Raw genomic sequence first — 72,089 nt, 5'->3', positions numbered from 1 at the left:
GTTTTATGCCCTTAGCTCTCACAGTTGGTGACACCCCTCTGTTACTGCCAATATACTTCACAGTATTAATAATTTAGTGTGGTTAATATTCACACACAATCACATTGGCTACACTATGTTTCATTGAACTTTCAATCTTCCTCCTGTGCATGAGATTTTATATCTATTTCCTGCTTGTGAAGGTTCCTCTCTGTTCCTCTCCTTTGTGTTTCCCTTAAGTTGTGCTGTTTTAGGTGTTTTAGTTTAATGTAGGTTATGTATAATGCATACTGTAACATGCTAATGGTGTATATCCAATGTTTTTTCTTGTATCACAGAAGTTGTCTTGCAGTTAGAGTGAGATAGTAGGGGTCTTTTTGTTTTGATTAGTAGTTTGGTTAAAATGCAAATTGTCCTTCCTGTTTTTACCCTTTCAAAATTGTGCCCTTGTCTCAATTTTGACAGTTATCTTGCTTAAACTTTCACTACAATTGGTTTTAATTTGAACATTGAAAGTTGAAACTAAATACTTATTTGCCACTTAGTGAAATTTGAGGCTGTTAAATTGTCAAAATTGAAATCACATTGGGGCTATTTGGCAAAGGTTCATAGTCAGTGTAGGTGTTTTCATTTTAATAAATAATTTGTATACATTTAATGTTTCTTTTGCTGTGGTTTACAGGGTCCAATTTGAGGATGTGCACAGACTCGGTGATGGTCAGGTTAAGCATTCTCCAGAAATGTTCTATGCTGGTTCTTTATGGAAGGTTGGCAAAAAATAATCACTATATTATCTTGCTTGAGTTTACGTGTTCTGATATGAACAGAGTTTCTGTTTGAATCTTTAGGTCAGTGTACAGGCTTTTAATGATGAGGACCCTCAGGGAAGGCGTACACTGGGTAATGTCTCACTGCATTGAATGTTCACCTTTGGACTGTGAATTAAGTATGTAAATTCTTATTCTATCTGGGAGCTTATGTTTAGTGTTGGTGCAGGTTTGTTTCTTCATCGTCGGAAGGCAGAGATAACTGATATACATAGAAAGGTAAGTAGGACTGATTTTCAGCATTTAAAAGATAGTTTTGGACTTTGGAAATCATACTCTGTTTCTGAAAATGAATTGCTTTATTTCGATAATATAGAGTAACGTCTGTCCATCAGGTACATTTAAACTCAAATCGGGTGCTGATTGCCAGTAGTTGGAGTTCTAGTATCAGCATGCCACATTCTTAGTTGTTTTAAATGTGTATACCATATATAACGTGTCGTTGATTATAAATCTTCTGGAATTCTATCTAAGCCAATGTATTTCTATGAAATGTGTTTTCAGGTGCACATGTATGTTGACTCTCGTGAAAAGGTGACTGCTCGCTACCAGGTAATGCTGGGGTACTGAACCTATGCTTTTATCATGTGGTGGTTTGTGATTTTCTATTATTTTAGTCGTTCCTGATACTGTTATCATTCTGGTTAATGGTTTTGTTTTCCATCTGCCTGGTCCATTCAGTTGATTTGTCCATCCAAGAGGGAGGTAATGGTGTTTGGAAGCTTTAAACAAACAGGCACTCTTCTACCTAAAGCTCCTAAAGGATGGGGTTGGCGAACTGCTCTATTATTTGATGAGCTTGCTGATCTTCTCCAAAATGGAGCCCTAAGGGTCATTGCTGTGGTGCAGCTTGTTTGAGTTAAACAGGTAAAGTTTCGTTGCATATACCAAAAAGTTGAAAATTCTAATGGTTTGTGAAAGCCAAATTGCTTGTAACTACTCTTTTCTAAAATATATAATTTGATCGGTTTCTTTCTTTTGTCCAATCTTACAGGAGATGAAGTGATGAACCATGGTCAAAGTCTTCATTTTGTACATGAATAAAATAGGAAAGTTCAGGAGTTGCATGCGCTATATCGATGAATAGCACGAGTAAATGCCATTTTTGTTTGCATCTGCCTTAATATTTGGATGAGCAACAAAGCATCGTCTTCACATATATAAGAGGGCTTTTTTTATGCTTTCTTATTTTCTTCAGGCAACTAAAGCACAACAATATTAACATTGTTGTATGAGATAGAAATAATTAAAAATAATGTAAAATTATAATTCGGCAGTGTCTCCATCAGGTGCTCTTAATCAACATGACATACCTATCTTGGATTCAGTCTCCAAAACATGGGTGACCTACACCTGAAATGAATGAATTTTAACCTGTTTATATTGGAAAGCTGAATGAGAACTACAATTCATAATTATAGATTGATCTTGATCTTGGTCTTGATAATGTGGGATGTGGACTGTGAATTTTTGAGATAATATACTTATTACTGTACTTCCCTAGCTTTTAATTTTTGAAGTCTTCCAACATTTTTACCAAGTAATGCCATCAAATTTTGCATCGTCTTCATTCTTTTTCGTCTTAGGCTCAAGCTCTCAAAGTTGCAGTGCACGCTTTTTGGCCGAAGGAGAGCTATATTGTCACCGTTTGCGCTTTTTCTCATCATTTTCTGTAATTTTCTCTTTACTAATGGACAAGAAGAAACGGTACCCTGGTGAAGTTTTGGAACACAGTAATGCTACATCTTCAAGGTAAAAAGATGCTAACTAGAACTTCAACAGAAATTATGAGTAATTGAATCATGGACGATGAGAAATGGTGGAGCCGACTTGCCATAATTCATATTATTCAATAAATGAATGTAATTTTTTTATTAGTCAAAGAGTAATTACTATTAATATACAGATCAATCCCAAAGTTTTACTTCGACAGACAAATCAGTCCCCAGTTCATTTTCCGGCAAAGTTATTACCCAAATCAGTCCCCAAAAATTTTAAAAACAGACATTTTAGTCCCTAAAAAAATTAATATATAAATCAATTTCCAGCGTTTTTCTCTATCAGACATAATAGTCCTTCATCTAAAAAAATAAAATAAAATAATTATTAATTTATTATTATTATTATTATTATTATTATTATTATTATTATTATTATTATTATTATTATTATTATTATTATTATTATTATTATTATTAATTGCACAATAATACTATATCATGATTTTTTTGTATTTTTTGGACAAAAATAATAATAAATTTATTCATTAAATTCTTATGTATGTATTTCTAATATAAAGAAGTATATAATATATATATATAGTCACTCAATAATAATAATAATTTTTTGGATGGAGGACTGTTATGTCTGATGGAGGAAAACATTAGGGATTGATCTGTATATTAATTTTCTTTAGGGACTAAAATGTCCGTTTTTAAAATCCTCGGGGACTGATCTGAGTAATTATACTGCCGTAAAATGAACTGGAGACTGATTTGTCTGCTGGAGTAAAACCTTAGGAATTAATTTATGTGTATTAATTTTTGGAGAAATGCTATTTATACACCAAAATCAACTACTAAAATCAGCCACCAATATATTTGTGTATAAATACATGTGTAGTTTAATTTATTTTAAATGTGTATTTATATTTCAACATATATTTTATATTGGTGGCTAATTTTAGTGTACACATAGCATAACCCTAATTTTTTTTGAGGACTAAAATATCTGATTTTAAAATCCTTGAAGACTAGTAATTACTCTTAGTCAAATATCGACGGATTTATTCTTTCATATAATAAAAAGAAAGAGTACAAGAAACTAATTTTAGTTAGCTAATATTAGCCAACTTTAGAATTTAAGTCTATAATTTAAGATTTAGAATTTAAAATAAATAAAATAATCTAAAAAAAAGCTAACTATGCTGAAAAAAAAAGTTATCTAAAATTACTCATTAAAATTAGAACCATTGAATTATTTTTTCCTTTCTACCATAGTTACCTTTCTTTTGTAACTTCAATGATTCAATCATATAGATATTAAATTGGGAAGTTCTTTGGTGGCATTGGTTTTGATGGTTAAAGATGACATAAGTTTGACCAATAAATAAAATATTGACACATGATAAAAAAATAAATCTAAAAATAAAATAATTTTCTCTTTCTTATAATTTCTTATAATTACTTTTATCAAAATAATTTTTTATAATTTTTTTATAATTATAAAAATAATTTTAAAAAATATTGAAATAATTTTTTAATTATATTTATAATTATTATTTTATTATTATTTTTATTTTTAAAAAATAATTTTTTATAATTATTTTTACTAAAATGATTTTTTTATAATTATTTTTATTTTTTAATTATTTTTATTATTATTTTTTTATCAAAATACATTTTTTTATAATTATTTTTTTTTTGTAATTTTAGAAAACTAAAACCAAAATAATATTCTCTCTCTTATAATTTTTTATGATTATTTTTAAACTAACACCAAAAGGAAGAATATCATTTTGGTTTTAATTTTTTGAAATTACAAAAAAATAATTATAAAAATTATTTTTTAGAAATAAAAATAATAATTAAAAAATAATTTTGGTTTTTTTTAGAAATTATTAATAATAAAAATAATTATAAAAAAATATTTTAGTAAAAATAATTATAAAAATTATTTTTTAAAAATAAAAATAATAATTATAAATATAATTATAAAATTATTTTGGTGTTATTTTTTTGAAATTATTTTTTATAATTATGAAAATAATTATAAGAAATTATTTTGATAAAAATAATCATAAAAAATTATAAAAGATAATCATTTTGATTTTAGATTTAATTTTTTTGGCATATGTCAATATTTTACTTGTTGGTCAAACATATGCTATCTTTAGCCACAAAAATTAATGCCACCATAAATTTCCCTATTAAATTAATGTGAATGTAAGTGAAAGTGTGAAACCATATTTCTAATCCAATTGAGCGTGGTATATATGTGGGGTACAAATGGTGTGCATACAAAAGGCGACGGATAGTGACTCGAGAGTGTGCTATCAATATCATCAATATTAGTCAATGACATTATTAGTACTATTGGGACGCTGCAAATGTTGTTGGCAGAATAACAATAATGTATGAAGTTTAGTTGGGATTGGAGGCTCAAGCTCAGCCACATTTGAATATATTTATTGTTATAGAACTTATTAGGATATCTGAAAATTAATTAATTTAGTCTCCAAATTAAATTTCAAACATCTTTAAAGAGTTTAGGATCAAATTGATTATTTCTTCAAAATTCAGGATCAGATTGAACATTCTCTCGTGTCGAAGTTATTAGTTTTGTTTCTTTTTATTTGTTTGATGTAGATAATGAGATTCGGTACCGTAAAACAAAATGGAAGAGAATAGTAGTAGTAATATGGCACCGGCACCATATGCAGAACGTGACACTCTTCTTATAGCATAAAATATGCTGCACGTGGTGCTCGCTTTCGAGTTTCGAGTCTAGCTACTTGATTTATTCCTAGTAAGTTTAAAAATTAGCTATGATGTATGTACACTGACACGGATACGGGACACTATATGAGATAAGTCGAGACGCGAATTTTAAAATCTTACATAATACGGGAACACGCATACATATAAAATATAAATTATTTTTTAAATAAATTGTAATGATAATTTGATATTTTATTAATATTAAAATATAAATTAATTTTTTTAATATCTTATTTTAATTATATCAAGTATTTAAAATATTTTTTGTTTTAATAATTAATAATATATATTATATTTAAATTTATTTTAAGAATATATGTTAAGAATAAGACTGGACAGCTAATACGTGATGGTATTTAGGTGTGTCTAGACGTGTTCAGAGAAGAATTTTTTATTTTTTATTAAGACATGGTTGGATACGACAGATATGCGTGTCGGACGAGTGTCCATAAATATCATGTCCAAAATAAAACCAACACGCAAAGACAGTAACTCAGCAAGGTGTCCGTACTTCCTAGAAAATTAGTAATGGATTCTATCACAAGGTAGCTGAAAAATGTTTATGTTCTAATGAAATGAGTGCGATATCACATAGTTGATAGTTTGCTCCAACATGCAATAAATATTTGTAGTATGTATTATTATGTGGTTACGACATCAAGTCAATACTTAGTGCAACGGTTTTATATATATATTTTATGAAGTCAAACTTTGTTTAATTGTTTGAGCTTTTGATTTTTTTTTAAAGCACAATAAAGGCGGCAACTTTATTTGGGAAAAAGTTTAAATGCTCACAGAACAAGATCTACACATAACACATTAGTGAATTACTATGGTGGCTGTCTTTATTTCTTTATTCCATGCTTTCTCAAAGTTGCCGACTACAAAATAATAGATAATGAATCGGAATAAACTATTTAGCTTACTTTAAAAATTCTGTCTTTAATACAGCATGAAACTATATGTAGTATAAAATCAAAGGCCATATTATATTGAAAATTTAATGTTATTGAAAATGCTGACAAGGATGATTAATTACAGTTCTGTCAAAGAAAAAACCTTACATAAGTCTAAAAATATGGGAATTAAATTCAAGATTTTAAATTTTCAGCATGTGCCAAAATTCTTTAGAAACATGCTCCAATTCTTTTTTTTTTATTTTCCAATGGAAATATATCCTTTTTTTTTTTCCAATGTGAACGGGGTGTTTGAGTGTGAATAAATCTACTAGGAAGCTCTGTGTCTAAGAAAATAAGAAGATAGCATAGAGTCCATAGTGAAAATTTTAACTGATCGGAGATACTTACAAGAGGATAGGACGATAATAACATTATACATGCACTAACCAATTATCTTGGAATTTAGGGTGTCCAAATTCATCCTCTTATACCAAAAATTCACCTAATTCGTTTGCTTTAATCCATTGTTCCAAAATGATACTCCTATTTGTTATTTAGAAACTAATAATGGAGTACACGATTCAACCAATCAAGCGAATGTCACATACGTAATGTAAACATAATCTCGTATTTTTCCTTTTTCACACCATTAGTATTTGAAGTGTCTTAATATACGGCTTTATTTCTATTACAATTATTCATAGAATGTATATGTGATAGAATAATAGAACACTTGCATCCTCGCACTATATATCTTCGGTTCCTAGTGCACTATATATCTACTATCTAAGTCAACTAATGCGAAAAGACTACTTAGCTAATTATAACCATTTAGCTTAAAGAAGAACAAGTTGAAAGTGCCCTTAGAAAAAATGCTTTTTACTTTTGAAATGATTTTGAGCAATATATTTATTAGAAAAACGGTGTAAATACGTGAATTAAGGAAAAGACATCACAAAGAGTTACAGCAATTGGATTGGAACAAATTTAGAGTCGTTGCAAAAAAAAAAAAAAAATTCAAGTTCTACAATTTTGATGATGAAGATTTTCTCAAATTTTTTATGATTCAGGATATAATTTATAACCAAAAAATTAGTGCCAAGATTGCTCCGGATGCTATCAATTCTAATTTTTTTGTACCAATTTAATGATAACTTGAATTATAAAGATCTAAATAAAATAGTTTGTGATATTAGAAACGATATGTATATGTCTACAATATATAGTAAATTTGAGCCGTACACGCTATCAGTGTTTGCACCGTAAATTAAACTCACATGACATCATTAAAGATGCAGGCGGCACACACTTTAGGCCTCCAAAAAATCCCAAATTTCAGATTTCTTTGGGTATTTAAATAAAAATTATGAAGGAAGGAAAGGAAGAAATTTTAGGAGTTAGTTTAGTATGATATTATTAGGTTTTTAGGGAGAGAAGCTCTCATCTCTTTCTAGAATTAAAGTAGATTTAGTTAATTTTTTGTCAATTTTTCTTTAGTTTTAGTTTCTAATTTTGTTTTAATTTAGTTTTATTTACATTTTTTTATTCTTCTATTTTAGTTCATTAACTTTTTCTTATTAGTTTTTATTTATATTATTTTAGCTTATGAACTCTTGTTAAATTTATAATTTTTTTTAATGAATTTGATGTTTTATATTTTCTTGTTGTTTATTGGAATTATTATTATTACTTTCTTGAATTGAGTAGTTATAAATTTTACAAATTATTATAATTTATGACGTTCTATGTTTATACACTTGTTAGGTGTTTGATAAAATATTTGAATTAGTTATAGAATAAATTTTTTTTTCTTGGCTTGGAGTAGGTTGAGAAATTAGGTAATCTTGAGTAATTGATGTCTAATATTGATTGTTAATTTAAAGTTGTTAATTAATCTTGTTTTCATTGATGCTAATCTTTTACTAATTCAATTAGTAAGTTGGTTAGGACTTATGGATTAAGATTAATTATGCATATTTGATTTTTCTCAATGTATAGAGGTTAGCGAAATGAGATTAACTCTTCATAATTATCATATTTATGGTCAATGATAAGGTAGTGATCTTTAACCCTCAACCCCTTTCAAGATCTTTTTAACATTTGAATTTACTTTCTCTTCTTTAGTTAATTAGCTTAATTACTCCTAATTTAATTTCTTATTATTTACATTTTTGTTTATTGCGCTCAAAATTTTGATTTCTCCCATAGCTAATGATTGAGCACCCGATTGCAATTCCTAAGGAGAACGACCAAAGGATTAAACTCTCGATTATTTATTTTAAAATTTGTGACATATTTTTACTAAACTTTGGAGAGTTGAATTTCAGTTTAGAACTACGACGAATCTTGTGCTTTAACTTGTGAAAATTTCTAAGCCGGTGTTTAGCGCTTCATCAAGTTGCCTGATGTATTTTCCAATACAAAAAGGATAATTAAATCATATACACTAGCTGAAAATGCTCTAATTCGAATTGATGTTCCAGTTGGACAAATGGTCACGAAAAAAAATACACGCCAAAAGCGTGGTAGACCTATCGGTTCCAAAGACAATCTTCAAAAAGGAAAAGATGTCAATACTATTTCTGTTAAAAAAGATAAAGATACAGTAAAGATACCTATGGTTGTCCAAAACTCTAATGTAATTTTAACGTCAGAAGACGTTCAGGTACCTAAAAGTTCAAAAAATTGTGAAAATGATGAGACCTCGATAAATTATATCTTTATGGGAGAAAAATGGAACCTAAATAAGACAATTGTGAATGAAATATCTGCATATCATGTGACACTTCACATCATGGTTGAAAATGAGGATCTTGAACCAAGAATAGTTGAAAAATGTCGATAAAGAAATTATTGGCTAAAATGTGAAGAAGCTATGAAAATAGAATTAGATTCACTTGCATATAAAGTCTTTGGACCTATATTCGTACACCAAAAGATATAAAACCTATTGGATACAAATGGGTATTTGTAAGAAAATAAAATGAAAAAAATAAAATTATACGCTACAAAGCTAGACTTGTCGTGCATGAGTTTTAACAAAGACCTGGAATCGATTATGAAGAAACATACTCTCCTGTGGTGGATGCAATTACATTGCGTTATCTATTCAGTTTATCTACATACTATAAGTTTGATATGCATATAATGGCTGTGGTGACAGCTTATTTATATAGATCATTAGATCGTGATATCTATATGAAAGTCTCTAAATGACTTAAAACATCTAAACCATCTAATGAATACTCAATCAAATTGAAAAGGTTTTTATATAGTCTAAAACAATCTGGACAAATGTGGTATAATCGTCTTATTGAGTATCTGACACAAAAGTAATTCAAGAATAATGATATATGTCTATATGTTTTCATAAAAAAAATTGTATTTGGATTCATTATAATTACTATGTATGTTGATGATTTAAATATCAATGGAACTCCTGAAGATATTCCAACAATTATAAAAACTCTAAGAGAAGAGTTTGAGATGAAAGATCTTAGAAAGACTAAATTTTGTCTAGGCTTGCAGATCAAACATACAAATAAAGAGATCTTTACTCATCAAACAACTTATACAAAAAGATTCTTAAAGAGATTCTATATGGATAAGACACATTCATTAAGTACTCCAATGATCGTATGATCTTTGGATATGAAAAATGATTATTTCGGTCCTAAAGAAGAAAACAAAAAAGTTCTTGGTCCTGAACTACTATACCTCAGTGCCATTGAAGTACTAATATATCTTGCTAATAATACACGACCTGATATATCATTCATTGTAAATTTATTAGTAAGATATAGTTCCTCTCCAACCAAAAGACATTGGAATGGTATTAAACAAAATTTTTGATATCTTTACGAAATAATTGATATTGGACTATTTTATCCATGTGAATCCAAGTCACAATTAGTTGATTATGCATAGGTAGAATATTTATCTAATCCACGCAAAGGCAAATCTCAAATTGGATATCCATTCACATATGATCATATAGTTATATCATGGAGATCCACAAAATAGATTATAGCAGCAATATCCTCTAATCATGCTAAAATACTTGCGATACATGAAGCAAGTCGTGAATATTTCTAGTTTAGAGGTTTGACTCAATACATTGAATCGCCATGTGGATTATTTAATCAGAAAATAGCTCCAACTATTTTGTATGAAGATAATGCAGCATGCATTGCTCAACTTAAAGGTGAATACATCAAAGGTGATAGAACAAAACATATTTGTCCTAGATTCTTCTTCACTCGTGACCTTCAAAATCAAGGAACAATCGGTATTTAGCAGATTCGTTTAAGTGATAATTTGACAAATTTATTCACAATTCTATTTCCAACATTCTTCTTTAAAAGATTGGTGCACCAGATCGAAATGCGTCAATTTCGAAATCTTAAAGTAATGTTACTAACAGGGGGAATACTATATTCTTTTTTTTAATTAGATTTTTATCTTTATTGATTTTTTTATAAAATTTTTAATGAGATAGTTCTCATCACAAAAAGATATTATATTTTTTTATTAAAAATTTTTTATTAAATTTTTTTGGTAAAATTTTAATGAAACATATCTAAATAGACATCTAAACAGGAGTATTATAATATTATTATATTATATATGATGTGAATGTCAAGTTTGGTGATACCTCAGGCATCAAACTAAACAAATTTAATATCAAATATGACAACTCAAATTGACAGCATTTTGCATTCTTGAAGCCTAATATCAATGGACAGTAATGCCATTTAAATTTAAAGTAGCCCCATCTCTTTTTTAAAAGGCCATGACCAAAATCTTTGACCTCATACTGCACTTCACACTTATTTGCATTGATGATATTTTATTGTTCTCAAAGGACAGTGAAGCCTATAAGACACTCCTGGCCCAATTCATTCAAATTGTCAAAAAATAGGGAATCATGCTATCATAAAAAAAGAACTCTCTTGCTAAAACAAAAATTGAATTTCTCGGAATAGTCTTCGAAGATGAATTTTTTCAACCAGAAGATCATATTGCTAAAGAATTAATCTACTTTCCTGATGAAAACATAACGATCAAACAAATCCAACAATTCTTGGAAATTGTAAACTACATCAGAGACTTTATTCCAGATGTGACTAGACACACCAACCAGCTGTCAAAACTCCTGAAAAGAAGCCCCCACCATGGGGACTTGAGCAAACCACAGCTGTCAAAACCCTGAAGAAGATATCACAAGACCCCCTCCTTTAAAGATTCCCAGCACGGAAAAAAGAATATTGCAGACAGATGTTAGTGATGAATTCTGGAGAGCTGTGCTACTTGAAGAAATTGATGGAACAAGACACTATTGTGCTCATGCTAGTAGACAATTCAAAGAATCTGAAAAACATTACCATGCCACTTACAAAGAGATTATCGCTGTTAAACGAGGGATAGAAAAATTCAATTTTCACCTCAATTCTTATCATTTCACTGTGAAAATGGATAATACCTCTTTCCCATCAATACTTGAAATCAAGAAAAAAGATCCTGCCAGACTCTCAACTCTTGCGGTGAAAAGACTAATTTTTTCGCTATAAATTTGAAGTAAGACACATAAAAGGACCCCAAAACACACTTGCTAATTTTCTATCTAGACCTACCAAAAACCAATCCCAAAACCAATCCATTATATTTACACTATGAGTACACACAATTATTCATACACCATTCTATTTCCTAATTGTCCGCTCCACAGAAGTTCATACAGAAGAAAGATTGGTCCTTTTTCCCTAAAAGCAAGATCTCAGACAGAATTTTAAATAAATTGTCTAGCCAGACAAACCTTGTTTTACTGACTATACTAGCTCCTTATCATTACCCAAATTCATCCGAACCCAAGGCATTTCAATATGGATACCCCTTTCTGCACTATACCAATAATCCAAGAACCTATACCAGAGAAAATGATGTGATATATTTGGGCTCTGTCTTCTATGTATACATGTGCCATCATAGTACCAATATTTTCTATATACCATATCATGTGTAATCGCAGTCAAACACAATCCCATCTAGTCAGGTTATTCTCTATGTATGCCCCACTTGATGCATGGAGAGGAATGTTATATACATGCTCGACAGACATCAACTATGGGATAAACTTTTTCAGGTAAAACAAAAATTTTGTTGTTTTGTCACCTTATAGAGGAATTATTTTATTGCAAGAGACCCACACACCATGAACAGGATCGATATTGTTGGATACTCTACCATATGGCCCACGGATGAAAAGATAGTTCTAAATGCCTTGGCCAAATACCTTTGTCAACTTTGGTAACCTGAACTATATGGAAAAAGAGATGCAGTTGAAGGACTCCTATTTCAAATAGATGTTCCACCAATAACTCTCCAAGAGTTCCAGTCCAGATTCATAACTTCACGAATAATTAATCAATTTGGACAATACTCTTTTTATGCTCCAAGAGACCAGTCTAGCACGTCTAGACATATCCCAAACAGAAATTCTGAGAAAGATATGAATTCTGAAGATCTAAATGGAAGAGTATATGTCTTACCACCAAACCCAACCAGAAATGATGTAGGATAACCAATGACGCTGAAAGTCCATACTCAGACCCATATAACCCGTATCTGCAAAATGCTCAAGATCCTAATGAAGAAAACACTGAAGACCCGTTTACCTATATCTACAAGATCCGGATATGGATTTTAGAGCTGTCAATTTGGCTTCTGATGAGACATCATCCTTCTGAAGGATGGTCTTCGCAGTGAGGTTTGCTTGATTATTCCAGGTCTCTAGAAAACAGTAGTCACCGTTCCATCATTATTATGGATAATAGTTGGAGATGTTGTAGTATGAATATCAACCTGTTTTTTTGGAAAAGCTTTCTCATAATCAGTAATCCATTCCAATAGAATGATAAAAGAAAGTTCATCAGTAGTGATCATTTTTGGAATGTTTATAATTGTTGGCCCTCTAACATTATCTGTGAACATGAATAATGCTTTTTCTATAGTGTTTACAATCAATTTAATGAGTGAGATTAAGAGTTTGAGCAAAACTTAATATTATAATATTGAGTCTCTTTTTTATTATGAAAACTTTATGTGGATTCTATTCATACTATTTTTTGATGAACAGAATCCTTTACAGAAATAAGCTCAAAGCATACTTTATGACACTGGATTGAGGAAAAAAAAATATTTTATGGCAAGCTTAGTATTACAACGATATATACGCAATTACGGAAGACCCATAAATTGCTCAAAAACAAGTGAATGTAAAGTTGAAGTAAACTTGGTGGAAATTGACGACATAACACATGACCCATGACGTGTGTTTGTGCAAATTTGGCTATTTGTCTTCTTAATTAGGGTTCACACATATTGACATTATCGTCGGATGCACAAATTGATAAGGATATATCCATCTTTAATGCAAAAAAAAAAAATTGTTAATTAAAATATCAATTTAATTATTAAAATTTTTTTATATTATAATTTTAAATAATTCATTTGATTTTAAAAATTTATTCTGAATTAGATGATTTTACAATTCAAAGCATATTAGGAATGCCCATCAATAAAACTTTAAAAGGTTGATCAAATTTTTATTCTAATCTCTAACAGTGCATCAAAATTTCTGATTAACATTTTAATCTCCCCTGCTTTGCAGGTTTATTTTTCCAAAACATTTCTAATTCAAAGGTTTCACCACCGTGGTTGTAGCTTCAGACCTTCGTATATAAATCTTTTCCCTGAGTATAATTCTTATCATAATTCTAAATTTTAAAATTATTTTATATAATTATCATTGTAAATTATTATTACATCAATAAAAATATTTCTATTACAATACTATGCACTATTATATATTTGCAACAAGGTGCTTATTATTATATGCCCAGCTCCTGATTACAATATTGATTAATATAATTGCATAATAATCATATAAAGTATTTTTATATAACTACATGATGATGATTAGTATTAGTATTTTCACTATATTGTACTTCTAGATGCGTGACTCGCATGGAGTTTATTTTATTCAACTAAATGATCCCACCCTTCAAGCAAGCCGCATTGAAAATCAATTCATTTCCACACACATAGCTTAATACATCAACATTCCCCACAAACACAAACACAGTTTCATACTCCTCCAACCTTGTTCCACACCTCTTAACTTGTTCATCAATCATAACAGCAATCCTTTTTCATCATCATGATGTATGAAAAAACTAAAAAGTTATGTCCAACTCTTCATAACCAACCTTGAGTTATATTTATATATGTAACTCTTCATATTGAAGCATAATATACCAACCCCTTATTTGGAACATGTCTTCTAGTTCTTCTTCTTGGCTTACTTCACCTTCTTGTTCACCTCTATCAGTGGATTCATCTTCTCCTACTTCACAACTTGTAGCTCAATGGTTGAGGTTCATATTCCTATCACCATGTCCTCAGAGACTTCTTCTTTCTGCCATTGATCTCATCTTCTTGATCACCCTCTTAGCCTTTGCAGCTCAAAAGATCTATTCTAGATTCATTTCTAATGCCAACTCTGGCTCCACAATCACCAAGCCTCTTTTGCAGGACAAAGATTCAGATTACAAGGTTACCTTGTGGTTCAAACTACCCCTTTTGGTGACATCACTCTTGGCTCTGACTTACACTGTTCTAAGCATCTTGGCCTTCACTCAAAGCAATCTTGCCTCATGGAGACAGATAGAGGCCCTCTTTCGCCTCGCGCAAGCAATAACCAACATAGTGATAGTGATTCTGATGGTACATGAGAAGAAGTTCAAAGCTCCAAAGCACCCTTTGTCACTAAGATTCTATTGGATTGCAAACTTTGTTGCTGCTTTCCTTTTTGCCACTTCGGCCATTATTCGATTAGTAAGTGTTGAGGAATCGAGTTTGGAGGCTAATTTGAGAGTGGATGATGTGTTTTCTTTCATCAATCTTGCAGTTTCTTTGTTCCTTTTGGTAATAGCAATCAAAGGGTCATCAGGGATTGATGCTATAAGAATTTCTGACGTGATTGAAAGTTCAAGAACATGGCTTTCCAATGACAGAACTACGAGTCTTTATGGCAGTGCTTCTTTGTTCTCCAAAACAGTGTGGCTTTGGATGAATCCTTTGCTCAACAAAGGGTACACAACACCACTCAAACTCCAAGATGTTCCAACACTTCCTCTCGAGTTTCGGGCCGAAAGGATGTCAGAGCTTTTCCAAGAATATTGGCCAAAGCCAGAGGAAAACTCCAAGCACCCTGTTGGATTCACCCTGCTAAGATGCTTCTGGAAACACATAGCATTCACCGGCTTCCTCGCAGTTGTTCGGCTCGCGGTTATGTACATCGGTCCAGTGCTTATTCAGAGCTTTGTAGATTTCACATCAAAGGCTAATCCTTCTCCCTATGAAGGACTTGTCCTGATTTCAATCCTGCTTGTGGCAAAATCAATTGAAGTCCTCAGTGTTCATCAATTCAACTTCCACTCTCAGAAACTCGGCATGCTTATTCGTTCCAGCATCATTACTTCAGTTTACAAGAAGGGTCTAAGATTATCTAGCACTGCAAGGCAGGCTCACGGAACTGGCCAGATTGTGAATCATATGGCTGTTGATGCTCAACAGCTATCTGATTTGATGCTTCAGCTTCATCCTATTTGGTTAATGCCATTGCAAGTTGCAGCGGCGTTGGCCTTAATTTACACCTATGTTGGCTTGTCTGCAGTTGCAGCCCTGCTTGGAACTGCTGTGGTGTTTGTTTTCACTCTGATTCGGACGAAGAAAAGCAACAGTTTCCAGTTCAGGATCATGATGAGCCGTGACTTGAGGATGAAGGCAATTAATGAGCTTCTCAACAACATGCGTGTCATCAAGTTTCAAGCATGGGAGGATTACTTCGGCAACAAGATTCGCCAATTTCGCCAAGCTGAGCACGGTTGGATTGGCAAGTTCTTGTATTATTTTGCTGTCAACATGGCAATTCTCTCCAGTGCTCCTCTCTTGGTCACGGTTCTTACCTTTGGAACCGCCACGTTTCTTGGGATTCCTCTTAATGCTGGAACTGTTTTCACCATAACTTCAGTGATCAAGATTCTGCAGGAGCCGGTTAGGACTTTCCCTCAGGCTCTTATGTTGATTTCTCAGGCTATGGTTTCTCTAGGGAGGTTGGATGAGTTCATGATGAGTAAGGAAAGGGATGAGAATGCAGTACAAAGAGATGATAAATGCGAAAGCGACATAGCCGTGGAGATGAAAGATGCGAAATTCTCTTGGGATGATGAGGAAGGGAATGAGGCTCTGAAGGTTGAAGAGCTGGAGATTAGGAGAGGGGACCATGCTGCAGTTGTTGGAACTGTTGGCTCCGGAAAATCTTCATTGTTGGCTTCTGTGTTGGGGGAAATGTACAAAATTTCAGGAAAGGTATAATAATTTCTTTATGGAATCATAAGTTATTGGTTTCTTCATTTCTTGTTCATTTCTAGAAAACAGTTTGATATTTCAAATTTATACTAATTTATGTGGCCAAAAATTGGTTTAAGCATTCATCTGTACTAGAATTAGAATAAGCTTTATTGGTTCTTAATGGATATACGATTTTCTCATCCAAATTTTAGGTCAGAGTTTGTGGGACAGTTGCATATGTAGCACAAACATCATGGATTCAGAATGCAACCATCCAGGAAAACATATTGTTTGGACTACCAATGAACCAGAAGAAATACAAAGAAGCCATAAGAGTGTGCTGCCTGGACAAGGATCTAGAAATGATGGAGCATGGAGACCAGACTGAGATAGGAGAAAGGGGTATTAACCTCAGCGGCGGCCAGAAGCAACGAGTGCAACTGGCCAGAGCTGTGTACCAAGATTGTGACATCTATCTCCTTGATGATATATTCAGTGCTGTTGATGCCCAAACAGGATCATTCATTTTCAAGGTATGTACTAAGTTACACAAAATGCTAAATAAATAAATAACTGTATCGTGTTTGAGAGAACAAATTTTATTTAGCGTGTGTTTGGATTGGCGTTTATGGCACACTAATTTAGCTGTGACAGCAAGTAGCATAGGCGCATGTACATATACACACATACAGAAAAAATCACATATAACTAGTTCAGAACCATGAAGTAGTTTTCCATGATGAAGGTGCTTATCTTTTTTCTCTAATTTGTTGCAGGAATGTGTTATGGGAGCTCTTAGACATAAGACCATTTTACTAGTAACTCACCAAGTTGATTTCCTGCATAATGTTGACTCTATAATGGTAAGTATATGTACTCAAAATTTTTCGTAGACTTGTGTGTGTGTTTTCCTGTTAATTTCTCAATTCAGTTACACCTGAATTAGTCCTTTCAACTAAGAATTTTTCTTGTCTGATTCCAATATCAAGGTGATGCGAGACGGGAGAATTGTGCAAAGTGGAAAGTATGATGAACTTCTCAAAGCTGGCCTGGATTTTGGTGCACTTGTGGCTGCTCATGAAAGTGCTATGGAGATTACAGAAACTGGTGATGGGTCTAGCCAGTCTCCAAAGTTGGCTCGCATTCCTTCGAAGGAAAAGGAAAGCGCAGGCGAAAAGCAATCTCAAGAGCAATCTAAGTCTGATAAGGGTTCATCAAAGCTCATTGAAGAGGAGGAGAGGGAAACTGGCCAAGTCAATCTCCGAGTATACAAACATTATTTCACTGAAGCATTTGGATGGTGGGGAGTAGCACTCATGCTGGCAATGTCTTTAGCATGGATCATAGCCTTCTTGGCTGGTGACTACTGGCTAGCATTTGCAACTTCAGAAGCTTATACTGTTCCTTCTTTCATTTTCATTATTGTGTATGCTGCCATAGCAGCAGTTTCATGCATAGTAGTGATGATCAGGTCATTCTTATTTACATATTGGGGTCTAAAGACATCTCAAAGCTTCTTCATTGGTATGCTTGATAGCATTCTGCATGCACCAATGTCATTCTTTGACACCACTCCTTCTGGCAGAATCTTAAGTCGTGTAAGTCTTATTATGCGTTTGTTTCGATTTTGAAATAAGTTTTAAAAATAATAATATTTGGACTAACATTTTTTGTTTACCTTCTGCTTCTGTTGAATTATTTAGGTATCTACTGATCTACTTTGGGTTGATATATCAATTCCATTGTTAGTAAGCTTTGTGATGGTGTCATACTTCTCATTAATCAGCATCATCATTGTCACATGCCAAAATGCTTGGGAGACTGTCTTCCTCTTAATTCCATTGTTTTGGCTGAATAATTGGTACCGGGTATGTATATGATGCTATGTGCCTACTCATGCTTAAATTGTAACCTCTACAATATTATGATCCATAACCTCTGCATTGTTCCAAATAACATTGGATTCAAGAATATTAATTGATTCAACCATTAATATGGAATCTTTATGCACACTTGGAGCACAGGCCTATGGCATTTGAAATTACAAGTAAAAAGGAAAAATATGTGGTGCCTTTTTAACTGTCTTTTTGTACTGGTATGCAGAAATATTACATTGCATCTTCTCGGGAACTGACTCGCCTTGATTCTATCACGAAAGCTCCGGTTATCCATCACTTCTCAGAGACCATTTCCGGTGTTATGACGATCCGGGGTTTCAGGAAGCAGGGAGCATTCTGTCAGGAAAATCTTGACAGGGTAAATGCAAGTCTCAGAATGGATTTCCACAACAATGGAGCAAACGAATGGCTCGGTTTTCGCTTGGACTTTACAGGAGTGGTTTTCCTTTGCATTGCCACTGTTTTCATGATCTTTCTGCCAAGTGCTATTATTAGGCCAGGTACACTACTTTTCATGAAACTTTTTTGCTAAGCATCATAATTGGTCCCTATTCCAGACAAATACAGGAAATGAACAATGGCTTTTCTAGATTTATGAGATCTTATGCATATATTTGGATAAAAAGTTACCTTCAGAGTAGTGATCAAGAATTGTTTCAAAACTGATGATGTTATCTTGCTGTTGCAGAATATGTTGGTTTATCTCTATCCTATGGCTTGGCCCTCAGTAGTCTCTTATCATTCACCATAAGCATGACTTGTTCTGTTGAGAATAAAATGGTTTCAGTTGAGAGGATAAAGCAGTTTACCAACCTTCCATCAGAAGCTCCATGGACAATCCCTGAGAGGACTCCTCCTCAGGATTGGCCTAGTCATGGCAACATTGAGTTAGATAACTTGCAGGTAATTATAGTCACAAAAAAATAAGTGCATATTGTATGCAAACCAAAGTAACATCAGAATCTAACCAATCAAAGTTGAGGATACTAAGCAGCATGATTGTTTAATGTGTATGTAATCTTCTTTATTATTGAATTGTTTAAACAGGTTAGGTATAGGTCAAATACTCCTCTAGTTCTCAAGGGAGTATCACTCACTATTCAAGGAGGAGAGAAGATTGGTGTTGTTGGCCGTACAGGGAGTGGGAAATCAACCCTCATCCAGGTGCTATTTAGGCTGATTGAGCCTTCAGCTGGAAAAATAATCATTGATGGAATCAACATTTGCAATGTGGGGCTTCATGATCTGAGGTCTAGATTCGGAATCATTCCCCAAGAGCCAATTCTCTTTCAAGGAACTGTAAGAAGCAACATTGACCCCCTTGGATTGTATTCAGATGAAGAAATTTGGAAGGTAACTTTTTGAGTTAATATCCAATATATGGCAATGTGCATCATAAAAGAGAAAACTATAGGAATGAGTTTAATTACTATGCAGTTTACACTATCATCTAATTAGATGACTATGTTCTTAAGGCTTTTGAGACACAGGATCATTTAATCCAACTAATAACTTGTTGCTGTAGAGTCTCGAGCGCTGCCAATTGAAAGATGCAGTGACTGCAAAGCCTGAAAAACTTGAGGCTTCAGGTATGAACTCCTCTCTCCAGAATCCCTTTCAATAGTTTAATTCATTGTGACTGAAAACTATTGTAGTTTTACCAATTTTGAGCTTATTTCACTTTTTCTTCACTATTTCATAGTGGTTGATGGAGGAGACAATTGGAGTGTGGGGCAAAGGCAGTTACTTTGCTTGGGCAGGATCATGCTCAAACACAGCAGGATACTATTCATGGATGAGGCAACGGCATCTGTTGATTCACAAACTGATGCTGTGATACAGAAGATCATCCGTGAGGACTTCGCGGATCGAACAATTATCAGTATTGCTCACAGAATACCAACAGTCATGGATTGTGACAGGGTTTTAGTCATAGATGCAGGTATGAGTAAGGACTTATATCTTTTATGCTTTGTGCATAAGTAACTAAACAACAAAAGCAGACATAAGAGCATGCATTGTTTCCTGATTTCATTTTCTGTTTCCAGCTTATTTGGAAACCTTTTACCTTGTTTTCTGGATTTTTTTTGAAGAAGAATGTCAAAAGAAAATATGGGTCTAAATCTGATTCCTTCTTTAAATACGGAAAACAAGAAACAACATGAAAATCATAAGGTAGCATTTTCTAGAAACCAAACAAGTCATAGTGTGTTGTTTTCAACAATATTTTTGTATACATAGAAAAAACTAGCAACAAGATGCTGTAGAGTGTAGAATACAATTTTTGCTCGTTCTTATAAATACTTAAGCCTTGTACAAGGTAATCAAATTCAAAACTTATTTTTGACAGGTTATGCAAAGGAATTTGACAAACCATCACGTTTGCTAGAAAGGCCAACACTTTTTGGAGCATTGGTAAAGGAATATTCCAATAGAGCTTCAGAAGTATAATAGTCTATAGCTATCTGCAGCAGCTGCTTGAACCTTTGCTGCTACAGCTTTTGATTCTAACTCTGAACAAACGTCGAACATCATTCGGGCAATAAAACTGCCACCAAGCTGCACCAACTTCGAAGACATCAATCTGCAGCACAAATTCATTAAGTGGTAGATCAGATATTCTTTTGGAGGTTTTTATGTCACTTATGTTTTTGTAGTTGCAACAAGAATAATTTTTGTAACATAAACTTTTCTATTATTGAGTTACTTGAGAGTAAATGATAAACTTAGTCCCTAAAGATCAGTCGTTATCTAAATTGATCATCAAAAAATTTTTTAATCAAATTTATCTTTTAAAGATTTTCAATTAGTTATGTTAGTCTTTCTATCACTTCCGTTGCTAATGGCATTAGAGTTTGTCAATATGACATGTTAAGTGACACCACAACACACACCCCGTAGTCCAAATTGGTGGCTAATATAATAAATTTATGAAATTAAATCGAATAAATCCTAAATTGAGAAATTTCAATGTCTTAAGGTCCCCTTCATTTAGGTTTTGATTTGATCTAATTTTATAAACTTATAATATTAGCAGCTAATTAAGACTCTTAGATGTGTGTTGTAATATCACTTAACATGTAATATCAACAAATGTTGACGCTATCAACAAAGGAAGTGACAGAAGGACCAACGTGATTAACGTAAAATCTTTTAAGGACGAATTTGATTAAAAAAATTTTCAGAGACCAATTTAAAAAACAAGTGATATTTTAGGAACAAATTTGACTATTTACTCTATTGAATGGCGGAAGTTTATGGCTATGACATATGAAGAATAAAGAGTATATAAGTTGTTTACAAGGACGAGACACTGAGACAGGAACACAGATATGCAAAATCGTGTTTGACAGATGAGACATGTACCCAGAGACACTGAATTGGTGTATTTTGTGTTCATCCGGATAAGAAAGATACAAAGAAACTAACAAGAGACATAACTTATTTTTCATTTTTTCTTTCATTATTCTTGTTAATTTTTCATAATTATATTTTTTATTATTATATATTTCTTCTCAAATTTTTTAATAAAAAATAAAAATAAATTAGATTTTTATAATTTATTCTAATTTATCACCAAACAGAAAATAAAAACACTAAATTTTGTGTCTCTGTCCTTTAGACAGCGTTTGTTTTATCAATAAGTTGAGACATAGACACAGAAATATAGACATTAAAGACATAGACATAAATTATCAATGTCAATGTATTGTGTGAACTTTTTAATTTTAATATGGAGAGAGAGTTGGTGTATAGCAGGGTTATGGAGATATATGGTGTTTCACCAGGATATGAGAACTGTGCAAGACAAATCGGACCGTCCGATTGGAGGTACTGTAATTGGACGGATCGAGTACAGAAAATCTTGGGTCCGATTTGTGTACTGGCTCCACGTGGCAGACGGTACAGAAAATCATGGGTCCAATTTCAATACTCCACACAAATCGGACGTCCCTCTCTCTCTGCAATGAAATCGGACGGTCCGATTTCTTCCTATTAAAACAAAAAATTGAACGCCGTCACAATAGTGTATATTCCCCCAATACTCCATAATTCTACTCAACTCACATGTCAACCTCATATAAAAAAAATTAGCCGTATTGTGTTTAGTAAAAATTATACAAGACACAATAAAAATTATAAAAAGTCTATATTAACCCACAATAATTTTTTTCAAAAAAAAATTATTCGCCACCACTATCAATAACCACTCTCTCTACCACCATGCATGGATTCATCATAACATATACCACCAAAAATCAATTAACAAAAATAGCTAATTTTTTTAAAAAAATCATCACTATCTGGAAGTAAAGAGAAAGACAAGAACATTATCTTTTTTTTAAATAAACAAATAGAAAAACAAAAGGGAACAGATCAATGGTGAAACAAAAATTAAGATGGAATAAATTCCGGTTGCATAGTACAGAATGACAAAAGAGGAAAGAAGACAATAGAGGAAGAAGGTGACACAATTGAAATTCGAAGCCAACGGTAGAGGCGTAAAGAATCGGCGCGAGCAGAAAATCAACAAAAGAAATGGAGGAGAAGGTAGAGACGACAATAGTGGCACATCATGGCAAGCAAAAAAGATGAATATAGTAGTACTCACAGTTGTGTCAATAATGACAACAAACAAGATAAACTCATATCTGAGAACAAATGGAGGAGAAGAAGAAAGACATAAAGAATGGCGGCCGAAAAAAAAGAGGAAAGAGAGAACAACACAAAGAGATAGAGGAAAAAGAAAGAAGGAGCGTATATCATGCATGAAGGGAGGGAGTAAGGTAAGAAAGAAGTAAGAAGGGTCTGAGTCTCTGGTTAACAAGGGGTAAAAATAAAAATAATTTGTATCTCATGTATTGTATTTTCGTGTTTCACCTTTAAGTTGGTACACAAAATTTATGTATTTGTATATACTCGTGTCCTAAAATATTTTGCGTTTTAACTAACCAAATAATATATATATATGGGTCTGAGTCTCTGGTTAACAAGGGGTAAAAATAAAAATAATTTGTATCTCATGTATTGTATTTTTGTGTTTCACCTTTAAGTTGGTACACAAAATTTGTGTATTTGTATATACTCGTGTCCTAAAATATTTTGCGTTTTAACTAACCAAATAATATATATATATATATATATATATATATATATATATACTATCATGTTTGTGTCTTGGCTAGACACGGATATTAACTAAACGTTACCTTATGTCTTGTTATCACTGTCTTATCTTATCATATTCTCAAAAACAAATACAGTCATAATGAATGTAGGGTTAGTTTTTTTAAGTTAGTATATATATTATATATATATTTTTAATATAATAATAAACTAATTGAATATCGAAGCAGATTTCAGTCTCCTAAATTCAATATCTAAATTGATTAAAAACAGAATCTAATTACTCATCAAATACAATATACTTGTTTAGGTGTCATTTACTTGATAAAAATAAAAATAAAAATAAAAACATTAGAAAATCAAAAAAGATACTTTAAAAAAATTATAATTTATATTCTTAAAAAAAATTTACATAATAAATAAATAAATAAATAATATTTTTATATTATTGTATCTAGGGGTGGCAATCGGGGAAGCCCGTCCCGCCCCGCCAGAAGCTCGTTCTTTGGCGGGCTGGCGGGCTAAACCCGCCAAAACTCCTCTTTTTTTTTTACTATTAACTACTAAATAATATATATAATTGCCAAAGCTCCTCTTTTTTTTTTTACTATTAACTACTAAATAATATATATAATTTCACAATCATATTAATAAATTTATAATTTCTAAAGGCATAAAAAATTATATTTTTTATATTCATAAATATTATAATCTTTGTAATTATAAATATCTAATCAACATAATTATAAACCAAGTTTTCATCCAAAACATAAGTATAAATATTCTCTCCAAAGTAAAATAAACATAATTTAAAATATAATTATAAATATTGTCTCCAAAGTAACATAAACATAATCCAAACCACTCAATTTTTATCTTCATACTCTTGTAAGTTAGGTTGGGAGAAGTTAGGTTTTGGCCAAAAAATTGTAAAAATACTCCCACTAAAAAAACACTAAGCCCGGCGGGAAAGTCTGCCCCACCCCGCAAAAGCCCGCCAAAGCCCGTGGTTTAAGCGATGCGGGTTAGGCGGGTTTTTCCTATTTGGCGGTCCTAATTTTTCAGTCCAGCCCGCCTTTTTTTGGCGGGTTACGCGGACCGACCCGGTGAGTTTAGGCCCGTTTGCCACCCCTAATTGTATCTAAACACAATTGATAAATAAAAAGATCTTTTTACACAAAATATCTAAACATAAAATTATTTTATTTTTTAAAAAAATTAACAAATTTTTTTTTAAAAAGCTCACCCAATCAAATTCAATACCCAATATATTCGGATCTATATGAGTAATGGAGTTATCCATACCCATTTACAGCTTTGTGCCTCTCTCCCAAGGCTAAGGCAGAATCCTCCCTCGCTGAATATTAAAAGAAGCACAATCAAACGTTGAAAGATAAATAACAATCTGCCTGTTATAAATATATGGGAGATGCTAAGTAGAAAATGACTTTGTTGAACAATATGAACAACGGACCATAAAAACTAGCCCAATTAGCTTATTAACACTGTTTAGGTTATACACCCCCTTCCCAAAATCCTAATTTTAATCCTCTTAATTATTAACATCGTAATCATCCCATATTCCCACCCACTCCCCCTCTTTTTGACCAGCCGGTAAAAACTTTTCCCATTCCCCTCAATTCAAACTCCATTCACGAATTAGTACCCTTTCCCTAGCTACCTTATTTTAAACGGTATTGAGAATCTCGGACCAATCCATATCTGGTGCTTCTTCTCTGCTCCTTTTCGTCGTACATTCTACCCATCGCCGAACCGACCATCCCCCGGGAGGCCTCCATTGTGAAGAAGAGCAGCAACAGGCAAATCCTCGAGTCGGCGTCGTGTTGAAGTCGGCCAGCCGCCACCCACGTTGTCAGTTAACGGGCATTGCCGGAGGCTGAAATCACTGCATGTTCGTGCCGCTTGAAGTCTTCCTCGGGCAACACCAAAGCAACCGTGGGGTGTGTTTGCATGCCGCTATTCATGTTATGGGTTGCATAGATGTTCACAGTATTGTTCATGTTATGGGTTGCGTAGAAGGGTTTTGCTGCTAGTGGGACTTGGTGGGCCTGTTTGAGTTTTTCAAGTGTTTGTTAAGATAAGGAAACTGGGAAAAATACTGACCCGTGCATGTTGCTTAGAACCGTGTTCTTCGCGACTTATTTTTTAATGGTTGACTATGTTTAGGATTGCTTGTCTCCAGGTATGAATTAGTCACAATTGGTGTGAAGCACGTGCTTAAAATTAGTTGCTTTCTGAGTTGTTTAGTCACTTTTAGTCAGATGGTCATGTCTTTACATAAATATATGGTTATTTTTTTTGGCACAGTTGTTTGAAATTTGGTTTAGGATGTAGACATTTTTTCCTTCGAATACCTAACCTAAAAGGGTGGCACGTTTGAATAACTATTCAATTGTCTGATTATGTATGTTTGATTTTGAAGAGATAGGTTTGAATTGGTATCCTGTTTGTTTATTTAAAGAAAAAATTGTAATTATAATTTAGAATAAGTTTACACCTTTTTAGTTTTAGCTGAAGCTATATTTTACTTTTTTTCTCACATGTCTACTTGTATTTGATGCATTTGATTGGAATGGATCTAAATGAAAGTAATTTTGGCATTGAGTTTGACCATATAAAGACTCTATTTACATCTTAATCAGGATATTTGACTACCATCGCAATCAATATTTCGGAACATTTTAAATATACCAGCTTTAAACTTTAAAAATAGTGACTAAGTCAATATAAATAGTGCGTTGCCTTGAATTTGCAAGTTAGTTGGTTCTTTTCATTTAATTAATACTTGGGCAGCAAAAAAAAATATACTAGATGAATGTTTAAAGTTGGGCGTTGTGACATGATATAAAGCATTTAGGAAGCAATTTATATTGATACTAATATCTAGAGCCTATAAAGCGGATTATATTATGACTTGTGTTGGTGACTTTCTTAATCAGAAGTTCAATTTTGACTGCCACGCTTCCAAAGACCTTGTGTTACTTGTTTTTTTGTTATGTGCCTGTGTTCTCATAATGCGCACTACTGTTGGGGTTTCGCCGGTGATATTCATAATTTTTTTGAAATTACAGCAAAGATAGTAAAATCACATGGTTAATGGATGGTTGGACTAAAGCGAACTAGATGAAATTTGATGGAGTTTGGGCTTGATATTTTAGAACTCTTTTCTTTATGTGTTTTTGGTTCATGTGATTGAGTTTTATATTCAAAGAATTAGGGATGTTCAATTTTGTAAGAAACAATTGATGAAGAAAAGAGGTGACTTTTAGTGGTGCCTTAACTAGATATGAGTTAAATTGGTTGTCAATGCTATACTTGCATAATGTTTGACGTCTACATGTTTATGACTTTTTTATTTTCAATCATGCATGTTGTAAAGATGCATGCTAAAATTTTTAAAATAAGTCATAGTTATATAGAATATGAATAGTCCTTCTGACACACCAGATCAAAATAAATATTGCGTTGCTTTGACTTTTCAAGTTAATTGGTCCTTTTGATTTTATTAATACTTGCAGTGGAAAAAATTATAGTAGATGAATGTTTAAAGTTTAGACTTGTGACATGATATAAAACATTTTGGAAGCAATTTCTATTGTTACTAATATCTGGAGTCAATCAAGCTGATTATATTATGATTTGTGTTGGTGATGTTCATAATCAGAAGTTCAATTTTGACTGCCACGCTTCCAAGGACCTTGTTTTACTTGATATTTTGTTATCTGCCTGTGTACTCATAATGCATACCACTGTTGTGTTCTGCCTGTGAATTTCATATTTTTTTTGAAATTACAGCAAAGATAGTAACATCAAATGGTTAATAGATGCTTGGACTAAAGCCAACTGTATGAAATTTGATGGAGTTTGGGCTTGATATTTTCTGTCAATGAGACGTGAGCTGATGTTAGATATTGTCATGGGAGCACACAATGAATCTATTCAGCCAGTGTGATTTTTGTTGGAGCAAAATGACGGACGTGTTCGCCACAACCGTCAAAGAAACAAGAAAATGGTGGTTAAGTCACCCTTCACAGCACCAAACACAAGGACATTGATGAAAGAGTGGGAGAATTACGAGTGAGCAAGTCCCGAAAAAGGAAAATACAATAGTTGTACTTAGTTTTCAAATCATACACTCAATTCTTCTTAACTTCTTTTTGTGTCTATGAGTTGGATTTATGTTACAACAAAGTTGCTAAATTATCTTGAAAAAATACATTTATATGGTTTATTCTTTTTGCAAATCGTTTGATTTTCTTGCATGTAGTTAAGGCTGCCTAAAAGCTAATAGTAATTTTTGTGTCTCTGAGTTAGATTTTTGTTACAACAGAGTTGCTAAATTACCTTGGAAAAATCCATTTATATAGTTTATTCCTTTTGCAAATTGTTTTATTTTCTTGCATGTAGTTAAGCCTGCCTAAAAGCTAGTACTAAAGAACACAGGTATTAAGAGTATCAATCCATACACTTGTTGAATCACAAGATATAATAGAAAATAACCATCTACTCAACTAACAAATCGAACATCCACCTTGTACTAAATGAACTTAATAAAACACAATTCCTTAGTTTATAGAAATGACCATCTGGTTATAATAGAAATAACCATTCACTAACCTACTGAATCGAACATCCACTCACCTAACAAATCGAACATCCACCTTGTACTAAATGAACCTAATAACACACAATTCGTTTATAGAAATGACCATCTGATTATAATAGAAATAACCATCCACTAACCTACTGAATCGAACATCCACATTATAATTCTCGTTACTAATAAGACACCATTCCTAAACAACACTCAAAATAACCAGATGGACTTAATAGAAATAATCATCCAATAACCTACTGAAGCGAACATCGGCATTATAATTCATGTTTAATCCACCCCAAAAAATAACCATCCGGGCACAAAGAGAAATAACAATCCACTAACCTACGGAAGCGAGCATCCATATTATACTACATTTAAATAATGACACACACCATGCTAAGCCTATAAGAAGTAACTATCCCAACACAAGAAAAATAACCATCCGTGAACATAGTAAATTGAACATCCAGGCCATACTAATGTAATTAACCACACACAAAATCCCAATCATATTACAAGAAAAATACAGATTATACGGCATGTATTTATCCAGACATTATTCTACAACCAGTCAAACCACATCCACAAAAACATAAACACGCCGACCATGTGAGTAGCATGAAGATAAGGCCATGGAAATACCAGTTTCATAATTTTATAACCATAGTCAACCCAAACAGAGAAAATAACCATGAAACATACATATTGAGTTGTAAGGCCCAACAAAAGGGACCTCTAATATAACATAATGGATACTGTATCGTAAACACTCTAGGTATTGTCGAAAGAGTTTAACAGCGACATGAATCCACCAACTCCTTGCTTAGCAATCTGCTAAGCGGAAGCCTCCGAATCTTGATTTGCAGTAGATTCTACCCGATTATCCTGAAATAAACAAACTCAATCAAAACCAAGTCACTATCGACATAATAAAAAACCGTAGTAAAAGTGAATTTTAAATTTAATTCCTATACATAGCTTGCCTAAACTCTTCCGCTTTCTCTACATAGATTTTCTGATTGATTTATCCAACTCATATCCTAGCCTTTTTCCTTTTGAACGACCCTTTGTGGTTACTTTTGATGGGGCCTGAATGTCCTCTGTTCCCAACACGGTTGATGTTTCTGGGGCGATGCTATTGTGTGCATTAGCGACAGTCTTATTTCGCATCCTGTCAAAATTTGTGGCCCGTATCTTACTTATGAAACCAACTTTCTTTGCGTAGGTCGCATAAAAATTCTGGGCCAGCTTCAAATGCTTAAACCGCATCCCAACTCTTGGTATTTCATCTTCAGCAAGACAACTATGATCTGGTAACTGTGAATCAATTCAAAATAGACATCATTTGATGAACAAGACGATTAATGGTCAACTCAAAGATGCGGTGAATGTAAAAACAACAATAAACTAGAGTCCAAACTTCATCAATAAGTTCCATGTCATCACATTCCAACTCAGTAATTTCTGTACATTCTATGGCCTACAATCAAACATACACACCATAAATAGATACTATAATAAAATTAAAGAAAAGTATCGACTAAATAGATTTTATTAATACTATATCCAAAAATATGATCTTAAAAAATTTATTCATATACATGAATTAAAGGAAATCAGAACAAAGAGACTATACTCATACAAAGTGGCACCTAACCAGTTAGTTTTAGATTAATTATTTGTATAAAGAATGCATAAATTCACAACATATAAAATATCAGTACACAAACTAAAAGAGAGTCTTCTACTATGATGTGAAATATCTCGTTATTAGCTCTTATAATTTTCTTACATATTTATCCATATTTGTTAGTGCATGCATGGTATGATAGCATACAAATGGGGATCTTTACTATTTTAGTAGCAACTATGGACAAAATTTTCTCATTTAACACTATATATATATATTCAAAACATCTCAGGGTAACCTATTAAAAAGGTAATGTTAACAATTTATAATCTCTAGTAAATAAATATCTATCTTAATCTTCTTTAGAACTTGAACTATGTTTCATTGTAACTAGTTAGGAAAACTTAACAAGAACCCAATCTGTAGCTAGTAAATAGTAACAACTAACCAGTACATTGTATTATGACATACTACCATTTTAAAAATATAATTCTTTTTTTCTTTTTAAGTAGAAAAAATTGAAACTAATTTTTTTTACGGGATCACCCACTTATATGTTACAGTTTAACTAATTACTACATGGACGGACAAGAACACCATCAAAATTGTTCCTTTTGAAACAAAATATCATCATGGATTAAGAATGTTGATCTTTTAATAACCATCTAATTTATATGAAAATAAACATACGTCTAAAAGAAACAAGATACATTGTTTACCTTGTCCAACTGTTCACTTTTTCCGTCGAACGAATTGATCAGGTTGTCGACCAAATGCGTGGTAGTGTCACCGGTGAAAGAATCTAGTACGAGACAACTCGGTTCAACGGAATTGTGCTCCATTAAAATGGCTGTGATAGGTCATGTAGGTATGCAACAGGAGCCGCAACTCTCCCGTGAGATACACCGGATTAGTCGGTGACGACGAGACTGCAATGGTGGAGGCCTTGGGCTGCAAGGGCTGCACAGGGCGTGATCGCGGTGACCTACGCCGGGCTGCACGGTGCACGGGTTGACGGAGGTGGTGAAAAAAAATTTCTTCGCTTGGGGGCTGGCCAGACGTTGGCACAGGGGGGGCAGCGTGGGTCGTGGGTGGACTAGGAAGGGAGCCTTCGTTATTGGGAAGGACCACCGCAAGAGAGAGAAGATATGGTATAAGGATATGAAACGTGTTACAGTTTCCTATTTCAAAAATCTGATATTTTAAATTTTAAAAAATGGTTATTATTATAATTAAGTTAATTACATCATTAATTAAATTTATGAGTAATTTATATTTGTAATCCCATTGTTCATATTGTTTACTAGGATTATTGTTCACATAGACTTTTCCTAAATATATTTATTATAGATGCCTTAGACTGTAATCATAATTTAAATTTCAAATAGATAGAATTAGTTATAGATGTAACCTAATTGAGTCATCTAAAAATTGAGTCCTTGGCTATAAATAGTCTCTTATTCTCTCTATTCTCTTTCATCTTTCTTTCATTTTCAAACCCTAATCTTTATTTTCATAACATGTTATCAGCACAAATTTTACTTTAAAACTAGGGTTAAATAATTATCTTCTCTTTCTATCCACTTTATTTTTCTCCCTTTTTTTACATTACAATGATCCTCACAACACACATTCTTCTTCTTTTTTCTTAAACATCATTGCTAATTTTTTTTAATAAGGATCGTATTCAAATATTTTATCCATTACTTAACTATAAATTTATTATCCTCCAAGATAAGTGAATCTTTCATATATATTCTTTTTCTTTTTAACTTATATGCTGATATATGCATGTCATATATGTGATGTTTTTCTTTTTGTGGCTTTTTTTAAGAAACTTGTACGCCATTTTTTTCTTGATGGTTTCATAATTTTTTAAAAATTGTTGTTTCTCTTTTCTTCTTATTTTATCTCTTATTTATTACACTATTATTGTTATTTGGTTTATTTATATTATTTATCTTTTATGTATACATTTTATTTAATATTAATATTTCAAAGTAAATGATAATTAATCATATAGATAATTATTCTCCTTATGATCATAATTATTTCTTGAAATAAATGATAGTTAATCATATATATAATCATTCCCTAAAGTGAATGATAAATAATTTTTTTAAGGAAACATATATTAAAAATATTATTCTTTTAAGTGAAGATATAGCACCCATAATGCTAATATCATAATTTTATTTACATTCTCATCAATGTATAATTTTAATAATTTATTTTTATTATCTTAAAAAAATATATTTTATCAATTTTCTGAAGCAAATTGATTTATTTTTCTTCTTTTATTTATCTTTCTTTTCTTTCATATGAATTATTAATATTATTATTCTTAGCTATTTACTTATTTTTATTTATTTTTGTTAATAGATTTATCATGTCAAATATGCATAAGCTTGAATTTGCCATTCTTGATTTAACGGAAAAAATTATTTAGAATGGGCACTTGATGCTGAAACCCATTTGATATCTAAAAAGGTTGGGGATACCATAAAGAAAAAATTAGAATCCTCAAGCGAAGATAAGACTAAGGCACTTATTTTTCTACGTCATCACGTTTATGAAGAATTGAAAGTAGAATACTTGACTGTTAAAGATTCACAAGAATTATGGACAAATTTGAAAGAAATGTACGAACACCAAAAGACTGTATTATTGCTTAAAGCTCATTATGAGTGGATACATTTAAGACTGCAAGATTTTAAAACAGTCTGTGAATACAATTCTGTACTTTTCAAAATAATTTCTTAAATAAAATTGTGTGGTCTAGAAGTCACCGATGAGGACTTAATGGAAAAAACTTTTTTCATATTCCATGCTTTTAACGTGCTGTTACAACAATAGTATCATGAAAAGAATTTCAAAAGGTATTCTGACCTAATAGGTTATCTCCTATTGGCAAAACAAAATAATAAATTGTTAATGAAAAATCATAAAATTCGTCCAACTGGCTCAACCGTTTTTTCTGAAGTGGATGCGGCATCTCGTGAACATAAAAGAAACTATGGTAAGAATAACAATCGAAATCATGGTCGTGGCCGTGAATGTGGACGTGGCAAATGGAACAATAGGGTTCCTACTCATAGCTAAAAGTGGAATAAATATGAGAAGCATGCTCCAAACCATAATATGAAAATTGTGTGCTATCGATATGGATTAAAAGGTCATTGGACGCCTATATGTCGTACCCTTGAACACTTTGTCAAGCTATATCAAGAATCTATTAAAAGGAAAGGACAAAAATAAGAGGCCAATTTAACTATACAAAGAGATAAAGTTGAAGCTAATGGTGTTGAAGCGGAACTGAAATCTACCGATGATATCTTTGCAGACTTTGATGACATCATTGACATTAACAACCCATGCAAGTCTAAACTAACTCATTTTGGTGACTCAAGTGATGTTCCTCGTTTAGATGAATCAAAATTTTTTTTAGAAGAACATTAATTATAAATCTATCATTTTTTAGATATTTTTCTTTTTTCATAGTTTTTTTTCTTTTGGTTGTAGTTTTTATTTGTTTTTGAAACTTTTGTATTTTCAATTTATTAATGGTAATTTATTTTTATTTTTCGTAATGAAGATATTGATATTTTTTACGCTTCAATCAAATTTAACAATAAAGTATGTCTCACTGACAGTGTTTCAACACATACAATACTTAGAGATAAAATATATTTTGTCTCTCTTATTACAAAAAAAACAAATATAAATATAATTGGTGGTAGTGCAAAAATGATTGAAGGCTCTAGAAAAACTACTATAGTATTACCTAAAGGAATCAAGTTCTTTATAAATAATTCATTACTATCAAGTAAGTCTCATAGAAACTACTTATATTTTAAAGATATCCGCCAAAATAGATATCATGTAGAAACCACAAGAGAAGAAAATAATAGATATCTCTATATTACAACTAAGATATCAGGAGAAAAATGTGCATTAGAAAAACTACCCGCTATCTCTTTTAGTTTATACTACACCATTATTAACAATGTAGAATCACATGCCATACTAAATCAGAAATTTACAAATATAAATATATTTATAATTTGGCATGATCCGTTAAGACATCCAGATTCAATCATGATGAGAAGAATCATCGAGAATTCATTTGGTCATTCTCTAAAGGAACATAAAATTTTTCAATTTAATGAATTCTCGTGTGCTGCTTGTTCTCAAGAAAAATTAATTACAAGACCATCACAAGAAAAATTGGGATTGAATCGCTATCTTTTCTGTAACATATTCAGGGTGATATACGTGGGTCCATTCACTCCCATGTGAACCATTTAAATATTTCATAGTTGTAATAGATGCATCTTCTCGATGGTCTCATGCTTGTTTTCTATCAACTCACAACATGGCGCTTGCGAGATTGCTAGCTCAAATAATTAAATTAAAAACTCATTTTTCAAACTATGTTATAATGACAATACGTCTTGATAATGCTGGTGAATTTAGGTACCAAGCATTTAATAACTATTGTGAGTCAACTAAAATTACGATAGAAGAACCTGTTGTTCATGTGCATATTCAAAATGGTCTAGTAAAATCATTAATTAAATGCCTCCAGTTAATAGTTAGATCATTACTTATGAGAACTAAATTGCCTGTTTTAGCATGGGGTATGCTATTTTGCATGTTACAGCACTTATACACATCAGACTAACAAGTTATTTGAAATTTTTTCCATTACAATTGGTTTGCAGTCAGGAGCTAAATATTTCTCATCTTAGGATATTTGGATGTGCGATTTATGTCTCAATTGTTCCACCATAACACACAAAGATGAGACTCCAAAGAAGATTGGAAATATATGTTGATTATTAATTCCCGTCAATTATAAAATACCTTGAACCCACGACGGGTGATTTATTCAAGACAAAATTTTCTAATTGTCACTTTGATGAAATATTTTTTTCAAAATTAGGGGGAGAAAATAAGCAGTTGAAAAAAGAGATTAATTAGAATACATTACTGTTGAACTAGTAAAGCAAGATGAGAATTACGAACAGAGAGATGATTGGCCAAAATAAAAAGATGCAATTCAAGTTGAATTAATTTCTCTTAGAAAACGTGAAGTTTTTAGTCCGATAGTCAAAATACCTGAAGATATAGTGGGATACAAGTGAATTTTCGTGCGCAAACGCAATGAGAAAAATGAAATAGAAAAATATAAAGTACGACTAGTAGCACAAGGATTCTCACAAAAACCTGATATTGACTATACGAAAATATATTCTCCTGTGGTGAATTCAATCACGTTAAGATATCTTATTAGTCTGGCAGTGCATAAAAAACTTGACATGCGCCTAATAGATGTTATTACAACTTATTTATACGGCTCAATTGATAAATAAATTTATATAAAATTTTTTGAAGGATTCAAAGTGCCTGAAACATATAATAATTTTTCAAAAATTTGTTCAATAAGATTTTAAAAATTCTTGTATGGATTAAAACAATCTGAACTTATGTGGTATAAACATCTCAGTGAATATTTATTGAAAGATGGGTACAAAAATGACTGTGTATGTCTATGTGTGTTCATAAAAAGATTTGAATGTATATTTGTTATTATTGCAGTATACGTTGATAATTTAAATGCATTGAATCACCTAAAGAAATTCCAAAAAACTGTAGATTATCTGAAAAGAGAATTTGAAATGAAAGATCTTGACAAGACAAAATTTTGCCTTGGTTTACAAATTGAATATTTGAAGGATGGTATGTTCATCCATTAGTCAACTTATACTGAGAAATTTTTGAAAAAAATTTTACATGGACAAGACACACCCATTGAGTACTCTAATGATAGTGAGTAGGGCTGGAAGTGAGTCAAGCCAGCTCATGAGCTAACTCGAGCTTGACTCGTTAATAGCTTGATAAGCTAAACTCGTGAGCTAGTGAGCCAAATTTGAGCTTGAAATTGAACTCATAAATTTAATTAGCCGAGCTTGAAATTGGATAAGGTTAGCTCATTAGCTCGTGAGTTGACTCGATTATATATATATAATTATTAATACACATATCCTATATGCATTTAATCTATATTTTTAATATTATATATATACATATAAAATAGTACTATATAATTATATATATTAATGATCTTAATTATTTAAAATTTTATATTTATTTTTTACATATAATTTTGATGTAGGACATAAAAAAATTATAATTTATTGATAGATAACAATATATAAAATTGATCTTTTTAAATATTTTTTAAAATATAAAAGTGATAATTTATTGATATAGAATTATAGATTATGTATTTATGTTTCTATTATTTGAGTCAACTCATGAGCTTTCGGTGAGTCGAGTTTGAGTTTAAGAAATAGGCTCGATTGTTAATGAGTCGAGCCGTGAGCTAAACTCAATTTTTGTGAGTTGAGCTGAACTTGGTCTAGCTCGGCTCATCTCGACTCACTTCCAGCCCTAGTAGTGAGATCACTAGATGTGGATAAAGATCCATTTCAACCTTGTGAAAGTAATAAAGAACTTCTTGGGCCTGAAGTGCTTTACCTTAGTTCTATTGGTACACTAATGTATTTTGCTAATAATAAAAGACCAAATATAACATTTTCAATAAATTTGTTATCGAAATTTAGTTCTTATCCAACTTAAAAATACTGGAATTGTGTTAAACGTATATTAAGATATTTTCAAGAGTCTATTGATAAGGGTTTATTTTACTCTAATGAAACAGCATTTCAATTAATTGGATATGCAGATGCAGACTTTGATTCTGATCCACATAAAGGTGGTCACAAATAGGTTATCTATTCACGATGAAGGAACAGTTATATCTTGGCGCTCAACAAAGCAAACTATAGCTGCAGCCTCCTCAAATCATGCAGAAATATTGGCAATTTATGAAACAACTCAAGAATGTGTTTGACTTAGGTCAATCACCCAACATGTTTAAGATATGTGTGGTTTACCTTTGAAGAAAATATCAACAGTCATATACTAAGACAACTCTGCTTGCATACATCTACTAAAAGAGGGATACATCAAAAGAGATAGAACAAAACATATTTCACCAAAATTCTTCTACTCTCATAATCTTCAACAAAGTGGTGATATAGATATTTCACAAATTCGTTCCAATGATAATTTAGCAAATTTGTTCACTAAAACACTACCTACTTCAATATTTGAGAAGTTAGTATATAAGATTGGGATGCGCCGACTAAGAGATATCAAATAATGTAATTACCAGGAGGAGTAATACGGGTCGTACTCTTTTCCTTAGCTATAGCTTTTTTCCCACTTTAGATTTTTTTTAGTAAAATTTTTAACGAGGCAACGTATTATACTAAGGATATCTAAGGAAAAGTGTTATAAATATATTTATTATGGATGTCCTAGATTGTAACCATAATTTATATTTTAAGTAGATAAAATCGGTTATAGATGTAACCTAGCTGAGTTATCTAGAAGTTGAATTCTTAGCTATAAATAGCCCCTCGTAATATTTTGTATACAACATCAATAATTAATCTCTTATTTTTCTTATTCTTTTTCATCTTCTTTTCCTTATCTAACCCTAATCTTTACTTTCATAACACTACTGTCATTATTAGTTTTCTCCAAAAAGAAAAGAGAAAAAAAATCCTAAATGACTCCTGACAATTATTTCGAAAGACAACAAAACCTTTAACAAAAAAAATATCCTTTCCGATTTCTGATCTTTACTTTTATTAGACTAATTTGCCCCGCTATTAATATTTTCTATCGATATTAATGGAATAAGCCTATATGGCAGGTTAAACTATTGATTTATCTATTAAAAACTAACTAGGATTAACAAATTCTTTTTTGTTGAAAATTTTATTGTCTTTTAAGGATAATTATCAACGTTATTTAGTTTTTATTTTTATTTTTTATTATCTTTTTTAAATATATTAATTAAATTTATTGTATAAAATTAAAAAATATTAGTAATTTTTAATTTTTTTTAATTATAAAAATTAAATAAAAAATATATTAATGATTAATGGATCAATAAATACTAACCAATTTTATAAAATTAAATAAAAAAATCGAAAAAAAAAATATATTTTTTTATTTAATGAAGATATGTTTTGGATATTCATTTCACTCAAAAGATATGTTTTGGATATTCACAAAAGAAAAAATTCAGAGTACGAAACACACACATGACATGAAACTCGAGAGTCGAGACACTCCGTACTCGTAGCACACTCGCGAGTCAACCTACGAACTATGGTATAGGGTTTTTCTTTACCCCCCAACCCTCCAAATAGGGAAAAAGAAAAAAAGGAAAACCCTGATTCCCAAAATTGCACAACAGGACATGCTGTTTGTTCAACTTATTCATCCTATTCTTCTTCTTCTTCAGTCGTTCCTTGTCATCGATCAATGGGTATCATGACCACCACTCACCGCAAGCGCACCCAAGAATGCATGAACTTCCCCCATTTTCAATCCCACCAGATTCCCCAATCTCCCATTCCCTCTATTTCTCATACTAAGCGACCTAAATTATCACCTTCTATTATACCCACACCTACACCCGCCACCCGACCCCTTTCCACCGCCACCACCGCCACTGGTAACCGGATCTCCCGGTACCCTGAGCCCAAGGGGCCCTTCCGCAGGGAGGTTCACGCTCCTTGCAGGCCCAATAAATTCGTTTTTTCGGGCTCCAGGGTTGCTAGGGTTACCGCATATTCGCAGCGGAACGACGAGCACATTGGTGGCGACGACACCGGCGACGGCATGGGAAACTTTTTGGCGCGAAGCTACGGGATTGTGAAGCAAGCGGTGTATGATTTCACTGGGAAGGGGAAGAAGGAGGTGGTGGAATTGGACGCTGATGAGCGCGGGCAGGACGAGGCTTCGGAGGATTTGAGCGTTCGGGAGGTTGAGAATGTCGAAATTGGGGGGGAAGGGAGGTCGCTGGTGGCGGACAAGAGGTGGATTAGGAGTGATGCAGTTGTGGTTGAGGTGCCGGAGGTGGAATTCGTAGATGCTAGGGTTGGGGACGGGGGGAAGTCAACGTCGACGGTGGTGGATTCGGAGTTGACTAATAGTGGTTTGAAGATGGTGGCGAATGATGCTGCAGGGATGGGTTTGGCTGCTCTGATCCGTGAGCATGAGCAGAACCCTGAAAATGTTCATCTTTATAAGAAGTTGCTTCTGGCAGCTGGCAGAAGAGACGACAAACTCGGGTGGCTGAGCTTTGAAATTGAGCGGAACGAGAAAAAGATAGCTGGATTTGAATTGTTGCGGCCGAAGAAGGCAGAACCAGTTGAGGTGATGAACATATTGATAAAACTGATCCATTTTGTCGTTGATGCCTTTGTTTCTTACAGACTGAGAGTCTCTGAAATGGGAGTGAAATTTGGGGAGAATTTTTCATGGACTGTTTCATGTGGGAATTTACACATGAATTTAGTCCATGAAGAATTCTTCCTCATTCTTTATCCCATACCAAACTCACCATGAGTAGTAGTGTTTTGTTGTTTTTGTACTTATGTTGTCAATTTTTAGTAGAACTGTGTTTCAGTCTATGGCCTAGGTAACCTTTATAATTTCGTAGTATGACATCCTTGGGCGAGCAAGCTTTTGTGATGGAGCTAGGCCCTTAATTCTAGTGAAATGCTTATGGGCGCTTAGCGTTTGTGTTGGTTAAGGGATGAGAGCTTCTCTAAATGTTAATGTGATTTACACTATTGTTTGCATGGCTTTCAGAAAGTACCACGTGAACCATTTCTCGCACTTACAGAGGAAGAGGAAGATGAGGTTGCAAGTGCCTTTTCAGCCAACCGGTATGCTTCGATGATTATGCTATGTGTTGTCATGAAAAAGCTTAATCTGTACTCTTAGCTTGTTGTGGGCTTGTATCTGCAGAAGGAAGATCTTGGTTACACACGATGAATCCAACATTGAGATAAGTGGAGAAAAGTTTCAGTGCCTTAGGCCAGGTGCATGGTTGAACGATGAGGTGATCTTGTTTGCTTATTACTTGTTTTTCTTTTGTTGAGAGGAAAGAGACTAATTTTATACCTAACTGTATCATGATTTGATATTTTTGTGATATGAAATTTTATAGGAGTACCTTAATGTTGCAGGTGATAAATTTGTACCTTGAGTTGCTGAAAGAGAGGGAGAAAAGAGACCCACAGAGGTTTCTTAAATGCCATTTTTTCAATACATTTTTCTACAAAAAGGTATAATACATTCTAGTACAAAATAAATTTCAATCTTTAATTGACTACTGTGGACTACATTCTCTATAAGATGAGGCCATTTTATCCTCTTCGTGCATTGGTTTCTGTTGACCAAGGATTATTGTTGTCTAACTCCTGTTTCAACCCGAATTCATCTTATTCCTATATAGTTTATTGATTTATGCCAAAACCTTGATAGTTTTACACGAATATAGGTCTTGTGTTTTTAGTGTTTGTGCATGCCGTGATACTAGGGATGATTACCTCGAAACTTTCGGGCTGAGATTAATATTTGCCTTATTCACAATTGGACAGAGGTAGTCTATTTATATTGTTGGACCCAATAGTGAATTAGCGATGAATATTTTAGTCAGTTCCTGGAAATAGCATCTCCGTTGCATACATCTAGTACATATGCACTGCTAATTATCGAGCACCTGAACAAAGACTTCAAATTTGACTTCTCATTAAAATTATTCAAATATGCATCACCATTTCCAGCATTTCCCCAAGGAAGAACAAATGGTTATTTGTTAATAGTTTCCTGACATTGAGACCATGGAACCCTTTGGGTGTAGCTCTTCCTTGAATCCTGTGTAAAACATGATGCTTGTGAACTGGACTGCCTTTTTTTATTGAGGCCTGGTATTGTGATCCTTTGGGCCACTATATGCATTGTCATTACTGGAAAATCTGGCACTGAACTGGTTTGCATATGATATCCAGTTTATCTATGTTTTATAATTTGTCATTTATTATGGTCAGATATTGATGCTTTTGATTTTCAATGTTAATTGCAGCTAATAAGTGGCAGGAGTGGTTATGATTTCAAATCTGTCAGAAGATGGACCAGCCAAAGGAAATTAGGATATGGTCTAATTGAATGTGATAAAGTAATTATGTTGAAAAACTAAATTCTCAGTTTCTCTATCTTACTGCAGGTCTCTAATCTAATTTGTTGTTACCAGATTTTTGTGCCTATACATAAAGAGATCCACTGGTGCTTGGCTATTATCAATAAGAAAGATCAGAAATTCCAGTATCTTGACTCATTGAAAGGAATGGACAACCAAGTGCTGAAAGTACTGGTAAAGTTTCAGTTTGCTCTGTGTAATTTAACTGTAAATTTCATATTCCAAGCTGCATACTGCTAATAAAAGGTATCAAATGTGAATGTAATCCAGACATGTTCATTGATTTTATTTTTTGCGATGATTTCAACTGGTAATTTTGAACTTCTGGTTCTGCTTAAGTTTGGGTTCTGGCTTCTAGTTCTCTGTTTGTTGGAAATCTTGAGCCATCTTTATTATTCAGTACATGCATATTAGAATCTGAGTGAAATTGACATATGTTATCTTGCTCATCAAAACAAGCCTAATGTGAAGCTGGTTGTTGATGCAAACATAAATAATTAAATATGTTGCCTAAGATGCAGTTGGATGTGTGTAACAACGTGTTTATCTACTAGATGTGCTTGTGAGGTCAGAGATCAAATTCGTATGCAGTGCCTTAGTCAAGTAACTAACAATAAAATCAGGTGGATTGGGAGGAAATGTAAATAATTAAGCTTTGTAATTAGTTTAAATGATAAAAATGATAAATAGAATGTAGGAAAGAGATTGAGAGGTAACCAAGAAAAGTAAAGAAATGGATAGCTTATAAGTTAGAAGGTCATTACAATAGAGGTCTTGCATCATTCAAGACGGGAGAGGCAATGTTTTTTTTGTGTCTATCAGCCAAATAAGAAACTTACAAAAGATGTACATGTCCCAGGCTAGATATTATGTGGACGAGGTGAAGGACAAGACTGGTAAAGACCTAGATGTGAGTTCTTGGGAAAAAGAATTCGTTGAAGACCTTCCTGAGCAGGAGAATGGGTTTGTATTCTAATCTTCTGTGAACAGAGCATATTGACATCACTGTTTTATTTTGGTGTATTATTCTCTAAGCAGCAGTTTCTATTTTGAATAGGTATGATTGTGGGGTGTTTATGATCAAATATGCCGACTTCTATAGTAGAGGCCTGGGGCTGTGTTTTAACCAGGTAGGATGTGGCGTTCCATTTGTAGGGGTAAAACTATTTGTCTCGGTTTTGCCCGGTTTCTATTTCTTTTTTCTCTCAAGTCAATAAATAACAAACCATTTGTCTATGTTCAATAAGGACAGAAATTTAATTGCTTAAGATCTTCCAAAATTAATTGTTCAGTAGTTCTCTCTTTGTCGTCTAGTTGGTGTGCTCTGTAAATTGTCCATGGTTTGACAAAGTTGATCAAATACCAGTGTTTTCAGCACTGGAACCTACTTAAAACTTTTAATGAATGCTCATTTTGAACCTCAAGAGATTGGCAGAGGATGCTTTTCTATATTTTAGAATTTCTTTCATATTATTTCAGAATTGAATTTCTCTTTCCGTTTGTAGGAACATATGCCCTACTTCCGCCAGAGGACAGCTAAGGAGATATTGAGATTGAGAGCTGAATAAGCAAAGGAGACAGTGACTTCTCATAAGTAATCAGATGCGCTATTGCCCCCACCAAAGCTGGATTTTGTGATTCAGAAGGCCAGTAATATCTATTTTTGCAGCACATGTTGATGAAGGATTCTTCAAATTTTCCTGTGTTAATGATAGCCATTCTAGAGTTGGAGCATTTCATAGCTTGCTGACCATAAATATGGTACAAGTATCCGGGTAGAGCCTGTCTACTAGTGTAGAATGCAGTAGGATGTATATGCTATTTATACAAGTGTGAATCATTTAGTTGAAGATGAGGCATTATTTTTAAGGCTTAGGTGTTAGTCGTGTAATGGTAAATATGCTTCCCAATTTTGGATGTGGTTTTGATACTGAAGATCATCGACTTATTTGCTTCTATCAGCACCTTTTTTTGAAAAAAAAAAAAAGTATGGCTTTTTTATTCCTTTTCATATGTGAAGCGAATTCATAGGAAGAAAAGTAATCATTGTTGCGTTGGTTTTGATTATGAAAGGCTATGTGGTGCACCATTTTTAATGAGAATAGAAGACTAAGGATTGGTGTTTTAGATTTGAAGAGGTTTTGTAGACTATTTCTTGATTTTGATTATCTTGAGCCTCTGCTTATAGTATGTTAACAATCATATCTATATTTTATGAAAATTGATACCAAGGAAATTCTATATTCAAATTCAAGTAATAACATATAGATTGCTTATAATTTTGTTATGTAAGAATATTATAGTAGATATCATTCTATTGTGAAAACAAGCATATATATCTTCCTTTCAACTTGAATATTATTTCTTGCAATAGTTTTCACAATAATTAGTAAGGTGGTCTATGCTACTATAATTATTCAACTCATTTTATAATAGTTCTCACAATAATTAACAAGGTGATCTCTATAACTATAATCTCTTAATAGTCTTAATTGTCTTCTACATTATTCAATTCATGTTTTTTAAAACATAATTCACATGCATATACACACATTAGAGGCAATATTTGAAGTCATAATGATACTGACAAATGTTAAAGAATATTAGAGTATCTTAAAAAAGTGGTGGTAAAGAGGATGAATTATAAAATGAAAGATGTTATATAAAAATATTATCAAAGATGCTTAAAAAATTAATTCACATTTAAAAAATCATCAGAAGTGATAATTGCTAGCTTAAAAAACTAACTTTTGAACAGATTCAAGTAGTCAATCAATGTTATTTTATTATATTTTAATATTTATATTTTCATTTTATCCAATGAAAATGTAATTTATTTATATTTATGAAAATAATTGATAATATAGATATATGAAGCTTTAATTTTTGAAATAGAAATTAATAAAGATATTATATTATGTGCACACACAAAAAGCATTTATTTGTATAAAATATATATTAAAATATAAAATACACATTGAGAATGAAACAATACGAGTATTTATATGTAAATATAAGGTAATTAATTTTTTATGTATATATACCATTTGTAGTAAAGATAATCTTTGATATTATATAAATAATTAGGAGTCTTAAAATGTTCATGGAATTATAATGTATATTTTTATGTGATTAAACTTTTATTATTTTAAAAAATATTTTTTCATTCATATCCATAGTTATGTATTTAAAATTATTTTATAATATTTATTAATCACTGCTATCATTTATTTGAATTCGCGCACAAAACGCAAGTCTTATTCTAGTTAGAATAATGTTAGGCGTAGTTTTGTGGTTAAGAAATATGATTTGCATTTTTATACGAACAAAAAACACAGCTTCCATATTACAACTTACCTACAAAAATTTTAATATTATCAAAAAGTTTACAAAAAAAAAATACGAAGTTAGAATTTTTAATGCATCTTTTATGTATTATTAAAATAAAGAATAAAATGACAAATAAATTTTTGAGAATTTATATATTGGATAAATTAGTTCCTAAAGAAAAAAAGTACCAATAAAATCCTTCAAAATAATAAGTGTAAACAAGTTAGTTTAAATTAAGACTTTCTATTTTTAGGACCAATTTGAAAGTATTTTTGAGGACTTTATTGGTATTTTTTTTAGGGAGTAATTTATCCTTAAGAATTTATTTGTCAATTTACTCAAAATAAAAGATCTAAAACTTTCTATTAATAATAAATTTAACAAGTGTGTTATTCGTAAAATCCAAAATGAAAAAAAAAGGCAGTTGTTAATTCGATTTTGTTGTATTAAAGTTTTCTTTTTCACCAAAAAATTGTGTTAAAGAAACATTAGACATAGTAATCTTTGAAGAAATAAATCGACTCTAGAGAAATTTGACTTATCTATACCGCAATTGAATGTCAATTTATTCCTTTATAATTTCCTTTTTGACCTAATCACCACTGATGCCAACCATAATTATGTTACCCTAAATCCCCTTGTGAACGCCAATTGAGAAGCTAGCCAATTGAGAAGCTAAGGTAATGTGGACTCATCAAGGAAAAACGAACGAGTCAAAGAATCTGTTGTTAGTAGAAGACGAAGGCGTTGTTCTTTAATATTCTAATAGCATGATAGGAATTTAGAATTTTAGGTAAACTATAGATTTTGTCTTTGTTTCTGAAAAGATTCAAAAACAGTGATAAAAATATACTTTACTCTATGATTAGGCATGAGTTTGAATAATGTTAAAATAGAGGCAATAGGGACCTTTGAATAGTTTGTAAAAAACTAAAAGCAAAACCACTTTATATGAAGCAATTCAATAGTAAGGTAAATGAACGGGCTAGCCCATCCCTCCCGCCAAAAGTTTGCCCTGCCCCGCTTAGAGAGGCGATCCCAGATTTCTACCCCACCCCATCTAACGGCAAATTGGCGGGTTGATGGACCAACCCGCCAATTTTTGTTTATTTTTAAACTATAAAATATTAAAAAATATATTTACAAATATTTCAATAAACTTATAATTTTCAAAGACAAAAAAATTATTTCTAAATTTACAAATACTAAAGTTTTTATAATTCTAAATATCTAATAAACATAATTATTAACTAAGTTTTTTGAAGCAAAATTGTAGAATGGTAGACTGGCGGGTAAGCTCGCCCTGCCCCGCCAAAACCCGTTAAAACCCACGGGTTAGGTGGTGCGAGTTAAACGGGCTTTTTTATGATAGCGGTCTCAAATTTCTATCCCGGCCCGCCTTTTTTGGCGAGTTACGCAGGCCGAACCGATGGGTTTTAGCCCATTTGCCATCCCTAGGTGAAACTGGTCTAATTGTGCATCCCCTTTCGCATTTGATGTATTCTGTCAAGAAAGAAAAATTAAAGAAAATAGTAAAGGGGGTCCAACCATCCTGCTACATTTGGTTTGAATTCAACATACTCTTCCTCAGATCAGAAAAAAATTCATAACCAAGCTTTGTGAAGCATCAATATCAAAGATCGCTAGGTTCTTTTGTACAAGTAACTTGATAAAGGGAACTTAAGGCTCCTTGCAACCTGCTTGAACATTGAACAACAATGAAAATATTGTTCTTTATATTTCAAATCTCACATAACAAAGAATTCTGTTGGAGCATTAAGCGGGAAAGTGAGGTTTACCTTCAAAGCCAAGTCTTCTGATATACTTGACCGATACCGAGTTGAGCCTTCAATTGGACAGCTTCTTCCTTTAAACATAAATTTAGCATTGCAGAGGCTGGATAGCTGCAAGAGAACATCAGACATCAGATCGCCACAGGCACCTTCAACTCCTAGTCCGAAACCATTTTGTTCTTCCTCATCGGATGGATCATCTGCCACCGATACGATACACTGAAAGATGGCTAGCAACCTCTCTAATGGGAAACTTCCAGGTCCTTTCATTAGTAGCTCCTCTTCTAGACTTTCCTTCTTTTCTGGCACCTTCTCAGAGGGCCTGGTCGCAAAAAAGAACAGAGACTACGAAGTTAAACATGCATTACTCGAAAAAGAGACAGAACAAAAGCAGAGTCGTACTACGGATTGAGACCTAATTTTTTTAAATTAGGCATCAACTAACAATTCCAATCAAAATACAAAATAGAGTCTTTTATAAATCCTTCATAGAAAGACAATAATAGAACAGAAAATAAGTAAACAGAAAAATACAAAGAATGGGCTTCATTCAAGGTGATAAAAATATATATACTGAAGGTTGTAACCAGAGTACTAGTCTCAGAAAATTGTGTTCATACTATTTGTTACCAGCAGGCATAATTTTGGGATTAAATCACCATACTTACTTCCTCTTTCGCTTTCGGTTATCAGAACCTCCTTTGGAATCGAAAAGTGAAGCATCAAGAGTAGCTGGGTTTCTAGAAGCAAGAAATGCTGAAATAAGGAGATATTTTGCACTAGTAGACATGTGAAAATCTAGCTTGGCAACTTCTTCACAGTGCTCCAATTTCCTTGGAGTCCCCTTCTGTGTTGTCTCTTTAGAGCTCTCGACTTTGGACAAAGGTAGAGATGAAACCTTAAATATCTCATTTAGAGAGGAGGAGACATGAAGCATTATATGACTGAATAGCCTTCTCTTCATGTCTTCATTAGGAACGATGCTTTTATCGCTTAAAGGTTCACAATATTTTTCATATAGTGGCTTGAAGGCAGTGGACAATTCATTGATCTGCCTAGTAATTCTAAAGAAAGGCCTTAGAGATACACTACAAAAGAAAAAAGTTCACTATGAGATCATGTAAAGCTGAAAATGAAAAGTGATGTAGTTTTACAATGTCTTACTCCAGAAATGAGGAATATAGCTTCGGGTTCGCTTGGTTTCTCAACAATATTTTACGAATATCAGCTTCTACATAATCAGGAAAGTATACCGGGATAGGCTCCACATATCCCATGTTAGAGTAAAAGGTATCTGGAGAAGAATTGCTGATAAAAATCAGACCCACCTCAGGCATCTTTTAGCATATCATAAAGATTAAACAGCAAGGGCAATATAGTAGAGCTCTTATCCCACTCCCTAACAAGCTGAAAATTGTCGAATACCAGGTAGATCATGTTTCCAATTCCACCTCGCATCGTCTTGCTTGACATCAACTTCTCAGACTTCTCCTTTAGATTGTTTATGGCATTTGTCAATGCCTCTCGAAGAAAATTAACAAAATCCGATGGTCTCTCACAGCGCTTTGCATTTGAATAGCCATTGGCAGCACTTCTTCTATGGAGATGTAGTTGATTTAGAATAGATTCAAATAAGATACGCGGATTATAACATGTCCTGCAGCTAGAATAAACAAGTGGCCTGTTGAGATGCCTGAATAGTTGAAGAATGATACTGGTTTTTCCAGTGGAAGCACCTCCATACACAAACAAAGGAAGCGTAGGAGTGTTCAATGGTCCCAAAAGGTGCACAATCTCACGAATCTGGCTATTTCTACCGGGAAAATTAGAAAGCAAGTCATCCAGGCTAACAGGTTCCCCTCCAACTAAAAGATCATTGATTGTTTGCGGTTCAAGGCTATTAACTTTAACAGAAGATACATCATTTGAAGTTGATGCCCAAGATGAAGTTGAAGACCTTCTTGTTCTTCTGGGAATTTGTGGTGCTTCTTCCTCTTTATCCATGTACTTTAGGTGCTAAATACCATTAACCTGTGGTCAATGATGGAAATCATGGAATCATCAATCAGAAATTAAATTAAAAACTAAAAAACAAAAGTACATTGTATACAAGTCAATGCAAACATATCTCATCAACAAAACCCTAATCACTACACTAATCAGACACATAGAAGTATTATCAGGTGACAAGCAAATAAGGACAAAAAGATTTACTTTGAGTGATTTTGTTTCATTTTAGGGTGTTGGGTTCAGTTTTTAAGTTTTAACAAACTCATTGGTCTCTCTCTCTCTCTATGCAGTTCAAAGCTCAGCATTTGTTTAATTTGAAGAAAACAAGGTGTGGTGACAACAATGAGCAAAAATACAAGTACAAATTGAAGAGACCAAAGATGCAAAGCAACAGTTATAAAATCAGAGAGCGATAAAAATAAAATCAAACAAATGAAGCATCTTCTAAACATCACTTACCAGTAACAAGAAGCAACCCTCTTTCACTTGAACTGAAACGAGAAACGCTGCCGCCAAAGAAGGAACTAAAACGGACCACAATGGTAAGAGGTGGTGACCGGTGACCGGTCATGGAAGGTGCAGGCAGCACAGCCAAAATGTTGTTGGCTTGTTGCTCCCTGTGTGCCCTGTGTCCTGTGTGAGCTGTGGCATTAGTGGAGTGTTTTATGCAATGTAAAGCACTAAAGACTAACAGCTTGTTTGAAAGCATTTAGTGCTAATTTGTAGGGGTGCACATGGGCCGGGTGAAGCCGGGTTTGATGGGACCCAGACCCGACCCGAAATATACACCGGGTCTATTTATTAGACCCGAACCCGACCCTAGACCCGATGAAACCAATACACTTTCGGGCCACAATTATACCGGGTGAAAACCGGGTAAAAACCGGACCATTAACATTACATTACGTTGATACCTTCTTGTAAGCTAGCATGTAAAAATATCGAAATTTCTAAGACTCCAACCATTATTTAACATGGTAAAATTTACTTAGAAAAATATAACAAGAATCAATCCTTCTTTAAAATTAAAGCATAACCACAATCATTACTAAAGCAAAAAAAAAAACCACAATCAATACTAATATTGTCTAATAATATCAAATATTTAAATCAATACAAATAACACAATATTATGCATTAGTCTTAAAGTCTTATGCATTTTAAACATAAAACATTAACTTATAGTCTTATAACGACTAATAACACAAAATATTAAGGTTTACAATACTTAAATTCCACATAAAAATAGTCATGATCCATCACTAATAACACAAAATATTAATTATGTATGATGACTGGGCCACCGGGCCGACTTCGGGTGACCCGAGTCATAGCCCGGACCCGACCCGAAATAATGACCGGGTCTATTTTTGAGACCCTAACCCGGCCCTAAACCCGATGAAATCACACCAAATTAGCCCCTAAAGTGTTCGGGCCTGGGCCGGGCCTTCGGGCCGGACCGGGTCTGTGCACCCCTACTAATTTGGATTGAATTTTTTTAAATTTTAAACATATACTTTTTTTTTGTGTGTGATAACTACATTCTTGACTTTTTGATTCGGGTACATTTATATTTTTAAGGATTTGAAAATAGTTATAGTTAAATACATCTAAAATTACGATTTTTTAAAAATTTGGATATACCGATTTTTGTATTTAATTTGTTCTATTTTAAAAATTCTCTTACATGTGCATTTATATATTGATCAGCCCAATATAACAAAAATTATGTTTAATTTTTTCGTTAGCTCTACCAAACTCAAATGAACAGAAAGATTGATGTGTCTAAATTTCAAAAACATCAAAGACTTAAATATATTTTTAAACTTTAAAAATTTAAATATTTACGAGTCAAAAGATAAAAATTTATTTATTTTTTTAATTTAAATAAACAACATTTATAATATTCATATATTATATTTTATAACTCAAATATATAATAAACTTCTCATGATAAGTGGTGCTTAAATTTTTTTCATCAAAATTTTAGTTCCCTTCAAATATTTTAATAGATCTTACTTTCCCTCCTAAACAAAAAAACAGGAAAGGAAACGCGAGCAATAATTGATTCATCACCTTCCTCACTACTATTAGCCTATTACTTAGAAACAGAACTCAATTCCTACCATTTTAGAATGAAAATCCTAACCCCAACCCTAGCTCAACTCCCCCAATTTCACGACATTGACTCGCGTTCTGCGTTCTTCTCTCTCGCCGTCGTGGTGTTCTTCACTGCTCTGCTCTGCTCGTGTCATGTGCTTCTACTCGCATCGTGCTCTGCTCCGCCATGTTCGATCTTCAGCTCGCGCCATTCTGAAACATTCGCTTTGCTCCGCCGTGGTGTCGTTCACATCCTCTCAAGTCTCTCAGGTATGACAAAAATTTCTCTCAAATTTTCCTTACTACTGGTTTAATTTGGTTGAATTGTTGAAATAACAAAACTACTCCAACCGCGTTCAATTAGAAACCCTAACCCCAACCACTTTGAATTTTGATTGATGTGCGATTTACTCTTTTCTCTTCGCGTTCCTTGTCACTGCTCGCGATATACTCTTCTCTATTCGATTTCCTCGTCATTGCCTGTGTTCCTCATTGCTGGCGTCGCTGTTGACGTCTCCGTCGTGTTCGTCGCTGCTCGCCTCGCCGTTTAAATATGGTAATTAACAAATTATCCACTATTAATTATGTAATCGCATAAGTTGTATCCACTCTTGAGAGGCCAAACAATGGTAGAATTTAATTGAAGATTCAACTGATGAAGGATAGGATCAGGTAGTGTAGGTATTGGTACAAATCAGAATGTTCCGTGCCTGCATTTGTTTTTGGCTCTTCCTGAGATTGCACATGCATAGTCGCATAGATAGATACTCCTTTAATTTAAGCCATTAGTAATTGTCATTATTTAATTTAAAACATTAATTTGCGGGCATGTGATTCATCTACTACTAAATAATATGTATGGACAGATTGGGACGAGAAGTAAGCAATGTATGTTAATGGAAATTAGCCTGAAAGTGGTTCATAAAGCTAAGCTACACATTGCACGTGAGCCTCCACAACTTTGATGAACTATACACAATGCAGACATGCACTGCATAACTTTGTATTTATGTTCATTATATATTATATGTGTGTTTGTGCCTTATTCATTTAGTTTAAGGGGGGAAGTCCATTTGAATTAAGTGTAATCCTGGGTACCACATCACTGCATTGTAATCTCCCCATTTAGTTAGAGGTCAGTATTTGTTTAGATATAAAAGCACATGCATTTCTAAGTTTAAATTTTCATATAGAAATCAGTGTTTTTGAGTCTTTGCTAGTTGCTACTTAGTAATAAATTTCATTGTTTTTCATGGTATCTCCAAGCACTAGTCATTTCAGTTAATTGGATGTCCTTTTGACATTAGAATTTTACTGCATGCAGATCTATGATTTGGACAGCACAGGCTTTGTAATTCTCTTGCAGTTTCATTTAAGCTCTATGATTTGGACAGCACAGGCTTTATGAATGCCAAGAGGTAGCTATTCTTTTTATTTGATGCTTTAGGATGTAAGTAAGCTATTTTTTTATGGAGGAGGAAGAGGTTGATAGATTCAGCAAAGTTCAAGAGTTTCTTGCCAAGTTCTTCAACTCTCAATATACTTGAATTCATGTTAGTGGTCAAAACATAAATGTGGAGCCAATTGAATTGCTGCAATTGTGAAAAATGTGATGCTGTAGTGATTTTTTATTTGAATTTTGGCAGATTGTTGATATTGGCAAAACTCTGCCGTTGTTCATGGAGCTTCAAACCTTAGGTGACAGGACGTGAAGAAGCTGGCATTTGATCACATAATTCACAGTATTAAGTGAACCAGAAGCATAAGAAAAAAGCGAAGAACCATGCTCTGAAAGTGTCTTGTTTTCAATGCTATAGGTCTCATTTAATTTGAGTTGAACCTTTTGGTTATGTTGGCTGTGTGATTTCCTCAGATGGCTCTGCTAATTGAACAATTTGAATGAATGTTTGTGTATGTGTTTGTTCTTTGTCTGTTTTCAAAAGGAAAAGGATGAAGCATGAGTTAAGAAAGCGCTTGTGACACTATGTGAACTTCACAGAAGAAAAGATTGGTTTGACAAGAGAACAACTAATACAATGTTCACTGTTTGTTTCCATCCAGCACCAAGGTTTTTATTTTCTCCTTTATATTTTGTGATTGTGCGACTGTTTTGAAATTCTGATATTAGGCATAAAGATAGTTTTTGGTGTTATCGGGATCATGAAAGCATCTTTATCGTCTCAATATGAACAAGACTAAGCAGCAAAGGTAGAATTTGATTCACAGAGAGGCGATGTGTGTGATTCTCAACTGTCAGATCATTAGTGATTTGATTTTCTAATGTAACAGTATAGCTTTAAGATAATTCTATTATGGTGAAGAGATTTTATGCGTCTCAATAATAAAAACTAAGCTTCATTGATATATGTGCAGGTTACTTGTGGTAGTAGCTGAGGTAATCAGTGGATACGTTGTTTTTTGCCTTCCCTTCTTATATGTTTGCATTGTTCGATCATATGCTTTGGAACCAAGGCTTTCTACTTATGATCCTTGATATAGTAAGATACCAACTAAATTCTTTCTAATCTTGAATTTGCAGATGTTGTGCTAGATATTTGCAGAGTTACCAGCATGGCCAGGGAGACAGAAGGGAGAAGAAAGAAGAAACAAGAACTCACAATGCTCAGCTGCATGCTACCATCTCAGGGGCTGCGGTGGCTTCTGCTGTGGCAGCCATCGCGGCTTCAATGGCTGCTTCATCTGTACCAAGCAAGGATGAGAGGATGGCCAAGACTGACATGGCTATGGCCTCTGCAGCCACATTGGTGGCCGCGCAGTGTGTCGAGGCTGCTGAGGCAATGGGGGCCGGGAAAGATCACCTACCTTCTGTGGTTAGCTCAGCTGTCAATATCCGCTCTCATGATGATATCACTACTCTTACCACTGCAACTGCAACAAGTAGCACTCCTTGATGACGTTGTCTAGAATCAACAAGAGTATAGTTGCATTGTCAATTAGCCCCTCATAGGACAAAATATGTCTTGTGTTCATGTTGGCATGGGTAGTGTGAACTAAGAGATAGTAATGATGACCCTGATCTTAATTATTAATGTGTACAGATTTATTTAATGATTAAATGATTATACATGTTTCTTAACTTTTGTATTTTCAATGCAAAAACAATCCTTTTTTTTAGCCAAAAAGACAATCCTTCAGTGGTGGCATATCTAGTTTAAAGGCAACACTTATATAGGTTACATATTTAGAAGAATAGGCAATGCTTTCACAAGTTGCATATCAAATTGATAGACAACACTTTTAACAGGTTGCAAATTCAAATAAATAGGCAATCTTTTTAACGTGTTGCATATTGTAAATAATAGGCAACACTTTCAATGTGTTGCAAACTCAGAAGAAGAGGCAACACTTTTTGCTAGTGGGTGCAACGCTTTTCGCTAGTGGGTGAAGCATGACCGCTAAAGAAATAGATGTAAAGTGTTGTCTAAAATACATTTAAGAAGCATTGCTTGTGAACAAAAAAAGCGTTGCATTTACCTAAGGCAAGGGCCGCATCTGCAAGCCCCCAAAAAACATTGCCTCAAGTCCCAATTAACCAATTTAATCAATGACTTAACGGTTGAACCATTGATCCAAAAACCCAATATTTTGAACGAGTCAATTATCGATTCGGTTATGATAATTATAACTTTTAGTATATAAGTAGCATTTTTGTATTTCAATATATAACATAAAGAAGTGACTAATTACAATTATTAATAATCTAAATGCTGCAAATCTTTCTAAATAAAAAATTAATTTAATTAAAATGAAAAAGAAAATTAATTAAAAAATAATTATGTTATTTTTTATGTTTTTTATAACACAATAATCGTCTTAAAAAAATGATAAATTTTCGAGTAATTATACTTTCTTTTTTAATAAACCAAATTAGGATTAGCCAAGCATACCAGGAGGGAAAGAAAAAAGAAAAAAGTATGTTTTAATTTACTTTTAAGAAAAGGTTTTCAAAACTAAAATAACGGCAACATGTTTAATGATGGCGCAACAACGCCTCATTGTTTACACGAACCAGTTAAGCTCAATAGAATTTCTTTTGAAGCTTAGAATTTGTTTGATATGAAGTACTACTTCAAATTCGAGTTACAGTAGAAGTAAAGAACAATAATTTTATAAATCAAATAAGATAATTTTATAAACCAAATAAGATATTCACAAAGGAATTGATGTTCAAACAATCTTGCTCATCACAATTATCAGCAGTAAAATAAAGATCCCTAAGTTTGAAAAAAGTCTGAATAGTCAACAAACTATCTGAACCGGCTTGATGACTATTCCCAGCAACACGATCAACCTTCAAACTCTTCGCCAACTTCTCTAACCCACCGACATTGATTCCTCTGCAAAACTTAATCATGTGCTTCATATCATAAACACTAGACCCGAATAATTCGGAGACAACAACCTTGAAAACATCAAGATCATTGGGCAATTTCCTTCCAGTGAGAACCTTAACCATGTACCCAAAATCATAGGTACTATGGAAAGTGACCCATGTCAGATTCAGCCTACTAAACATGAATCTTGATCTCAGAAACAATCTTCTAAAGGCACCAATTGGGATCCCCTCTTCCTTAATCTGGGCAAAATCGATTCCTTGTTCTGCGAGTAACTGGATTGCGTCCGGGTTATGATGGTCGCGATCGACGTCCAAACCTTTGAAATTGAATTCCCAGACATAGTAAGAATCGGTGCCAAGGTCGGGTAAGTGGCCGGCATAATTGGAGAGGGCGAGACCCAACTGAATGAGTTTCAGGGAATCGACATTGGCCTTGACGAGTTTGTAAGTGTAGGAAGGTGGAAGCTTTGAGTAGTGGCAGTTCTTCTCCGACACATGGATGAATCCTGGGAACTCTGTGTCAAAGGCAACATGGCAGTAACAGGGAAGAATCTGTTCAAGGAGAGCGAACTCAGATTCAAGATTTGATGCCCAAACTTGACGAACCACCACGGGTTTGGTGCTACTATCCATTGATCAAGAAAAGGAGCTTTCTTTGTGGTGGTGATTTTAATGAAGTTTAGGTATTTACCTCTGACACCAGTTCGGGTATTGCTGTCAGATCTTTTGATGCTGTTCACTTTTATCCTATGAAGTTTCCCATATTATTTAGTGACATTTATAAGGGGAATTTTAGGATTATCCTACGCCCGTTCGAAAGGGGTTTGTGGGACGCCTCGTACGGACTGACAGAGTCTGATGTCGGTGCAATGGTGTATCATAGAATTAAGTTGGAGCCATCAAAGTTTTACACTTTAAAAAAAAACTTTATCACATTTCGAGAAGTGACCCATAAGCTGCAATAAATTATTGGGCTATACTTCATAGAAATTGCAGCCCAAAGTGTGAAACTCTTTAAATTTGAATTCATTGTTTGGAGGGTCCAATTCGTAGTTAACAAAAGTGTTTGTTAAATTCCTTTTTATTGTTGACCAACTTATGATTAGAAAAAAAAATTGGTAAAAATTTAAAACAAAAAATGATTAAGGGTTTTGTAAGATCATAGTCCGTTAGATAGAAAAATAGACTTCCCCTTCCCATTTTCTGAAAGAAATTCCTTCACCCTTAACAATAGGGTTTTATAATATGATTTAGATTAGTTTTGAGTCAAAATTTTTGTAGTGTAATTTAGATTAGATGAATGTTTTTAGACGATCAGATTCGATCCAATCTAATTTCAAACGGTTTAAATTATATTGAATTTATAATTTTAAAAACTAAAAAAATTAAATATCTAACAAATTTTAACATCAAATTTAGATAATTAACAAGTCTCAATAATATCTTAAAAAATTAACAATAGAAATAAAATTATAGGTTAATTAAAATAAATAAATAAATATCATTTTAAACATAAAATATTTATTAAATAATAATATATAAATAATATAAAAATATATAACAAAATTGAACATATTATAATAAAATAATAATATTATAGCACATTATACTGTTTGGATTGAATTAGATCAGTTTTGAAAAGTACAACCGAAATTCGATTCGATCTATGCAGTTTGCAAAAAATAAAATCCAATCAAATCTAAATTAATGCGATTTTAAACCGATTTTCAATTTGAATTAGATTGAATGAGCGATTTAATTTAAATTGGTTTAGATTTAAACATCCTTACCCAGCAATGTCTCTATTTGGGAGGCTGGGTCTTCTTTATAAAGACATGGCTTTTTCGGGTTGTCCTGAGCCCAAAAGATAAACACTTTATAAAATAACTTATTTTATAACTATCGAATAATGTTATTGTTCATACCCTATTCCAAATTATAAAACCAGATCTAATAAGGATAAAAGGAAGTTGGTCACCGATAAAGGAGTCCGGCTCTACTTGTCCATGCAAATAACTATCTCCTGAAATCTTTTCGATTATCTCTATCTTCTCCCAAAAATAGATTCTAACAAAACTCTCAAGATAAAAGGAACGATTATCCATCGATAAAGAGGGAATTATTTCAACAAAGGTGGTCATCAACTCTACTATAAATACAACGGCACCTCCTAGGTATAATTCACGTTATAATCTACTAAAAACCTGCCTAAAGTCCTTGCTAACTTAAGTATCGGAATCTCTTGCAGATACCACACCCACCTCCTCACGAAGAACTCAAACAGGCGGCACCTCGACTTCAACAAATCAGACGTTGTCATACAAAGTGATCTAAATTTCACGTTCAGACCCGTTCAGATGACCTTTGGAATAGTTATATATCCAAATATTTTTTGTTATTCAAATCCAATCAAATTCATGTAACATAATAAAAATTAATTATGACTAACATTATTCCAAATCTTATTATTTAACTTGATTGGACTTGATTTATAAAAAAACTTAAAAATGTAGCATTGTTATAAAAAATAACACCTTTAATTTTTAAATTTACTATTTGTATGATTATTTTTAAATAAATTTTTAAATCATTTTAAATCAAAACTTAACATATATAACTAGACATATATTATTAGTTATATATTACGTAATAAATAAAAATTAGTTATATATATTTAAAATTTGAAAAATAAATTAAATGACAAAGTTAATGGCAAATTTTTAGAAAATCAATTGCAAAATAACAGAAATAAATTAATAGCAAATTTTTAAGAAATTAATTACAAATCAACTACAAAATGATGTTCTCAATGTGAATTAAAAGTATATATATTGAGAGTAATAGATTATTGTAATTTTTTATTTATTGTTTATTTTTTAGTACATTTTTTGCAAAAAAAAACATTTAATTTATTTGCCTAACATCAAATTTTTTTTTCATTGCAATGTTATATCCTATGAATCACGGACACTTTGCTGAGTTGTCGTGTCCACGTGTCAGACACATTTTAGCCACGACACTCGTTCGACATGCGTATCTACTGTGTCTAACCGTGTCTTAATAAAAAATAAAAAATTCTTCAAATACGCTTGGACATACCTAAATACCATCACGTATCAGCGTGTCCAATTTTATTTTTAATATATATTTTTAAAATAAATTTAAATATAGTATATATTATTATTTATTAAAAAATATTTTAAATACTTAATATAATTAAAATAAGACATTAAAAATAATTTAAAAAATTAATTTATATTTTAATATTAATAAAATATCAAAATATCATTACGATTTATCTAAAATATATTTTATATTTTATATATATACGTGCTCTAATAGCTCCGAATAAATTAAATACATGCATTAAGATACAAAGACTTCAGCAGTTCTTACTCAGAAAATTTTTGGACATTAAAAGTTTTTTTAAATCATTATGGTTTTGGTATGAATCTGAGGTTTTGTTTAATTGTTCATAGGGTCTTAACAAGAGAATTATTCTCATGTTTTATAAAATTTTAAAATTCGTGTGTCGACGTATTCTATATCCGTATCAATGTCTATACATCACGCATTATATCTCTACTCTCTAGTAATGAAAAACATTTAACAAATAACTGATAACAAAAATTAAAATTTTCAAAAGCAGATTGAACAGCACATCTTAACGGCCCACTTTATAACATACGTGCATTTAAAAATTTGGCATGGTTGACCAAAAAAAAAATTGGAATGTAATACATACATATTCATATATTAACTCCAATAATATCACGTCATTCTGATACAATTTTAGTGAATCTTATCATGTTTAAAAAGTGGTGTCTGTTTGCTAGGTTAAAAATTAATATTTAATTTAAAAAAAATAAAAATAATTATTTTAAAAAAATTTAAAATTTACTATAAAAAATAAATTAAATAAAAATTAAACAACAATTAATAAATACTATAAAATTGACCTACAATTTTACACGTAATTTACACTCAAGTTGACAGCATCGCAAAAAGTACGAGGCATGCAAGACATCTGATTTAGATAGAGTCATGCTAAAATTCACTCGTTTATAATATTTAATATTTACATGATAGTCCAGTTTTAGACAGATGGGCCTCCACTTTAGTATTGATTTTAATGGGTTCGCAAACTTTGAAAAACTTGCGAAATAAAAATTATAAAGATTGAAAACATTAAAACCAATCCACAACCATCACGGACTGATCCAAATCTGCTACGGCAAAGTGTTGAAGACAAATGTGAAAAATTTTGCATCTGCAAAATAGTATAGTACATCCAAATTATAGAATAGTATGTTTTGTAAATATAAGAAGGCTAATTTAGTTATTTGTTATATTCTTATATTTTTAACGTATTACATCTAAAATTTATTTTATAATTGAATCATTGTCACTTTCTATAAAAATAAACTTATAAAATGAAATATTTTTTGAGCAAATAAATAATACTTGTTTTAAATTCGCAAATTAATTTTGCTATGACTGCACACTGTCACGGTAAATTTTAAAATAGTGTTGGAGTGTATTTAAGATCGTGACAACATACTGTGAAATGCAACCATGTGATGGTAGAATGAGATATTTCTTGGTATAAAGGAGAGAAGAATTTAAACCTTTCGATTTTTTTAAAATTATAAAACTGTCATCTATCAACAAATTGAACTATTCGATCTGTTTCTTTAAAAATTAAATAAATTTTAATTGGACTATTTGATTTGTGTTTATGAAAATATAAAAATTTTTACATCAAAATTAGATCTTCTGATTTCTTTTTCAAAAATAAAAAAATTAAAAGTATAAATTGGACCTTCTATTTTGTATTTTATTTTTTTAAATAAATCGGACTATTTAATTTAATTAATAATAATTAAAAAATAATTTCATATAAGAAAAATCTAAACTTTTAATAATAACGTATTACACATATTTAGTCAATATAAAAAATTAATCTTTTAAATTTAGTTTAATATTAGATATATTTAATATTTAAAAAGTGAGATAATATTAACCTTTTTCAATGAGAATGCGCAGTATCTTCCTTCTTATTCTTCTCAAGTTGATAAGCTACTGTCCTTTTCGGCAGTTCTGACTCTTACTCCAGGGGAATCAAGTCAGATTGGGAATTTTTTTACATGATAACTAGTAAGGGTTAGATAAACCCGACTCAAACTCACAAGAATCTAGTAACAAACAAATCATGAGACCAATCTTTCCATCACTTTTCTCATCTAACTCAATTAAAATAAACAGCACCACTTCAGTTCCTCTACTGCACCATGAAAATGTAAACCGAACGCCTCAATAGTGCACCATAAAAATGTACACGAGTTATCTACTAAGTCAGTAATATAAATATTTTATGGGTTAATACTCAAATTCGTCTCCGAAAGATTACGCGATCTTCATTTTCGTCCCCGAATGATTTTTTTAATCAAATTAGTCCCTAAAAGTTAAAAATTAAGTCAAATTAGTCCTTCTGTCAGATGGGCGATGACGTGGCACGTTAAGTGCCACGTGGCATGATGACGTGGCACGCCACGTGGCAGGTCAACGCTACGGTCAACGCCACGTGACAGGTCAGCGATACGTGGCACGCCACGTGTCACTTGACATGTACAAAAGATTTTTATAGTCAAAATAGTCCTTGAAAATCCAGATATAAGTCATTTTCATCCTTCAAATTTTAAAAATTAGTCAAACTAGTCCTTATATAATTTTTTTTATTTTTTTCATAATATTAAATTTAAAATATTTTTTGATACTACTAATTTTAATAGAAATGTAATTGACAAACAAAACATTTGTAATTGTATCTTTTCCTCTTAAAATTTTTTCCAATAAAAGTATCTCTCTCCTTTAATTCTTCTCAAAATCTCTCTTATTCTTTTCTATTCTAAAACATTTTTCTTACATACATTTATATATATATATATATATATATATACTCAAAATTGAAATGTATGTATTTATTAACCTAAACAAAATTATATGCTTGAATTGGATGGGCTTGAGGCCCTGGTTGGTACATTGGATGGGCTTCAGGAGAGTTATGTTTATTTTCTGTTTATTCGGTCTTTTTGTATCACCGTAGCTATTATTTTTTCCTCGCCTCTATCTTTATTAAGTTTGTAAAAGGGATAGGAAATTATGATATGTATAATTGTAAACTAGTGTTATATATATATATATATATATATATATATATATATATATATATATATATATATATATATATATATATCTTCAGGTTGTATCTGAATTGCATGTATATGTATGTTTAGGTTTTCACGAAAAAGAGTTACTAAAATGCGTTATGCGGTTTTGAGTTTTAAACAGGATTATATTTTAGTATTAAATATTAGAAGAGTCATCGTAATACTCGAATTATCAGAGTGGCGCAGCCGGAAGCGTGACATTTTGATAGTTAGGGTGTTACAACTACCATTACATCTTATATGTAAGTAATACCGTAATGGAAAAAAATATATAGTAGAAAAAAAATAGTAGTATAACTTTGTTTAGGTTAACATACATAAATTTTGATTTTGAGCATATAACTTTGTTTAGGTTAATAAATACATATATTTCAATTTTAAGTGTGTATATATATATATATATATATATATATATTCCAACAAAATATAATAATGTAAGAAAAATGTTTTAGAATAGAAAAGAATAAGAGAGATTTTGAGAAGAATTAAAGGAGAGAGATAATTTTATTGAAAAATTTTTTTAAGAAGAAAATATACAATTACTAATGTTTTATTTGTTAATTACATTTCTACTAAAATTAGTAGTATCAAAAAATATTTCAAATTTAATATTATGAAAAAAAAATAAAAAAAATATATAAGGACTAGTTTGACTAATTTTTAAAATTTGAGGGATGAAAATGATTTACATTTGGACTTTCAAGGACTATTTTGACTATAAAAATCTTTTGTACATGTCAAGTGACACGTGGCATGTCACGGGTATGCCACGTGTCACTGACATGCCACGTGGCACTGACCTGCCACGTGGCGTGCCACGTATCGCTGACCTGCCACGTGGCGTTGACTGTGGCGTTGACCTGCCACGTGGCATGCCACGTCATCATGCCACGTGTCACTTAACGTACCACGTCATCGCCCATCTGACAGAAGGACTAATTTGACTTATTTTTTAACTTTTAGGGACTAATTTGATTAAAAAAATCATTCGGGGACGAAAATGAAGATCGCGTAATCTTTCGGGGACGAATTTGAGTATTAACCCAATATTTTATTTTTCCGTTTTATTAAGAAGTTTTAAGTATAAGTATTGTTGAAATAAATATAAAAATACTTGTATTTAGGAAAGAAAATTAAAAATAGAAAGTTATTAATAATTTTTTTAAAATGTTTAATCTTTAAAATATTGATATAATTTTATTTATTATGAATCTATAATAATAATTACAAATATGGAAAATCAACAGATTAAATAATGCAAATTTATTAATAATAAATAAAATTACGTTATAGTTTATAAGTTAGTAATAATGCTTGTATCCACTTCCTGAAGTTTGAATATAAAAAAACAGTTTTATTTACTTGTTTCATTTTATTTTGGGGTCAGGGATCCCACAAAGAAGAGAACCTAATTGCTAAATAGAGCTTTTCACTCCCACAGAAGAAACTTTGCAAAGGGGAAGATGATGCCCAAGATAGATGATGTGAAAACAGAAGGAAAAATGGGAAGCAGCGCAACAATAGAGAAGGCCGGTGTGGGAGATAGCGATGACGATGCAGCAACTCATCATCGATGTGGTGCATGCCCTGTCAGGTAATTACAACTTCTCATTTCCTTTAATCACGCATTCACATTCTTCTTTGATTGATTGATTACCTTAATTAGAGAAGATTTTGAAAAATAAATAAAAAAGAGAATCTGCATTAAAGAAATCAAATCAATTTCTATTAATGGACTGATTATGTCATATCTCTACTGATATTGAAAAAAAATCAGAGAGATGATATCGATGGATTAAAGGAGTGCATGTGACGGGATCTTGCAAGAAAAGAGTCTGTTCAGAAGAAAAAACCTAGAGGAAGAATTGCTCTAATCAATGGCCACCAATAATAGCCATGGGTAAAGGCTACACTCAATTCATTACGTTCATTGTTATTTTTACTACTATTATTGGTTGAATTATATCTTATTATTATCATTATTGGTTCAGTTTATCCGACTCATGTGCACCACCAAGTGTTCTGATGAACTCCTTTGAGAGAAGAGTTATGGCTGATTTAGAGGTATGTAAGACCAACAAATATTTGTGTCCTATTTTTAAGTTTCAATGCTGTTGTGTTTTAAATTATCTATGTTGTATCTGTTATCTGCAGGACATCAAAAGAGCTAACAATAGTATTCGAGAGGAACAAATTCTATTGAAGTCCATGATTGAACACATAAATTCTATTTATGTCAAGCCTGAGTTGAAGGAGAATGAAAGACTTCTGAAAAACAGCAAGACCAATCCTATCACCACCCCTCATAAGACAAGCAAAATTACGAAAAATATCAAAAAGAGTGACAGCAAGTCAATATTTAATATGGATTTAGACCCAAATATATGTCTTGATGTGTCAGATGATGAGGATGATGTCATGGAACTAGATCGAACAACCATAACCCGCCAAGATCCACGCAAAGTTGCTGTCCAACAGAGCATTCCCTCTATCAAACGCCAGAAACTGTCACCCCAGCCAAATGGAAAAGGGAAGGCGAAACCACTATCAAAGCCATGGTTTCCTGGACCTGGTGAAAGGAGAACCAGGTTCCAAAATACGGTTGAGGTAAAATTTTTGCACATCCATATGCATTTATATGTTATTATAAAAGGGATAGGTTTATAATGCTCAAATTTCGTATGTAGGCGTTCAGAGGTGTACAACGACCGCGTCGTATATCAACTTCTGAAATGGATGCACAAGTATTCCGTGGAGAAGCAGTACGAGCATCAAGCACGCTAGTTGCTGCACGTGTATGCGCAGAATCGAAACCGCTATCTATTTTTAGACAACAAAATTTGGTAGTGCAGAAGAAACCAAAGGTCAAATGTTCTTTTTTCTTCTACTTTTTGTTTTGTCCTAACTATTGTGGTTAATAAATTAGAATTTTCAACTTTGAATGATGTAGAAATAATGCTTTAACAAAAATTGTTTGAACTCGAACAGGGAATAACAACTTATTTTAAAATGGTGGCGAGATTAACTTGAGTAAGGGACAAGTAGATATATTTGCATATGTTTTTGATCCGGATTTATTACCAAGGTATACATTTTTTCATGTTTAAGCTCAATATTCATGCATGGCTGATTTTCGCATTGAGTCTATGTTCACTTGTTATCAGTGAGCACATTGTAAAGATAGGAGGTTCGTCTGCAACACGTCAAGAACTTTTTTGCTTGAGCAAGGATCATATAATTACTGTCAAGGTAAAAGTGATTATCTATCAATCTAACGTAGTCATATATATGCTCAAAAACTGGATAAATGCCTAACCATATATATGCTTGAATTAGATCATGAAGCTTTGGGCTAGGAAATGTACTTGGGAGCAAAGAAGCATTACTCTGAAGACAACTTGGTGTCTTCCTCCCTCTTTTTCAGTACGTTTTGTTATGGTTATCAAATAAGAAAGCTTGGATTGTTATTTTTTATTCTATACTTTTTATCAGAATAATTTAGGTACAATTTATAATCGAATAAGCATAAATTAGGTATAATTTATAATCGAATAAGCAAAACTTGCCAATAACTATTGAATTTTCAAAAAGAATCACAATACTAATTTTTGAATTTACAAACACACTAAAAAAATAAATAACAATAATAAATAAATTTTTTCCAAACGCTATATATACATAAGAGTGCCACATATCTTAGATTTAAAAACACTAGTTTGGGCATTTACTCTACTATGATTATTAGTTTAATAAGCTTAGACATACTAAAATAAGATTTATTTTAATGATTATTAATTTTTTTTTTATTTTATCTATTTACCAACAAGAAAAACAGTTGTTGATTGAATATGCAATCATATCTCCTTTCCAAATTCCAACAGACAAAGAATTTTTGTATATAGAGAATATATATATATATATATATATATATATATATATATAAAAGAATCTATTGATGATATGCATCAGCTGTAATTTCAATCCCCAATCATACCTCCACATTCTTTTTTCTGCCACAATAAACCTCTTTCTATAGGAATTTAATTTCTATAGAAAGAAGACATAAAAATATATATTGGAAATAATATATCATGGATACCAAAAATTTTTTAGCAAAACTGTTTTGATTAAATAGCATAATAAAATTCAAAGAAGAAAAGAACTGGCCTCAAATTAGATTTTTAAACTAAACAGATATACCTCAGCCACCAATAAAGTTTCATCAAGCCCCAAAAAACATGCAATGCCTAAAACTCTAGTCAGATCTTGAAGTTTTCCATTTTTTGAGACGAAAATAGTGTACAGTGATAATTGAGTAATTCCATTAATGCTATTATTCACAACAGTCAAAATCATTGTTCTCATTGTTCTCAAAATTTTTTAACCCTAACTCAAAAATTTTAAACAACCAAGTAAATCGAACAAAATCACTAATTGAATGAAATAAGAAGAACAAAAATCAATTAAATGACTTCAACAAAGATTTAAGCAGCAGAACATAAAGGGATAACAAAAAATGAGCTAAATGAACCAAGTTCATACCTGAGGCTGAGGTTCCATTGAAACTCTTGAAGTGTAGCGCTGAAAGGAGAGACGGCGCTGAGAATGACGGAAAGACGTGGTGCACGATGAAGGCAGAAAGAACGACAGCACTCTGAAGCTGAAAAAGAAATTCTCAAATAAATTGGCAGTAGACGTGGGTTATGTGAAAAGGGAAGAGAAAGAGAGGCAGACGGCAGTGGGTAGGGATTATTGTTGATGACAGTAGATTCTGTGAAAAGGGAAGAGAAAGAGAAACGGATGGCAGTGGATAGGGATTATTGTTGTGGGTGATGGTTGATGGTAGAGAAGAGATCGAGAGCAGAGAGTGTGTTTGAGGGTGAAGGTAGTAAATTTAGGGTTAGCAAAATGGATTTTAAAAATATTTGTGGTAGAAATAAAAATTTAATAATTATTATTTAACCCCCATTTGGGTTATGTTTATAAATTATTGGTTGTGTTTATCACAACAGTTCAAAACACTTGAGCTCACTAAAGACAGACCCGTGAAAATAGAAAACAAATATAAAATGTGTGTGATATATATTGTTGCTATTTTTTTTTTCTGGTACTCTTACTAGAACTCTCTCCTCTTTTATTCTGGTTGAGAACTTGCTGTAACAACTATAAAAAAAATAACAAGCTATATAAAAGCAAAACTACAAGTAAAAAAATAGAATTGAAACTAAGATTCCATACAACACAATGTTAAATATAAATTTAATATTAAAAATAGAGTGGTAAAATGATAAGAAAAATACATGAAAAAACATATACAGTTCAGACGAAATATTGTGTGAAAAGAATGGTGGAAGGACAGTATTTTTAGCAAATGAAATATTTTTCACATAGTTAAGAGTGAAAATAGCACAATGATCTTGTTTATTTTGAAGTCAAAAAGTTATGTGATAAAATAACTCACCGAAAAAATGAGCTTTCTTTGTGGTAGTGATTTTTTTTTGTTAGTTAGGTATTGTTAGGTGAGTTTTAACCTGTGCCTTCTTTTGTCTGAAACTCAAATCTCCAAATTGAGAAAGTAATGGTATCCTATCTGAAAATGGCTTATCTTCTCTGAAAATGTACGGTGACAATTTGATGTATGCAGCATTTCAGAAAGAAAGGGTCAATGAAGGGGTGTTTGAGGAAAATGAAGTGAGTGACAGAGATTATTTCGAATGAGTTAGGGAACATTCAGCTGAGTTCGGTGAGAAAGGCGTTGACGATGATGTATATGACAGTAGCTTTTATGACAACTGAGAAGAAAGAAAAATTGATTGTCTGGCCGATCTTGGGTGTATCAATTTAAAGGAGATAATGGTTGATCAAATTAAAATGATTAATAAATAGAGCGGAAGAAAGACACCTTATATTGGTATAATAATTAATAAATTTTATATTTTAAATAAGTGTTTAATTTTAATGTATTCACGGTGTAGAACGTATTTCGTAAAAATCTGAAAAAAATATTATTGCTAATATTTTGTAATTAAATAAAAATTTTTAAATTCTATAAAGTGAATTCTTTTTATAATTGTCTTTCTTGATTCGTTTGGCATTAATTCTTTCTATTTTAACTGCTACAATTTTTCAGCTATGAATATTGTGAAGAATAACTCAAAAATAAAATAAAAAATAAATTTCTTACTAATTATCTTTTACTTACATTGAGAAGAAAATTGCTCAAATTCTATTATGGATAAATTTTATGATACGAAGAATCGACCATTTCATTAGTAAAAAGTACACATATATTTTTTATACTTTAAAATATATTCTTTATCAATATATTTTTATAATACATCTTACATTATATAATATTTTTATATATTTTTTTTAATATTATATACGTTATTGACCCTTCCATTATAATATTTTTGGATCCGTCACAGAAATATTTTTTACACATCGTATTATTACAACTACTTTTTTTGGTGGGTCAATGTAAAATGTAGTTATTTTTGCTAATGTAACGTTATGGTGATTAGATGAACATATAAAATGGTTTTATACTTTATAATGCATCAAAATTAAATTCTTTAGATAATGACATTTTAAAATTTAGCATTTTGAATTATAAGTATATATCTATCATATAAGTTATTTGTGCAATTTTTTAAATTAAAAATGTAATTGACTAATTTATTTTAAATTGAATTAATGTGAAATTTTATGTTTATAATTTATAAGATATGAGTTTCATACTTAAAAACAAACCATTTTTTATTAGAATAGGATCTCAATAATTTTTTTTCCATTTGTCTTACATTTGCTTAGGGCTGGAAGTGAGCTTGAGCTTGACAAGCTCAAGCTCGACTCACAAAAATTGAGCTTGGCTCACGACTCGACTCATTAACAATCGAGCCTATTTCTTAAGCTCAAGTTCAGCTCACCGAAAGCTCACAAGCTAGCTCGAGCTCACGAGCTGGCTCAAATAATAGAAACATAAATACATAATCTATAATTCTATATCAATAAATTATAACTTATATATTTTAAAAAATATTTAAAAAGATCAATTTTATATATTGTTATCTATCAATAAATTATAAATTTTTATTTATGTCCTACATCAAAATTATATGTAAAAAATAAATATAAAATTTTAAATAATTAAGTCATATATATATATATATATATATATATATATATATATATATATATATATATATTGCTATTTCATATGTATGTATATAATATTAAAAGTATAAATTAAATGCATATAGGATATGTGTTTTAATATATAATCGAGTCAGTTCACGAGCTAATGAGCTGAGCTTATCCAAATTCAAGCTCGACTCATTTAATTTATGAGCTCAATTCCAAGTTCAAGCTTGGCTCACTAGCTCACGAGCTTAACTTATCGAGCTATTAATGAGTCGAGCTCGAGCTAGCTCATGAGCTGTCTTGACTCACTTCCAGCCCTACATTTGCTAATCCTAGACAATTTTCTTTTCCTTTAACTAAAAATGTTGGTCATTTAATATTTTTCTCAAAAATATTTTTTACTATAATTTAAGATAAATTGTATTTAGAAAAAAATATTTTACAAATTGAACTAATTAAAAATGAATTGAAAATAAATTATTATATTTAAGATAGTTATATAAAATATAATAACATTGTCCTCCATGTTTCAAAAGTTCTGCTTCAATAGAGATAAGCCAAGATCCTTTATATTGGGTCTATTTCTTAGGCGGAGGATATTGGCAACAAACTGCTCTACAGCCACAAAATAGTATTTAACTATTTATAAAAAAATAGTTACTTTGATTAAACTATCTTAAATTTGTGAAATCTTTCATATAGTTTGTACAACTGCATAATCTCTTTTGTAATGTTAGAATAAATAATATTAACTTGACCTACTCTAAAGATAAATTTTCTTTTGTTTTAAACTTTTAATCATTTTTAATTAACTCTTATTAATAACTAAATAAAATTAAAATAGATTTTATAGTGCTTTTTTTTTGTCAAGAGTAAACTATTATTTATTTCACACTCAGTTCGGATCAATTCCAATAGAAATTTTTATTTGAAAGTCCAATTCCAGCTATAAACAAAAACAAAAAAAAAATCTGCCACCTCCCCTACTAAAATGTAGTCAAAACTACTCAAAGGCCAATTCACAAAAAAACAAATATTTATAAATTTTTACCTATACATATAACTATTATATTTTTGGCCTTAGGGCCTCCAATATACAAAAAAAAAAAACTATTATATTTTCACCCAAAATATTCAGGCAGAATTGTAATTACAATAAAATTGGCTCTACTTGTCTCCAGGTCAGAAATAACACCTCTTTCATGCATCCTGGTAACAAACAAACCATGAAACCAATCTTCCCATCACTCTTCTCACTTAACTCAATTAAAATAAACAACATCACTTCCTTTTTCTGCTGCAACTCGATTGTATTTGAATTTTTAGTTATAAAAATATTTATTTTAAAATTGTAATATTTAGATAAATTACTAAAAAAAATATAACTTTTTATACAAAACAATGAATATTAAAATAACTATAATAATAAATATCTTTTAATAAAATTTTAATTCACAATAATTTTAATGACAATATCAAAAAAATATATTGTGTAGTTAATGTTTAGTATTTTATTATGTATGATATAATAGGTGAAAATAGAAAACAAATATGAAATGTGTGTTATGTATATTATGGTTGTTTTTTATTTTTGCTACTTTTACTAGAACTTCTCTTTTATTTGGGTCGAGAACTTATTGTAACAACTATAAAAAAATAGCGAACTATATAAAAGCAAAACCACAAGTGAAAAAATATAATTGAAACTGACATTTCATACTATATAATATTAAATATAAATTTAATAATAAAAATAGAGTAGTAAAATAATAAAAAAAATATATAAAAAATATATACAACAGATAGTTCAGATAAAATATTATGTGAAAATAGTAATAAAATGTCAGTATTTTCAGTAAATGAAATATTTTTCACAAAACTAAAAATAAAAGTAATACAATGATCTTATTTATTTTGAAGTCAACATTTTTTAAAAAAAAAATTGTGTGTCAAGACAACATGACAATAACAGAAAAAAATCTATTCAATGAAAAACAAACTCATATTCAAGGTTTGATGTCCAGACTTACGAACCACTCCGAATTTGATGCTAAAATCTATTGATCAAGAAAACAACGAACAAATCTCTCTCTGCTATTGTGGTTATGGTTTTCTTTAAGCATTCGCCAAAATCAAATCCTTACAAATAAATGGAATTTGAAAAATATGCGGATAAAAAAAAATCTTATGATAGATCTTATTTATTTCTTCTTATTTTATTACACTTTTTTATTTGTTTTTTATTTTCTTCAAAATAATAATTCATACCTTACTGCCTATCGTTAATATGTATTTGAATTTCTATTTTAAAGTTCAGATAATTATCGAATAAAACTTTTTTTATTCTTCATCATAATTTTTTTTATTTAAAATGTCCTAGAGAATTACTATAAACAATACTAAACTATCTTAGTAATATTAACATATTAAAACTGAGATCAGATGAACTTGGAGTTGTTACTGCAATCAATGATATTAGGATTAGTGTTTATGATGTACACCATAAAATTTAAATGGAATGGTTTAATTAATTTGAAAAATTAGAGCTCGTAATAAATTAAATTTAAGAATGATTAAATTTATGATTTTATAATAAGTTGTGTAAGATAAAATATCTTTTAATTTACTAACTAAATAGTATGTTTTTCCAACAGAGAAGTGCATTAAGTTATATCTCTTATATTTTAGAGTTATTCTCCACGTACAAGTATTTTTTTATACAAACCAATGTGTAATAGCTTAAATGGTATAGTCTTTCCATACTCAATTAAGAGATTGCATGTTCAAGTTTTCTATCTTTGGTAAAAAAATATATTTTTTTATACAAGTCATACAAGTCATTTATATTCACGCGCTTTTACGGTTTTTTCCGTGTCTCTTCTTTTTCTTCTTCTTTCTTCGTGCTTCTTCTTTTTCGTAATTTTTCTCTCTTGTTATCGTCGTCATCAACACCACCTCTTCCTCCTCCTCCTCTTCCTCATTTTTTCATTGAAATTTCTTCTCCTCTTTTCTTTAGGGGTGAATGCGGATCGGATCGGATCGGATATGACCAAAATTTCGATTCAATCCGCACTAAAATCATCGGATCAGATCCAATATTCGTAGTTTTTAAGGTTGGATCTGATCCGATCCGATCCGCACATTTGCGGATCGGATTGGATATCGGATATCGGATATATCCGCAAAACACAAAAATATTTTTAAAAGCTTATTATATTAAAAAATATCAATAAAATTCATTTTTTCTATTCTTTTAAATATGTTTACTCTTAAAATAATATTAAACATACTTTTTTTAAATAATAAATTAAAATAATATAACATATATGATAATTATTAGTTGAAATAAAACATAAAAAGAATATTTAGTTATTTATTTCTTTATTTTTGCGGATACGCGAATATGCGGATAGCAACACAAAATCCGCAATCCAATCCGGTTAGTGTGCGGATCTGATCTGATTCGATCCGAAAGCCTTGCGGATCGGATCCATATCCGCAATTTTTGGATCGGATTTGGATAAACACCGCGGATATGCGGATCGGATCCGATCCATGAACACCCCTACTTTTCTTTTTCTCTTTTTCCTTCATCATCAGTTATTTCATTGTTGAAGATAATAAATAATTCACGTTCAAATTGTCAATTGAAGCAGAACGAAATTGATTATTATTTTGAATCCAATCAAATGGCTAAGGTGTGGTTCAATTTAGAAGAAAAAATTATAGCATTAGAGGAAACATTTTTCTGCAGCAAATTTGGGGTAGCACGAAGATATTTGGGTGAATTTTTAGAATTTTTCGGTGTATTTTTATTCTGATAAATTTTGCATAATTCAAAACTCTTCTCCTTCCTCCTTCTCATCTTCTACTATTTCTTTTTTATCATCATCACCATCATCTTCTTCTTTTTTTTCTTATTCATCTTTTTTTTATTTTACCTTCTCAAATTTTTTCTTGTTTTACTCTCTTAACAAGAATAAAAACAAAAAATCAAACAAAGAAGAAGAAGAAACACATAATGCTACAAAATTACTTGAAAGAGGATGAACTTACATTCATTTAACTAAAATAAATAAAATGTAAAATCCCTAATTTT

The 72,089-nt window shown here is 31.7% G+C and overlaps 6 protein-coding genes across 17 annotated transcripts in view; 4 read left to right on the top strand and 2 right to left on the bottom strand.

Moving 5' to 3' along the window:
* The window catches only part of LOC112796433 (uncharacterized), a 5,568-nt gene extending 3,344 nt beyond the window's left edge, over window positions 1–2,224 (top strand). Inside the window, exons 8-13 of the mRNA XM_025838870.2 lie at window positions 662–746; window positions 828–879; window positions 976–1,025; window positions 1,311–1,358; window positions 1,488–1,673; window positions 1,801–2,224. Coding sequence (XP_025694655.1) covers window positions 662–746; window positions 828–879; window positions 976–1,025; window positions 1,311–1,358; window positions 1,488–1,664 — 412 coding nt within the window. The 3' untranslated portion in view covers window positions 1,665–1,673; window positions 1,801–2,224. The remainder of the gene's footprint in view (window positions 1–661; window positions 747–827; window positions 880–975; window positions 1,026–1,310; window positions 1,359–1,487; window positions 1,674–1,800) is intronic.
* Window positions 2,225–14,126: 11,902 nt separating this feature from the next.
* LOC112796432 (ABC transporter C family member 14) lies at window positions 14,127–21,258 on the top strand. Its single transcript, XM_025838869.3, has 11 exons — window positions 14,127–16,635; window positions 16,830–17,150; window positions 17,394–17,480; window positions 17,607–18,215; window positions 18,321–18,485; window positions 18,721–19,015; window positions 19,204–19,418; window positions 19,563–19,868; window positions 20,041–20,104; window positions 20,218–20,457; window positions 20,866–21,258. Exons 1-11 carry the CDS (start codon window positions 14,539–14,541, stop codon window positions 20,964–20,966), a joined length of 4,500 nt encoding a protein of 1,499 aa, XP_025694654.1. The 5' UTR covers window positions 14,127–14,538; the 3' UTR covers window positions 20,967–21,258.
* Window positions 21,259–37,973: 16,715 nt separating this feature from the next.
* On the top strand, window positions 37,974–43,162 carry LOC112796431 (ubiquitin-like-specific protease ESD4). The gene is made up of 9 exons (XM_025838868.3): window positions 37,974–39,196; window positions 39,635–39,711; window positions 39,794–39,887; window positions 40,015–40,113; window positions 40,914–41,006; window positions 41,082–41,201; window positions 41,887–41,990; window positions 42,085–42,157; window positions 42,533–43,162. The coding sequence occupies exons 1-9, from the start codon at window positions 38,300–38,302 to the stop codon at window positions 42,593–42,595; spliced, it is 1,620 nt and encodes a 539-aa protein (XP_025694653.1). The 5' UTR covers window positions 37,974–38,299; the 3' UTR covers window positions 42,596–43,162.
* Window positions 43,163–45,830: 2,668 nt separating this feature from the next.
* LOC112796430 (origin of replication complex subunit 5-like) lies at window positions 45,831–48,745 on the bottom strand. Its single transcript, XM_025838866.2, is given in 6 exon segments — window positions 45,831–46,054; window positions 46,157–46,472; window positions 46,819–47,238; window positions 47,315–47,490; window positions 47,492–48,181; window positions 48,620–48,745. Coding segments are annotated over 5 exon segments (1,629 nt in total). The 5' UTR covers window positions 48,155–48,181; window positions 48,620–48,745; the 3' UTR covers window positions 45,831–46,000.
* Window positions 48,746–50,158: 1,413 nt separating this feature from the next.
* Window positions 50,159–53,357, top strand: LOC112796428 (uncharacterized). Of its 12 annotated transcripts, none has more exons than XR_003199164.2 (6): window positions 50,172–50,530; window positions 51,585–51,678; window positions 51,907–52,077; window positions 52,204–52,328; window positions 52,634–52,655; window positions 52,800–53,357. XR_003199164.2 is itself a non-coding variant. In XM_072235194.1 (6 exons), the coding sequence occupies exons 5-6, from the start codon at window positions 52,297–52,299 to the stop codon at window positions 53,170–53,172; spliced, it is 405 nt and encodes a 134-aa protein (XP_072091295.1). In that variant the 5' UTR covers window positions 50,175–50,530; window positions 51,141–51,205; window positions 51,585–51,678; window positions 51,907–52,077; window positions 52,204–52,296; the 3' UTR covers window positions 53,173–53,357. The 12 variants fall into 12 exon arrangements, 9 of the variants coding, with proteins under 9 accessions (XP_025694646.1, XP_072091295.1, XP_072091293.1 ...); XM_072235194.1 differs by lacking the exon at window positions 52,634–52,655 and adding an exon at window positions 51,141–51,205 and having other exon boundaries at window positions 50,175–50,530; XM_072235192.1 differs by lacking the exon at window positions 52,634–52,655 and adding an exon at window positions 51,127–51,205 and having other exon boundaries at window positions 50,175–50,530.
* A 1,053-nt stretch (window positions 53,358–54,410) lies between these two features.
* Window positions 54,411–55,250, bottom strand: LOC112794714 (probable CCR4-associated factor 1 homolog 11). Its single transcript, XM_025836696.1, has one exon. It carries the CDS (start codon window positions 55,248–55,250, stop codon window positions 54,411–54,413), a length of 840 nt encoding a protein of 279 aa, XP_025692481.1.
* Between the last annotated feature and the right edge of the window lie 16,839 nt (window positions 55,251–72,089).

Source organism: Arachis hypogaea, chromosome 4 (genome assembly GCF_003086295.3).
Source record: "Arachis hypogaea cultivar Tifrunner chromosome 4, arahy.Tifrunner.gnm2.J5K5, whole genome shotgun sequence".
NCBI classification, from domain to species: Eukaryota; Viridiplantae; Streptophyta; class Magnoliopsida; order Fabales; family Fabaceae; genus Arachis; species Arachis hypogaea.
The sequence above is the reverse complement of the archived record's forward strand: the minus strand, read 5'-3'. Positions and strand labels throughout refer to the sequence as shown.

Excerpts from the sequence above, each read along its gene's own strand:
- LOC112796432 (XM_025838869.3), top strand. The coding sequence starts at position 14,539 with ATGTCTTCTAGTTCTTCTTCTTGGCTTACTTCACCTTCTTGTTCACCT. Across the intron at positions 16,636-16,829 it reads TGTACAAAATTTCAGGAAAG|GTCAGAGTTTGTGGGACAGT; the intron begins GTATAATAATTT and ends TCCAAATTTTAG. Across the intron at positions 19,869-20,040 it reads CAGATGAAGAAATTTGGAAG|AGTCTCGAGCGCTGCCAATT; the intron begins GTAACTTTTTGA and ends TTGTTGCTGTAG.
- LOC112796431 (XM_025838868.3), top strand. The coding sequence starts at position 38,300 with ATGGGTATCATGACCACCACTCACCGCAAGCGCACCCAAGAATGCATG. Across the intron at positions 39,197-39,634 it reads AGAAGGCAGAACCAGTTGAG|AAAGTACCACGTGAACCATT; the intron begins GTGATGAACATA and ends CATGGCTTTCAG. Across the intron at positions 41,991-42,084 it reads CTTCCTGAGCAGGAGAATGG|GTATGATTGTGGGGTGTTTA; the intron begins GTTTGTATTCTA and ends TATTTTGAATAG.
- LOC112796428 (XM_025838861.3), top strand. The coding sequence starts at position 52,297 with ATGTTCACTGTTTGTTTCCATCCAGCACCAAG. Across the intron at positions 52,329-52,799 it reads TGTTTCCATCCAGCACCAAG|ATGTTGTGCTAGATATTTGC; the intron begins GTTTTTATTTTC and ends TTGAATTTGCAG.
- LOC112794714 (XM_025836696.1), bottom strand. The coding sequence starts at position 55,250 with ATGGATAGTAGCACCAAACCCGTGGTGGTTCGTCAAGTTTGGGCATCA.